The following is a 66,056-nucleotide window of genomic DNA, read 5'->3' on the forward strand; positions in this document are numbered from 1 at the left end:
TTCATAATAACATCATCCCTTATTTTTCCATTATTATCATCACATGTAAAAGTTTAACTCTTTTTTTTATCAATACATGATTACATTATTTTAACTTATATAACCTTCATAACCCACCATATTTAATATGTACATGCCAAAATATAATTGTACCATGATTTGGAGACTCAAAACAACCAGTTATGATAATGGTTTTGATATCCGATGTTGATCTCTGCAGTGATTACTTTATCTACAACCTGCATGAGGTAAAAACTAGTATGCTGAGCTAATACATAGTGGGTGATTGTAAACAAATAATGAAATAGGGTAAATATATTTATGTATATAGATAATTAAGTAAACAATTACAAACATATCAAATGTAGTTAACATGATACAAATCATACTTGTCAAACTTCTTGATATAATAGGAGCGCAATATGTATCCTTGTACACGCCAAGAATTTTCTTTAGATTCAATAAAATATCTTCTTTTGCGACTATTGCATATTTTATATTTATAGCAAATCACCATAACTTAGTGTATATAATAGATGCAAACATATTAACATTTACTAGTAATTTCACAAAAATCGAGCATCAATTTTAATTAGGTTCTCAGCCCTTATAAATACATGGAGGATCAACTAGTGTAGATAAGGAGTTATAACGGTGGGCACATGATGCTAAATGGTAGGCTCAAAGTTCAAAACTATGATAGCAAGGCTACATGGTCATGCTTATGAGATACCTGATATGTAACATCAAATATAGATCATGTATCAGTAGCAGTACTACGAATTCTATATGTACATATGGTATATCATACCCTTAAACTAGACTCGACTCCTATTAAGTTTATTAGGACCAAATACCATTAATTCAATGTATCAATTTGTTTAACGTAAATACACGTGATTTGAATCTATTTGAAATCATTTCCAAAATACATATATCATATGTCAAGCTTAACAAAATGAGAAACTTATGGCAAATATTGTAAAACTTTGTCAACTTAGCATTCTAATAGTGCGTCAAGTCAAGTCAAGTCAATTCACTTCTTACATTTCATACCACTAACAAGTAAATAATGACAAGTTTTATTTAAATTTTTATGTACAAATAAGTTTTATTATCAAGCAATACATGCAAAAGTCAAGTAAGAAAAACAAGCACATACGTAATTCTTACTGATTAAGTAAGCATGTCAATTTTTATGCAGACAAACAAGCACATACATAATTCTTACTGATTAAGTAAACATGTTAATTTTTATGCATTCCAGTATTAGTACTTGTTTATAGTATCAAAATCTATATCAGATGCATGTATTTTCATACAAATTCAACCTTAAATATCTTCTATAAAGTTTTAAGTATACTTTTTAAGATTCATTTGGCACTGACCTTAACTAATTTTATTGAGTACAGACTTAGTTATAGTATAATCAATACAGTCTGTTCTGAATGCTCTATCACTGTGACCAATTTAGATTCACTTACAATTTACATCATCTTACCTATAGATTCACAATTTAGTCAATTTATGAAAGTTTTAACTCTTTATCTCAGCTTTCATTTAGTATATTTTAGACCTAATTTCAATTATGTAACGCCCCGAAAATCGGACCGCTACCGGCGCTAGGATCCGGGTCGACTTAAGGCCGCCGGGACCCGTAGCAAGCCTGACATAAGACCTGTAAACCTGTATAATCCCATACATGATCAACAATAAGCATAAAAATTAAAACTTTCCTTTGCATACTCACTCTCACCAGACTATTCCCTTAAAGTGGGAGGTCAAGGGTTCGAGCAGTGGGGGAGGCGACCTAATTTCCTAAGGGAAATTTGGGCCAAATCCACTTGGGGAAGGATGCGTTTGACGAGAACCCAAGGGGACAAATCCTGCCTGGAATCCGTGAGGGTGAAGGGATGTTAAGAGCTGCTCACAGTGGCTGGGCCCAGAGGAAGGTCACGGGCTGTGAGCGGTAACAGTACCGTGCGTACGGGCCGGGCTGTTACAAATTATTACACAATGGTTTATGAAACTATTAACGCATGCTGCCCTATTAAAACCTATCCTACCAAGTTTGTATTTTTAATTCTCATATTAAATTTCTTTGCTTTAAACTTTTCAAACACTATTCTAATATTTATATTACATATTTATACGATCAAAGCAACATTTTCAAAAAGCAAAATCAATCCTTAATTTCACATATTTATGAGAAAATCAAAGGAAAACACAACAATCATATAAATACCAAACCTTTCTTGAATTTCTCTTTCTTTTCCACTTCTACTCTCTAGCTATCTCATTTCCCTTTAATGTTCCTTCACCTCTAATTTTCAAGATTGGTGCATATGGAACCCTAAACTTTTCCTTCTTCAATTCTTTCATCATATGGCTCTTTTTGTAACTGTTGATCTTAGGGTGAATTTTAGTTAAAGAAAGAAGTTGATCTGGTGAGAGATTGGCTTGGATTTGGCAGAAGAAAGAAAAAAAATAAGATTTTGATTTTCAATGGCATAAGTTTCGGCCATAAGAATGGTGGATGAAGATAACCCTTTTTTTCATTTGCTTTGTCATTTCTTTCATACTTAGTTAGGTGATACATGAAGAGTTTAGGTAAAGAGGTGGAAAAATAAAGGGTTAAAATTGAATTTTGCCTTTAAACTTTCCATATTCACACTTTAGCCTACTAAACTATTTAGCATATTTCAATTTAGTTTTAAATTTTCAATATTCATAGATTGACTTACTAAATTACACTTTTAGCCTTTAAAAATCCATTTCACTTAGACAAGCATATCGAATTTTAATAAGCACTTCAAGCGAGTACGTCCAGAAAGCCTAAACACCTCCTGAAAGTGTCTCATTTCCGACTCGCGAATCACACTATATACTTTATTTTTTGATATGTCCGATTCTTTATTTGAGTTTTCTATAATTCAATTATTAGCAATTTAAAGTTATGCCAACATCTCCCCTAAATACCTCAGGGTAAATTAGCACTTCTTCTAATACCACTTGTTTTAATAATGAAATAGTCTAACTCATGCTTAGTGATGTTACTGGATTTAATATTTCATTTTATAAACAAAATATCTATTATGTCAAAATTCATTATTAATTATAATAATTTAGTTATTTCAATTTTATTTTAATAATATTTTAGAACTAATTTGTAACAACTTATAGTTTAATATTTATATCAATTTAGTTCTTTTAATTTGAGTTGACTTCTTTTAATTTAAAATGGACTAATAGTAAATTTAACAAAAATACTATTTTATTAATAAAATAAAGAATCAAAACTAAATTATTTACTATTAAAAATATAAAAATTAAATTATAAATTTTACTAATTTGAGAATATATTATAAATTATTCTTTAAAAAAAAGGCATACGTCAACTTCGATCATGATTATTTTAAATTTGCTTGAGATTTTAGGAATCATTGAGAATCGGCAAGGCATTTCATGGTTATGTTTTTTTTTTTTTTATCAAATATAAAAATAGGTTGCATTAAGATGGCATCAAGTTTAAATACATCATTAACTTAAAAGTTGGCTGAAAATAAAAAACCATCACGCCCAATCCAGCATAAGAAAACAAACAGTAAAAACCCAAAGCCCAAGTCCAAAGGGTCAAAAGCCCTAGAGCCATCTGAGAAAGGAACTAAGTCCCATCGCTTTGGATCCACTAAGTTCCTATTGCAATTTAGGACGATTGAGGATTCCATCCGTTAAAAACACAAACGGAAGAATAAATCAAGGACCATATCTAGTTCAGGGTGAGCAGTACTCGATTTAAATCAAAAAAATTGATCGAATCGATTTAATTTAAAATTTTAGTTTAATTTTTTATTTATTTTAATTCGGTTTAATTCAGTTTTTAATTTTAAAAATTTTGATCATTTCGATTCGGTTCGGTTTTGATTAGCAAAAATTAAAAAAATCAAACCGAATCGATTTGTGATAATAATATGTTATTTTCAATAATATAGAGAAATTAAATCATATTAAAATTAAAATATTTTAATTAAATTTTAAAATACTAAAATAAAATGTAAAAAATAAAAAATTTATTAAAAATTAAAATTAATCAAATCGAATCGAATCGAATCAAATCAGATTGATTCAGTTCGATTCGATTTCTGATCAAAATCAATTCGATTTGAATTTTATAAATATTAAAATTTCAATTTTTAATTTATTTATTTTACTTTAATTTTAAATCGAACCGATCGAGTACTCACCTCTCTATCGAGAAGAAGAGCTTACAATAGTCCGAAACCAACAGAGCACAACCAAGGAAAATCACAAGAGGGCCATTGCATAGAGCTCAAAATATGTCTATGTCGCATCTTGAAGTAACTGTCAGCAGTATACACAAAATAAATCATCCCAACCCAAAAAAATAATAGATCCAGACCTATTGACGCACTCTTCAAGAAAATACATAGAAAAATCTGATAAACATGCAAATAAGATACGGAGCTTTTCACAAAAATAAGACCTGTAAAACTATACAATGAAACTAATCGAGAAAACAATAAAAACATGAAATCAGCTAAATAACCTCTACCAATAACCTCTACCAATAAGCTCGGCTCTCTCAAAGAAAACCATAAAATTATGTACATCCCAACTCCATAGGAAGATAGAACTCACACAGAATGGGAAGAGTTGGCCTCCCTCTACTCCTCAGAGGAGGCCGACTAGCAGTAGACAACCGAGATTGAGCTCTAAGAGCTCTTTACTAAGAAGTTAGAACAGAAAAAAATTCTCTTTCTCTCTCCAAAGAATTAAAGAGAATTTTTTATGTGATAGTGTGAACATTGTATTTCGAAGTGTGAATAAGTGGAATTACTAGAATAATTATGATAATAACAGTATATTCGACTTATATTTTACACTAAAATAAATTTATAATTTTATATTAAATATCAAATTACATCTTATTATATTAAAATATTAATTTTTTAATAATAAATATATTTTTATATATTATTTTAATTAAAATAGTATTAAAAATGATATTATTGTGGCTGAATTCTTTTTAATTATTATTATTTTATTTTTAATAGTATTTTAATAAGAGACAATATTTAATAAATTATAGAAATTCTATTTTATTATTATAAAACTAATATTTTAACATGATAAGTTGTAGGGTTTGGAAAAAAAAGTTAAAATTGATTTATTTAGCCCTAGCATGGGTGAATATTAATTTATTTCTGAATAATTATTGATGGGATAAGTCATAGGATTGCTAGAGTTATCACCTAGTGCATAAGCAAGCGGTAAATTTTATCAATTTTTTTATTATTAGATTTTAGGGGAAGTATAAAAAAAGTGTCTTAATATTTTATCATTTTTTATTTTTAAAATTTTAATCTAATTTGTATTAAAGTATTATTTGTGATATTGTGTTATTAATAAAAAGTTATTAAAAATATTAATATAAAAATTATATTAAGAAATATTAATTTAATATAAATTAAAATATAAATTTTAAAATGAAAATAAATAAAATTATATGGTATTTTTTATATTTTTTAATTAATAATTATATTTTATTTATTATATCAATTTTTTATAATATTAAAAATTAGTGTTATTTATTAATGGTATGATATTATAAATGCTATTTTAATATAAATTAAATTATAAACTTTGACTTTAAAATAAGTTAAATTATATAATTTTTTTTATATTTTTTTTAAATTTTCATACCCTCCTGCAAAATATAAAATGCAGGAAAGTGTCTACCGTACTAAAAGATAATTTAATTAAATTTTTTAATTGTATATTTATTACATGTGTATAAAAAATCTCAAAGTTATTCTTAATGGTTAGAAACGAATAAATTATATAATATTTTATTTAAAATATTTAGTGAGAGTTTTTTAGCATGATTTTTTAACATTTAAAACTCTTAAAAAGGAATTATTATATTATGGGAAGAGGTTGGAGTTTGAACCCAGTTCTAAGATTAAGCGTTATATTTTTTAATAAATTAAATTAGACAGCTTAAATAAATATTAAGTGATAGTTGCATAAATTATAATTTTTTGTTTTGAGCTTTAACAGCTATAGAACTTTTTGAAATGGCAAAATCATATTAAACATTATTTACCCTCCAACTGCTTCACTTCTCCGATCTTGTTTATTCTGAGCTTATGCCCTTTTATTAATAAACTTGTTTACCTTTGATAATATATTATATATATATAATATAAATCCATTATAAGTATTACTTTTTAACTTTAAATCTATTATGATAATCTATAAAAAAAACTCTTTTCTCGTATTGAGATAATGTATGTCGTTTAATATAATCATACTAGAGAAGAGTAGTTAGCGGTTCGACCATTAAAACTTTCCGAACTAAAAGAGTTCGGATTAATTTATTCGGGTAATTATATAATGTCTTAAACGTGCATATAATGACAGGCATCAGTGAAGCGGTTCATCCTGTCAAAGGTCGGATAGCCGAAAGTAATGATCGTCCTGTCTTGAAACTGCCGAGAACTCGACAATTTTCGGACAGTTAATACATTAAAAGATTTGGTTACTAGTTACAGGTCGGACATTTTATTTTTTATGAAAACAAAAACTCTTAATTCTCGTATATAATTTTTTTCTAATTTTTTACATTTTGATGGTTGCTTCTCAGTCAATAGATAAGAATTGGGAGGAGACATTTCGTTAATGTGGAAGAATCACGTATCTGTTTCTGTGGTTGGCTTTTCTTCAAATTTTATTGTTTCGGAAAGCAATGTTTAATAGAGATTTACTAGTTATTGTGGGTTTCCGAAATCACAACGACGATATCTGTCTTGAAATTTTATTCGAGTTTTATCTCGTATAAGCTCTTTTCCGTAATTTTGTTCGGAAAATTTTAATGATTTATATTTGAAAAATGAGAAAGAACGAGAAACATTTTTGCCAAATTATCTGGATTTGGACAAGCACTTGAAGAGTATTTTTACCAAATTATCTTATGCAGGAGTTTGATTTTGAATAATTGTAAATCTTTTTTAGACTCTTAAAACTGATATTTCTGTTAAATGGGTTCATCGTAATGCTACTTTAACTGCTCATATTTTGGCTAGAGAATTTGTTAGGCATAATCGTATTTCTGTTTGAAATGATATCTTTTTTCGTTTAATAGAATTTTATTAATACAATTAATAGTTTTGCTTTCAAATAAAATGACAAATTTTTATAATGCGTGTCAAAAATATTATATTTTTAATGCATTAAATAAGTTAATTATTCATCATAAATAAATTATTTAAAAATAATATTAAAAAGTACAATCATTCATACTTTTACTTGATATAAATCCCTTCTTAAGGGTATCACTTTGTCTTCTCCAACTTCTTAACTATCTCCACAACGCCAACCTAAATATATTCACATAATTCTATTAGTTCTCTCATTTATTAAGTCGAGTTTATTCATTTTTATAAAACTTTAAAAGTGATCTATCTATCAAATTTCATAATCATTACATCCTAAATCCAATTATATAATATTCAAAATTGTTTTAATAGAATTCAAGCAGACGAATACTGAAAAATATGTGATTTATTGCCATCCATAGGATTAATAGCTTTCTTCATTCATTTTTAAACTATAAATCTGATGTAAAGGTTTCTACAATAACATATATATATATCGTCAGTAGGTTGTACGAGCTGTTCCATCTGAGCGTATGATGCCTAACTATAAGCTATTAGGCTGTAGCTTCCACTACGGCATGTCGTTTCATAGACCAGTTATTGGACACCAGTTTAACCTGTATAGCAGTTGAAGCGAAACCAGTTAGAGGCTAAACAGCAAGAGACGCAAAACGCCTCGTTTTCCCTTCTGAAACTGCCATCCTTACCTTCTACTCTACCATTCAAATCCTCCATTGCAATGTCCCCTTCCCTTTGAAAACTTCAGAGTGATTGCCAGTTTTTTTATAGCAAGGCAATAGGCAAATGTCTCTGCTGTTTTCATTTCTTTGAATCAAAGAAGAATCTTACAGAGGAAATTTTCTCTAATATGAAAACTTAAATGAGGTCCCTGAAAGATGGTCTCAGATGTCAACTCCAGTCCATAAAAGTTGGGTTTACGCTGCCCATCTTCACCTCCAATCAACTCATTAATCTGTATTCTAATCATGGACTTATACGAGAAGCTCAAAATCTGTTCGACGAAATGCCTGACAGAAACGTCTTCTCTTGGAATGCACTAATCTCTGCTCACATAAAAGCCCGCAACTTATCACAGGCAAAACTTATATTTGAATCCACTTCTGTTAGAGATTTGGTCACCTATAATTCAATATTATCCGGCTATGTAAGCGCTGATGGGTATGAAACTTATGCGCTTGAATTGTTTATTGAAATGCTTAGGGACCGTTACAAGATTGGAATGGATGAGTTTACTTTTACAACGATGGTTAACCTGTTTGCTAAGCTATCCATGTTGTCTTATGGGAGGCAGGTGCATTCATATATGATTAAAACTGCTAATGATATAAATAGGTTTGCTTTGAGTTCTTTGATTAACATGTATTCTAAATGTGGGAGTTTTCAAGCGGCGCGTGAGATGTTTAATGGAGGTGAGGAAGTTGCTGATATAATTTCAAAGAATTCTATGGTGGCCGCTTGTTGTAGAGAAGGTGAAATGGACTTAGCTTTGAATCTTTTTTGGAGGGAGAGTGAGTTTAATGATACAGTTTCTTGGAATACATTGATTTCAGGTTTTGCTCAAAATGGTTATGAGGAGGAGTCATTGAAGTTATTTGTTTGCATGATGGACAATGGTGTTAAATGTAATGAGCGCACTTTTGCTAGTCTTTTGAGCGCTTGCTCTGCTTTAAAGAACTTGAAGCTTGGAAAGGAAATCCATGCTTGGGTTTTGAGGAATGGTTTGGGTTTAAATCCATTTATGGAAAGCGGCCTCATTGATGTTTATTGCAAGTGTGGGAATATGAAGTATGCAGAAGCAATGCATTTGGCAAGTAGGATTGAAAGCTCCTGTTTTGTCACTTCTATGATTGTGGGGTATTCATCTCAAGGAAACATGGTGAAAGCTCGTAAACTTTTTGATTCATTAGATGAGAAGAATGCTATTATTTGGACAGCTTTGTTTACTGGGTATGTGAAATTACAGCAATGCGAAGCTGTTTTTGAACTTTTTATTGAGTTTAGGTCCAAGGAATTAACGGTTCCCGATGATTTGATCATTGTAAGCTTGCTTGGTGCCTGTGCGCTGCAAGCTGCACTTAGTCCGGGAAAGGAAATTCATGGTTATGTATTAAGAATGGGAATTCTAATGGATAAGAAAATGGCAACTGCTGTGGTTGACATGTATTCAAAATGTGGCAGTATAACATATGCAGAAAACACATTCCAAAAAGTTACTGAAAGAGATTCTGTCCTTTACAATGTCATGATAGCTGGCTATGCTCATCACGGACATGAGAATGAAGCTATCCAGTTGTTTCAGGAAATGTTGGAGAAAGGAATCAAGCCAAATGAAGTTACTTATGTTGCACTGCTATCAGCTTGCCGTCACCGTGGACTGGTAGATTTAGGTGAAAAATTTTTTAATTCCATGACAGATAAACATAGCATATCACCTGAAATTGACCACTACACATGTATGATTGATCTATATGGAAGGGCTAATCAACTAGAAAAGGCATTATCACTCATGAAAAAGATTCCTATAGAACAACAGGATGCTACAATCCTTGGGGCATTCTTGAATGCTTGTAGGCTAAATAGAAATGCAGAATTAGCAAAACAGGTGGAGGAGAACCTGTTGAAGATTGAGAGCAAAAATGGAGCTCGTTATGTGCAGTTGGCAAATGTTTATGCAGCAGAAGGGAACTGGGTTGAGATGAGGAGGATAAGGAAGCAGATGAGAGGAAACAAAGCTAAGAGATTTGCAGGTTGCAGTTGGGTATACCTAGAAAATGGAGTCCATGTATTTACCTCTGGTGATAGAACACATAGAAATGCATATTCTATATATTCAATGTTGGCATGTTTGAATACTGAGCTATATGAAATTTCTGGAGTAATCTGTTAAGAAGACAAGGTTCTGATTGTGGAGGGACACGTGTCATTACACTAAGTAGTGATACTGAATATAGTCAATATTCTTGAAAATAATAAATTGAGCATAAAAGAAAAAAAAAATAAAAATAAAAAGGCTGAGTTGGTCCGGACTGCGGGCCCATCTGGGTGGATTCACGTTCTAATTCCGACACTGCATGATTGACTTGCAGAATAACAAACAAAACCAGCTAATTTCTGAGATTTCTGCACCATAGCTTCCCTCTTCATATATATATTGATTTTAGCTGTCTATTGGATGTCAATTCTGCCATTTTCTTTAGATTCCTTCAACCCCATTATCACATTTTAGGCTTTTTTTTCAGAATTCGATAAGATGAATTTCAAAAAAAAAAAGTCATTTAATTTAATTATATTTTTAAATTTTATTTCTTTTCAAAAAATTTTCTATGTATTTATGTCATAGTCAAATAATTAAAATAATGTTTTTTTCCATTATATATCATTTCATCAATTTAATTATTTTATTTATTTCAATATTTTAACTAATGAAAAGATTAATTGAATAGACTATTCCATAAATATACTTTTGTAATTTAAGTTTATGCATTTTAAAATATGTTGTAATTAAAAAAATGGCAATTTACATTTAATAAAAAATCACAGTTTAGTGTTTTTTTTTTTATGAAAATAACTTAACTCTTGAGTTTTTATTTTATTGATGAAATAATATTATGTTAAATTTTACCAATACTCGACTATAAACAGAATAAATTAACTTAAATTTAAAAGATTAAATTGTAATACATATCAAAACTATAAAATTATTATAAAAAAATATAATGTAAATAATTAAAGGTGGGTTCAATATCACTACATAATTTTTATTTTTTAATTTTTCAAAATTAAAAACAGTTTTTTTATTTTTATTAACAGTTAAAATATATTAAAATGTCCTTTTAAAAACTCTATCAATTAATCATTCCATTAATTTTAACCGTTAAATATTATAAAAATAAAAATTATTATTTAATTTTTATCATATAAAAAATCTGCTAATTAATTCATTGAAAGTTACATTATAATGTTCTTAAAATTTTAAAAAATTTATTAATTAATTTCTCTATTAATTTTAACTATTAAGTATTACAAAAATTTTTTAAATTTTCACAAAATTGAGGAACTAATTAATAAATTTTCTCTTGCTACATGACTAAATAGTAAAGTATTTAATGGTCAAAATTAATAAAATAATTAATTAGTATAGTTTTAATATATAAAGAATATTTTAATATATTTTAAAAATAAAAAAACTAATTAATAAGTTTTTTTATATTATAGAGATTAAAAAGTAATTTTTTTTATAAAAAAATTTAAAATACTATTAGTATAGAGTAATTAATTAGTAGGCATTTTTATAAAATTTACTAACTAATTAATAATTTTTTTTATATTATAAATAATAAAATATTTAACAATTAAAATTAATAAAAAAATTAATTAGTAAATCTTTTAAAATTTAAAAAATATTTTTAAAATCTCAACAACGTTATAATTATTTTATTTTAAAAAATTAAAAATTAATTAATAAATTTATCCGTGTCATAAAAAATAAATAATAAAATTTTCTAAATAATATTACGATTAACGAGGACTAAACCGTGCAAAACGTGTTTTATATGTGTAAAGAGGCAAGAAGACGATTAGGATAATTTATTCAATTCATTTAGATAAATAGAACTATCAATTATAAAGTTTTAATAAATTATTTTGTTAAATTATATTTAATGTGAAAAGCCACACAAACCTTATCTGGATGATTTTATTGAGAGCATATCATGAATTAATGACTTTATATTTTTTTATAGTACAATTATTGAAATAATTTTATTTTTTTTATTGGATTATATAACAAATTATGTTAGGAATTTTTCACAGTTGATAATTGGATATTTATTTTTTAAAATATAAAGATTTATATATATATTTTTTTTAGACATAAAATCTTAATTAATAAGATAGATTATGATTTTGTTAAATTATTTAGCTTAGCTGTGATATTTAAAAATTACTAATTAATAATTAAAAAAAAACAAGTGCCATATATAATTTAAAAAAATAAAATTATTAATTAATACTAAATACATTAAATTTTATTAAATATTAAGAGATTTTTTAAAAATAAAATAAAATAAAATAATACATGAATGAGAGATATTCCAAAGGAAAAGTTTTGCCCTTTAAAAATTAAAATTTATGAAATAAATGCACTCATCAACAACCCATCTAACTATATTTAGGGATGGCAACGGGTAGGGTACCCGCGAAGTACCCAAATTCGAACCCGATTATATATAAAATTCTCAAACCCGTCTCAAATCCGTTTAGTGTTTTAATTTTACTATCCGTACCCGTACCCGTTCCAAATCCGTTTAGCAATACCCGCATACTACCCGAACCCGACCGACTTGTAAAACCATTATTCTCAGGAGTAGGGTCAACCAGATTCAATGGTTTATGAGAATGACGCAATCTGATATTAGTGGAGTCATCACCTGATGGAACGATCAAGGGTGCCCCATCCCCAACAAGCCCATCAAAACTGATTGTTTTTACAGTATCTCTGATTGTAATTTCAGCCAATTTTCCTTTTCCAAAACCATTTTAAGTGCCTGAAAAAAGAAAAGAGTATTTTTTCTTTCATGTTTCTAGCATAATTCCAGTATGTGTTACTTTACTACTAAACTAGCAGTTCCGAAAATAGATAGCTACTGACTACAACAAGCATGTCAGCCAGAACCCCCAGTTTGCAGTATAATATTCAAAACAATATTAACAAATGCCAAGCATCCAAAAAAACCACAAGAGAAGATGACAACAGCAAAAAGAAAGGTTAGGAAAAACCCCTGACAAAAGATGCTCAAAAAATCAATCCATGAGACTAAATATATCAATGTGCCAAAAGATGTAAAGTTTATCTACATAACATTTAAACTGGAAAATACATTAACCTGGTAAGTGAAGAGTTGTCTCCCGACTGGAAAGTGGGAGATGTCACCACACTGGAGAGAGAAGGAGATATCGCTGACCGGAGAGAGAGAAGATTTATCGTCAACTGGGGAGAGAAAGAAAACGTTGCCGGTGCCGACTGAGCTGCCGGCACTCGTCAAGTGAAGTGGGAGAGAGACGGAGAGAGAAGCTCGAGTAAAATGAGAAAATGAATTAGGGATAAGGAATTAGGTTTAATATAGCTAAACGGGTTCGGGTAACGGGTATCCGATCACCTAATCCCGAACCCTACCCGAATTCGAGATGGGTAAAATTTTTCAAACCCAAATCCGTCTAAATCCGTTTTGTAAATATCCAAATCCGTTCTAATAGGGTTTGGGCGGATCGGTACCCGTGAAAATCCGTCCGCCTGCCATCCCTAACTATATTGTCTTAATTACAAGGACTTGCATATGATTCTGGGTATAATAAGCTAAGCAAAAAATACCAATATTTTTTAAATTAAAAATTTTATGATAATTTAATTTAATTTTTTATTAATTTTAATATGTAGAATTATTTAAAATTATATAATTTTAATATTTTAAATTATAAAAAAATATGTTATTAAATAATTCTTAACAAAGTATACAGACTTAATTAATAAAATAAATGAATTTAATTGGAGTTATTGATATATCTAATTTGCATCACTAATATAATTATTTTTTATACAAAAAATTGATTTGATATTCTTAAAGAGAAATAAATTAATAAATTTTGAAAGAAAATTTATATTTATCATAAAAATTTAGAATATTGATCTTCTAACAGTAGAAGTTGTGAAATAGGCTTATCAACCCAACCCAACAAAAAGTCCTTGTTTCATACTAAAAATAGAAAAAGAAAAAGAATGACTTATCTTTTATTACCTTTTATATATATATATATAAAAGAAATAGTCTAATAGATTTGGATTATATGATGCTCTCAATATCACATAGTTTTTGTCTTATCTTTTTATTTTTAGTTATATTAAAATGTTATATATTTTCTTTAAATTATTATAACTTTAGCTTAGAGCATATTGCTTAAATCATCCAATCTGTGCTAAATGTAACTTTTTCTCAGAGCAAAATGCTTAATATTTACAACCCTTTTAATTTTATTTTTAATTTTAAAATATTTATTATTATTATTATTTTTTAATATTCTGAAATCCAGAAAAATGAGATTTGCAATGATCGGATAAGCTTGATGTATGAGAATGATATATTTCTCTTTTCATTTCTTTCTTCTTACTTGCTAATTACGCTTAACGGCAGTAATACTCATTTCTGTCACGACCGTAGGTATAATAATATCAATTTTTCTACTTATGTTAGGTGGTTATTACTTTTCAGTACGCATGCAAAAAGAATTGTGAAAGAATTGGGCCGGTTTGCTTCTCATCACATCTCATCATTGGGCTGATTTTTTCTTTTTCGGGCTTAGAACTCATATATGACCCGACCTGCCATGCATTCTGGAGTTCAAGCCAAAACTATCGGACAAACAAGCCGTTTCGAGTTCTAGACCTAATCTATTTTTATAGGCTCTGACTCGGACCAAAGGAGATTTGAGGCAGCGATTATTCTGTTTTAAATGAAAACTCAAATCACCCCTTTGCTAATAATGATTTTATTATTTTAATAAAATTTAACTATTGTCATGTTAGAAATAGGTATACTTAGGAAGGTAAAAAAGGTTTACTTTTTAACTACAATATTATTTTTAAATTAAAAAAATTGCTATTAAATTCTTATAATATAAAAAAAATGTATTAATTAATTGAGAATTTTAAAAATTTTATTAAAATATTTTTAGTGTTTTAAAAATTATATTAATTAATTATTTTGATAGTTTTAAAGGGTAAATATTATGAAAAGGTATATCATATTGACAGATTAATTAGTAAATGTTTTAAAAATTTTAAAAATTAATTAATAATTTTTATAAAATTATAGAAATTAAATAATAAAATATTTAATGATAAAATAAATAGAAAAATTAATTAATAATTTTTTAAAATATTAAAAAATTAATTAATATTTTTTGTTTACGTGAAAAAGTAAACAAAGACGAATAGAGTATAAAGTAATTTATTAATTTTTCTTTAATATCATTAGTCAATTCCACTTAAATAATAATAATAATAATAAATTCAATTCCAAATTTTTATTTAAGGAACAAATAAGTCCGGACTTGATTTTTTATTTAAAAAAATATTATTTTTTAATTTAAAATTAGTATTTTAATTAATATTTATTAAAAAATACTTAAAATAGTAAATAATTTTAAAAATTATAAAAATAATATTTTAATATCAACAATAATATTTTATGATTAAAAAATATTATTATTTTATATATAAACTTATTTTATTTTTAAGTAAAAATATAGAGGTTTAATTAATAAAAAAATAATAAATCGGACTTTTATATATCCATTGAATAAAAGTATAAGAATTAAATTAGATTTATATTCAATTTTTTTTTCAATTTTAACTAATAAATTAATGATAAAAATAGATAAAACTAGTCAGTATTTTGATTTAGCGAATGCATTTCTCCTCTTTGTATTAAAAAATTAATTTTTTTAATGTTTTGGCAGTTTAATTTTTTTTTTAATTTCAAAATCAAAATATTAATAAAAATAGATATTATTTTACTAAATCAAATCAAATAAAATAATATTTCAATTAAATTTCTCCCCTTTCTCTTTATACAGACACGTGGTTATGTTACAAATACTTATCACTTTAAAAGTTATTGTAATATTTATTTATTCATATTTTATATTTAAATATTTGAAATTTTCATTTCTTAGGTTTTAATTTGGAAATAAAAGATGAAAAATATGCATGTATACGTGTAAAAAAAAGTAAAAATTAAATATAATAATATGAGATATATTATTTGATTATTTTTTATCAATATGAAGTTTATTGAAATTGATAAAAATATGAACCTCATTAAACAAATTAATAAAATTAAAATATTAATTGAAATTAATAAAAAATTATTATTGAACGGTAAATAAAAAAATATTATTTAATTTTAATTAAATTCATGCATAATTTTATTTTAGAATTAGAAATCAGAGATGGGGAGAATAAAATCTAAGAACTCTCAAATTTATTCACATGCATTTGCTATTCGACTAAGTATATGTGTGCATAATTTTATTTTATTTAAAAATTAAAATTAATAATTAAATTAAATTATTATAGAATTTTAATAATTTACAATATTTTAATAATTTAACATATTATTAATGACTTAAATAAATAAAATAGCTAAATAATCGGTTTGAAAAAATAATAATAATTAATAAATTTTAAAAAATAAATAATTCTAGCAACTAATTTTGCTAAATTATGAAATTATATAATAATTTTTCATTGATGATTTTTTCATTTAACAATTTAAACATAACTAATAGGTGCTGATAATTAAAAAAATCGTACACGATTTATAAAAAGTCAATAACGATTAAATATCTATTTTTATAATTTTTTACAGAAAAAAGTACTTATTGGTATTAATTTAAAAAGACTCATTTATGTTAAGAGGTGAATAAATAATTATTATTTAATTGTAATACATAGTTTTATTTTATTTAAAAATAAAAATTTTATAAATTAAACAGTTGTATCGTTGTTCAAGAACTAAATAAATTTTTATTTAATATAATATTTTTTTTAATTTAAAATATCAAAAATCTAATATTTTAATAAATATAAAAATTTTAAATAATACATATAAATAGTTTATTTCAAGACTTGCTATAATGAAAATAAAAAATAATATTTTATTATTAAAAATATTATATTAAATCAACAGTTATATACTTTTTTTTAAAAAATAATTGATAAAAGAAATTAAATTGAATTTATTTAATATTAAATAAAAAATAACAAAATTTAATTGAATTTATATCATTTTAAAATCAAGGACCATTTTTCATTATTAGTGTCAAAACTCATGAGAAATATTGTAAATTTCCCTTAATTGTACGATAATTTGACGATAAAACACCGAGAAATTCACCTACTGAAAGCTCAAATCTCCTGGCGGCCCACTTCCCATTTGCACTTGGCAATCTCTCTCTTCCCATTTTAAAAAATTTTTCATTTGTATATCTATTATTCTCTTACTCTCTCCAAACCCCAGAATAATTCACAATAAAAGGAAAAAAAAAAAAAAGAAGAAGAAAGAAGAAGGGGCAGATTCGATCTCTTGACCTTCCACAGTCAGTGCAGATTTGTTGGATACAAGGCGGAGTTAGAGATTCAGCCACAAATCTTCTCTCTGTCGCAAGTACAATTACTGATTACACTTGCATCTAGCTGAATCCGGAGTCCATTTTCTTGCTTTTCAGTTTAGCTAAGCAGGTCCCTTTCACTTCTGCTTGTATTGTAATCAAACCCTAGAAATCTTCAATTTCTTACTTACTTTATATGTGAATTTGTGTTTTCTGGGAATTTTCACTGCTCAATCTTGTTAATCTGTGTGGATTTTTTAGTTGAGCTTACTTGTTATTTCTTTTTTAGATGCTATGGTTTAATTGGAGAATACTGACGTTGATTTCTATGATTTAATTGTTTTCGGATTTTTTTGTTGAATTTGCTTTGATTTATAACTGAATGAGGGAATTGTGACTCTGAATTGGATCGTGAAGCTGCTTCCTTGTTTTCTTTACTTCTAGCTATAAAAATCGAAATTGGGAAAAGAATTTGGAAATGAGGGCTGTGCTTATGTAAGCCGCTTTTTGTGGGATTAGTTACTGTCAATTTGGTATTGAGTTAACTAGAAGCGTCATTTGTAGCTGTAAAAATCTAAGCTTTTGTTATCCATTCTCGGGTATAATTTTGCCAGGTATTTATGCCAACAATTTTGCTAATTCAAGATACTCATGCATTTTTTTCTTTTGAGGATTGCAACTGTTGTAGATAAATGTGCTTTCTTTTTTATGAAGGGAATTGTGTTAAATGCAGTCTGGTAAGTGTGGATAATCCAATTTGAGGGTATCTGCATATAAGTGCATCTATAAACGAAGAAAAGCTTCATTTGTTTAAGCAGTGAGTCAAGTATGTGAGAATGCTTTCTCTGCTATTTTTTAATATGCTGAAAAAACAGAAATATCTTGTTGGAAAACTTTCCGTTGGTCTATTCACATTTTTTATTTAACTGCAATTCAGTAGGGGTTTAATAGCATTTCTTTTGGTTTCTGCTTTCCTTACATACTATCTTGAGCTCTTCTATTCTTTCTAGTTGCTTTTCATATTTTCCATGCTGAAGTGATACTTTAATCTCTTCTCCTTTCTAAAAAAGTGAGAGACATGCTAATAGGGTATCATATGTCCATTAAAAAATGAAACTGATTTTTTTTCCCCTTCTTTTTCCCCCCTGGTCAGGTTTATGGCATGCTTTTGGGACCACCCTTTGGTTTTGTATTAGTTCTGGATAGCTGTTCTTCTACTTGACATGCACCTGGATCAAAAGACGCTTTGCTTGGCTTTAGGAGCATATTAGAAGTTGGCATACTACTACTGATTGTACAAGCTTCTTCCTTTTATCAGCTTAAGTATTTTCTAATAGTTTATAACAGATTCTGGTAGTTCATCCCAGGATCATTGACGTCAGATACCCTTATTTGTTCATTCTTAAGAATATAAAATAGATACATGCTAAGATAGTCTTATTCTAGTCTAACTTTGGGAGTTACAAAGATATTTTAGGTTTATTGAGTTTAATGGTTCTACGCGCAAGAAAAACATTTGGTAATATCATCTTGATGAGGCCACTGGATTCATACAACATTTAATGCTGAAGGGGGAGATGCTACTAAATTGGAAGAAACCCCACATTGACTTAGTTTTTACCTTCATCATATACGGTTCATTTATGTCTGGTACATCTGAGAGTATAGGGAGGCTTTAATGGTGTTTTACAAGAGGAAACCATGGAGCACATTTCAGAGAAAAGATATCCTGTAAGTGCAAAAGATTACAAGTTATATGAAGAAGTTGGTGAAGGTGTCAGTGCCATTGTAAATAGGGCCCTCTGCATTCCGCTTAATGAGATAGTTGCAATTAAGGTTCTTGATTTGGAGAGGTGCAACAATGACCTGGTAAGTGAATTGCATTTTCATTAGAAGCTTCAGATACTCATGTTTATTTCTTGGTTGATTATATACTGGAAACATGTCCGACTGTCTGTCATAGAAAAATCTAGGTCATCTAGATCCTTTTTTTTGTACTTAACCCATCTCATCCTTGGTCCACTTTCTTCTTTCTTTTCCCCGCTGCAACTTTGATACATTGAACTTATTACTGTTGTGATTGATGACATATTATTAAGTTATTAACATGTACAAACCATCTGAATTGCCATTTTTGAACTCATCTTAAATGTTTCCCTTTCACCTTCTCTCAAATGTACTCAGTTTTTACCTGGTTCTTGTATTTCGACACATCTATTTAACATTCTCATCTCTGCCACAGTAATTTTGTGGACATATTGTTTCCTCACTGCCCAATACTTGAGGCTGTTAATCACTGTCAGTGAAAATACAGCCTTATATAACTTTTTCTTTTAACTTGGCTAAAGTTTTTACTATCAATAGGACTTTCCTGGAGTTATCTCTTCAACATTGTTTTTTTTTTTTATCTTTTTTAATTTTTATTTGTTATGAATCCTAAAAATTGAAATGTCTGCATTATTGGACTTCTAAACTGTCAAAACTCCAAAATAACTCCGCTTAGCTCCTTCTTCATTCAGTTGCTAAAATAACACACGCACACACATAGTTGTTTGTGTGTGTTATTTATTATTTTGTCTGAATCAATCTATGATTGGATGTGTGGCATGTATCTTTGGTGCTTGTTTGGGGCTATGATTTTCTGAATCTCATCATGGATTCATGTGAAGTTTTATTTGATTTTATACTTTTCATGTACTGATTCAGGATGGCATTCGACGAGAGGTACAGACAATGAGCTTGATTAATCATCCAAATCTATTACGAGCACATTGTTCTTTCACTATTGGCCACAACCTTTGGATTGTAATGCCGTACATGGCTGGAGGATCTTGCCTTCATATAATGGAATCTGCATATCCTGAGGGTTTTGAAGAGCTTGTTATTGCTACATTACTGCGTGAGACTCTCAAAGCTCTTGTTTATCTTCATGCTCATGGTCAAATCCATAGAGATGTGAAGGTAACCTATTTTGCTTCTCTCATAAATCCTATTGCTGTTAAAGGGTTATATATATGTATATAATGAAAAATCATCCAAAATAGCTAGATGTACCGTTGGGATCTTACAATTTGCCTTTTATTTAAACTATGCATGCTTGATAGATCATGTTTGAAAGAAATTAATTTTTGTTAGAAGGAGAGTACAAAAACGTTTCTTTGTATTTCCTCTATCATTGCATTTCGCCGCCCTGGATGGTCCATTGCTTCTCTAATAGTTCAAAAACTTGGAGCTCATGAGTTTGAGTGAACAAAATGTCGCATAGATGTTATTAACTTGCTTAGGGAAGGATGCTCTAGTTTGTTTCCTCAATCACATGATTGATGCTCTAAAGAAGATGATGTAAAAGGACTAGGTGCTAATTTTTGAAATTTTGTTTGACTCGAATGACTTAGGCAGCTGTGTAGAAGGATAGCGGATGCAACAAAAGCGAAATAGGAAAAGTGATACAAACCTTGTGAGTTATGACTCACGTCATGTTCCATCGTCTTCCCTATACCACAGTTATGCACAATAATAGAGTCAACCATAAAAGTCAAAACAATAAAGAATTTTGGTTAATTTGCTAGCGGGAATCAAATTACAGGTGCATTCTAAGATGGATAAGACTGAGTTTAAAGATATAGTAGGAAGAGTTTGAACATTCCTATTCTTTTGACCATAGCTTGTGAGCCATTAGTAATTTCTAGAGGAATGAGAAGTGAAGTGAAGTTGAAGAAAAGGTTCATATTACCAAAGATATTATAAGCATCAGAACCAAGTATCCATGGGTTAATGCATGAAGACTTCGTCGAATAAAAAAAAATTACTGGAGTAAGAACTGCCAGATGAGGATGAATGCTGTTTAGCAGCTTGATACTGCAGGTACTCATTATAGTCATTGCCAGATAAGGTAATGGAATTGGACTTTTGATCTTTTGTATCAGGTAGTAGTAGGAGGCCAGCCTCATATATTTGAGCTATGTGAATTACAGGTGGGCTATTTTTAGTAGACAACAGGTTGTGTGGTTGTTGACCATGTAGTGCCAATTAACTGTCTGGAGTATGGCCACCTTTGTAATAGTAAGTGTAATGCAACTTGGAGCCATTTCCTTTTCCATCTCGAGAATTATGGTATCCTTGCTGATGTCCAATATGCATGGCTAACCTAGAAGTATCAATATCATTAGTATTAGTTGCATTAAAGAAATGTGCAACAGTTGGATAGAGACATCATCAAAGGAAGGAATAGCCGGGTTGGTTAAGATATAGTTTCTCATAGAGGATAAGTCATGTCTAATTCCTATTAATACCAAAACCATAAAAGGTTTATCCCATTTATTCTTCTCGTGCAATGATATTATCAAACAAGGGCATAAGGGAATTAAACTCATCTGTGAATGCCTCAAACTATCCCAAATAACTAGCCCTATCTTGATGATTTTGTTATAGATTTATAATGTCCGATACAACCTCATAGATATACTAGATATCATATTAGTAATGATGGGAGAACTAGATTGGAGGAGAAAATTTGAGCTTAGAGGCACCTATGATTGGAGATTCAACCTTTTTAGAGATACTGAATATGTTCTATTGCAGCCTTGGAAATTCCCAGGACATAGAATTTCACCAGTTTCGAGAGCCAATACATTAGAGAGAGGAAACCAAGTGTATTGGGTCCATACCTAGCAATGAAACCATAGATTTGGCTACCATGTTAAACCAGGAGATGGAATCAGAGGAGCGCCAAATGGATTGGATCATTGGAGGAGGGTGAGGCGTTTGGTGCAGGCTCTAGTGATGGAGGAGGTCAGAGCTCTTCTCATGCGCTGGCATGTGAATCTAGGGTAGGATCACTGTGGTAGCACGTAATGACCTAGGAGAGGACTTTGATGACAGGGTTCCGGACCGGGATTTATCGGAGACTGAGGAAGGTCCTTGAGTACCTGCCTTCTAGAAATTTCCCAACTAGAACGGCAGCCTAAGAAAACAAGCCTTTCTAAGGCTCTGTTACTATGAAGCTGTAGAAGGAAAGAGAGGAATTTGAGAGTAGAACAACCTGATTATTCCCTTAAGCTAATTGGGGATTTATAGAGTTAGTTAAGATAACAGAAAAAGGAAGAATACAAATCTTAGACTGATTTGCAGGCCCTAATTAGCACATATTTATGGCAACTAAAAAGGCAATATTCTCTTCAATATCATAACACTTCTTTCTCTCTTTTGCGTGTATGTATGTGTGTGTGATAGCTTTTTGCATATCTTCTGGAGAATACTACTGCACACAGTATTTTTATCTGCTTTCTGGATGCCCTTTTGCAGGCTGGCAACATCTTAATCAATTCTGATGGTTCTGTTAAGTTGGCAGACTTTGGAGTATCAGCATGCATGTTTGATACAGGAGATAGGCAGCGATCCAGAAATACCTTTGTTGGAACTCCATGCTGGTAACTAACCTATGTTCCCCTTTTACTTCCTGTTAATGCTTTACTGAGTGAAATCAAATCTCAGCATGGATGACCAGAAACAAATGAAATTGCAATCTGATCAGAAGCATTTTCTTTCTTCCTTTTGTGCTTTTTTCTTAGGATGGCTCCTGAAGTTATGCAGCAATTACATGGATATGATTTTAAGTTAGTATGCCTTGGATCCTTTCTTTTTTTCTAAATTATTTTATATCCTTGTTCTTATTTTCTCTAAATTTGCAAATCATGGATTGAAGACACTTTTGAACTTCTGTTTCTGTGAACAGAGCAGACATCTGGTCATTTGGAATAACTGCACTTGAACTTGCTCATGGCCATGCTCCTTTCTCCAAGTATCCACCAATGAAAGTAAACTTAATTTTTGATATTTAAAACATTGCATCAGAAGCATTTTGATGGTGTATATTTACCTGTTTATAATTTGATCTCCTTCCTTTATCCTGACTCTAGGTTTTGCTGATGACATTACAAAATGCACCTCCAGGACTTGACTATGAAAGAGACAAGAGGTTTTCTAAGGTTTGTTTCTTTTATTCAGTTGGAACATTTGATTGTTGTGCTTCTGAAGTGCCCCTCAAAAGTGTTGCACATTTTCAGTCATTTAAAGAGATGGTAGCCACTTGCTTAGTGAAGGATCCAAAGAAACGTCCCACCTCAGAAAAGCTTTTGAAACACCAGTTCTTTAAACATGCACGGTCAAATGAATATCTTGCTCGTGCCATTCTTGATGGACTTCCTCCTTTAGGAGAGCGTTTTAGGTTGTTAAAGGTATCTTGCTCATCTGAAACCACATCCCTTCAGTTTGCAAATTCTGCCATTGAATTAGGCATAACTTCTTTATGATTTGTCACCCTTCTCTGCTTTTCTTTAGGCAAAAAAGGCTGATCTTCTTCTTCAGAACAAGGCTCTGTATGAAGATAAGGAGCAATTATCACAGGTGAAATATGTAGATAGTTTAAATTTTTCTATGTTTCATCATTCTGGTTATTTGGGTTTAGATCTTCTGCTCTTCGGGCTGAAAGGGTTGAGTGAGTTATATCATAACTTTTTTTTTGCCTTCAATTGTTGACATGCTTAGAATCTCTAGGCTGTTGCTTGGATTGTTAATGTTGTGTGTATTTTTGTGTTTTTGTGTGTGTGTGTGAGAGAGAGAGAGAGAGATAGATAGATTTTAATGAGCCAAACTATTTCGTGAGCTATTTGAGACTCGGCTCGATAAAAACTCAATTAGACTTGACTTATTTTCTAAATGACCAGAGTTGAGCTCAATTTTTATTGAATGAGTGAGTTTGAGCTTAACAGTATTCGGCTCGTTAAGACTTGTGAGTTTGGCTAGTTTGTAAGTTTATGGGCAGATTGCGAGTTGGATTACTGAACAAACTTGCAAGTAGGCTTGTTAGTCAAGCTCGTAAATAGGTTCAATAATAAGCTTGTTTATAAGCTCGTTAAATAGGCTTATGAGTTAGATTATTTTTTATTTGTCCAAATATTTATATTGTTTTGTATTTTATAAATGTGGTGTTATATTTATTTTAAATATGATTTCTCTAAAGATAATGCTATTTAAAATTATAATATAATCATTAGAAAATATAATTATTTATAATTTAGTTTTAAATTTATAATACACAATCAAGATAATGCTATGACTATACAAGGAATGAGTTCAATATATTGGATAATAAATATGCTCTTAATATAAAATAATAAATACTAGATAGTGAATATTGAGTAATGTTATAAATACTCTGAAAAAAAAAGTTATAAATACTCTCTCAATCATGATTTAAGTAATATTATCTTAAATACTCTCTCAATTTTTAATACATATTTATATTATTTTTCTCTCTCTCTCAATTTTGAAACTTTTAAAAGATTAAATAATATTAAACTATGTTACTATATATATTCTTAATATGTATATTTCTCTCCCACTAATGTCTTTTTAAATACACACTCTTTTTATACCTTTAAAAATATATCTCTTAAATCTCTGTCTCTCAGTGTCTCTTACTCGGCTATTGTTATTGTCACTACTTTTACATGTTTATACATGTGTTCTTATAATTATTCTCATACTTATTACTGCCTAATTAATTTCATAAAAAATGTTCTTGTACTTTAAATATACATCAATACAATAAAATCGATGAAGTTTATATATATTGCACGCATGTGTATATAATTAAGTTCATTATACTTGTATTAATATATTTATTCCATATAATATTTTGTATTTATATTATATATACTAATCTTCAGTAGTATATATAATAATTTAATATAAATAATATATTTGAATTAAAAGTACATGATAATATATTAATAATTTAATAATTAATAATTGAACTTGTTTTAAAATTTAGTTGATTTGTGTTATTTGATGGAATTATTTATTTTTATTTGCTTTATGTTGTTGTAAATTGGTATTTTTTTTAATCTTCTTGTAATATAATGTAAATTCTTTTTATTTTGTTGTTATTTGTATTACTAATAATTAATGAGTAATGACTCATGGGAATGAAAATGTATTGCAAAAGAGGTTTGATTTAATTTCTAAATCGAGCTTGGCCTTGAGCTCGAGCTGTGTTATTGAGATGGAGCTCAAGCTTGATCTTCGTGTTATTGAGATGGAGCTCAAGCTTGATCTTTGTGTTATCGAGATTGAGCTCAAGTTCGAGCCGTTAACGAGCGGAGCTCAAATTGAGCTCGAACTCAATAAGATTCATCAAGCTCAAGCCTGCATAAAATTTCATGAGTCAAGTCTGAATTTTCTAAAGCTTGGCCTAGCTCCATTCAATTACACCCCTGGAGAGAGACCCCACTTATGTTGGTTGAAATTTAGATAGGTGCCCTCTCACACACAGCTGATGCTTGAGTTTCCAAATTATATCACACTAGTTAAGTTAACTACCTCCCATCATCATAGTAGTTTTCAATATTAATTGTCACTTTATTGGGTTGGGTGTAGCTTGGGACTTTTGTGGTTTCAATTAATGATAAACCCTAAGAAAGCTTTCTCTTAGGGTTAAAATTGATCAAAGCTGTGCAAACTAATTTTTGATATGAATGAAACTCCTGCATTACAACTGGAGAGAAATGAAATTCCCGTAATTAAAAAAGGTTGAAGGCTTGAAGCCTATAGATTGGTAATATTTTGGTTGAAGTAATGAAATTTCAAATCTTTGTATCTGGTATTGTCATTTACCCGCATGCCTGCCATGATGAAATTGAAATTTTTATTTGATTTGGTGTGAATGGCTCCATACAAAAACGGGATTATCCAAATTTGACTGAAGAACAATAAATTTGGACTACTTTACTTTCAACTTTTGGTGGTTTGCAACTTCTTGACTATCTTAATGAAGTGATACTTCTACATTATTTTCCTAGCTAATTTAATTATGTGCTCAGACTAAATTTGACTTATTTGCATGTGTTTGTGAGCAAGGATTGGTATATTTTACAGAGGTATTTACATAACCAAATTGGTTTATTATTTCTGATCTTTCTGGCCAAAATTTGATGGGATTGTTTTATCTAACTCTGGTCATTTTCAGCAAGAGTACATAAGAGGAATCAGTGCTTGGAACTTCAACCTTGAGGATTTGAAAAGTCAGGCTGCTCTTGTGAGTAGTTTCTTTTTCTGAACTTATGCATATATCATCATACAAAAGTTTCATTACATTTGTGGACAAGACTTTCCATTAACTTTTCTACCTTGTCTGGCACTGTGCTACCTGCAGATTCAGGATTTTGATGGCATACCAAATGCAGAAGATCCTGATGTGAGCATGAAGCAAAAGGACAGGAACAATAATGTTGAGCCTACAGCTGAGAGGCTGTCCCATGAAAGGGCTAACCATTCAACTACTGCTCCTTGTCATCAGGTAATTGTAGTTTTTTTTTTCCCCTTATTTTCAGGTGTTTCCTGAGAATTATTGACTCCAGGTTCTGCCATATGTTTCACATTCATTTTTCATTGTTTCAGGATGATTTTAGTGATCTTCATGATTTGGAGAGTTCACTTCCTTCATTTCCTATTAAACCACTTCAAGCGCTTAAGTAAGACTCTTTTATCTTTTTCTTATGTCTTCATTTATCCTGGCATTGTATTTCTGCTTCTGATTGCTCAGACTTCCTTTTGTGTATCTGGCTTTGAGGGTAGTGGCAAGTTTTTTACGTTAGTGAGATTGAGAATTGCATTCCATTAAATGGAAAGTTTTACGATGTTGCTCCTATATAATGCATTATATAATATTAAATCAATTGTCGTATTTGCAATTTTGCATTTCTACAATGATTTTGACATATCAACTCAGCTTTAACCATCTATTTTATTTTGTTGGTCTTAGTTTTTCATTATAATGCAATCATCTATTACAATGCAGGGGTTGTTTTGATGTTGGAGATGATGATGTGGATGGAACTAGTCCAGATTGGAAAGGTACTGCCCAATCAGATTATGCAGCAAATGTTGTAAACCAAGAAAGTGAAGCAAATAACACTGATAACCTTGGTAGAAGCAGTTCTTTACCACGTAACGTCGTTGCGGAGCATAAAAAATTTTTGAGTGGACCGTTAATGCCAGATAATGCTTTTTCTCCCAAAAAGATTGTTGGAGATGAGAACAGGCGAGTTTCATTTTCTCACTGAAGTTGATTGTAGCTATATGTTTTGCTTTAATGTATAATTGGCACATTTTTTTATGTTCCCTGTCATGGAATAAGAGAGAATGTTTATTTATTACTTTCCTTAAAAGAGTTGCATTTTTTCTCTTAAGATCTTCAATTTTAGAGTTTTGCAAAATGAGGGAAAAATAGAAGTTCTAAGTATATCTTCCCCTTATCACCTCCCTCCAAATAACTTTTAGGACTTAAGACACTGGTATTTATGTGGATTCCACATGCCAGAGTGGCTTGAAGCTTCTATTTGGCATCTAAATATCTAATGCATGGAGTATAAATGTAAGCTAAGATTATAAGCACTTCTAAATTGCATCAATTTATAAACCCATCAACAATCACTTGATGTGATATGGTATTTGTTAGATTGTGAACATAATTTATATATAATTAAAGGATAATTAAAGGATAATTAAAGGAGATTATATAATCATAGACTAATTGATACTAATTGATTGATAGAGGATTCTTAGGAGTTGTCTTAATAAGACCTTCTAATTGTATATAAATACACTTGCTTCAGTAGAGAATATACACAAATATTACTCAATCGTTCCTTGTCTTGTTACATGGTATCAGAGCCTTTAAGCTAACTGCAGTTGCCGCGATTAGAAATAGTAAACTTGATCCAAGCAGTTGTTATGTTCGGGTTGTTAGTTTTCATGTGACTAAATTTAATCTTAAAGCTTTGAAGTGTGTTTTTATGGGATATTCTCGCCTTCAGAAGGAGTATCGTTGTTACTCTCCAGAGCTCAACACAGTCTCAGTAGATATAACCTTTTTCAAGCAAATTCCTTTTTATCATGTTGCACAAATCTCTACTAGTCAGAGAAAGGACCATAAGTGGCTCATCTATAGAATTACAACTGATGGTGAGAACACTTCAAATGTGCCTTCTGTTGCACAATCCAATAATGGCATTCCTCCTAATATTTAGCCTTCTGTTAAACCGCCAGTTATTCAAGTTTATTCTTGAAGACCAATACATGATGATACATTTCCTGCCCCCATAATCTTCTTCATTATTGGATCCACCATCGAGTGACATTGACCTCCCCATTAGTCTTCGTAAAGGTAATTGACAATGTAGGTCTACCTATTCTATTGCTAACTTTCTTTCTTATGATCACTTGTCTCCTTCTTCTACCTCTTTAATTGTCTCTATAGATTTCATTTTTTTATCTAAGACAGTTAAAAAGGCCCTGATCCATTCTGGATGGTGTGATACAATGTTTGAAAAGATTAAGGCTCCAGATGAAAATCATACTTGAAAACTAGTTGATTTACCCTCTAGCAAGAAGGTTGTGGGTTGCAAATGGATTTTTGCCATTAAAGTCAATCCATATGGTTTCATAGTGAAGCTTAAGGCATGTCTTGTTGCTAAAGGCTATGTACAAACTTATGGCATTGACTATCTGACACTTCTTCAATGGTTAAAATGACCTCATTTCGCTTGTTCATCTCCCTAGTTGTTTCTTAGCATTGGTCTTTACACCAGTTAGATATCAAGAATGCATTTATACATGGTAACCTCTAAGAGGAGGTATATATGGAGTAACTACCTAAATTTGTTGCTCAGGAGGAGCATGGGAAAGTTTGTTGTTTGAAGAAATCTTTGTATGGTTTGAATTAGAGTTCCCATGCATGGTTTGACAAGTTCAGTGAAGTTGTTCAAAAAAAAAAAAAGCAAGTGTGACCACTTAGTCTTTTATAGAAATTCAAATATTGGTATTATTTTCTTTGTTGTGTATGTTGATGACATTGTCATTATAGGGAAGGATAATGCAAGGATCTCTTCTTTCAAATCCTTCTTGCATTTGAGTTTTCATATCAAAGACTTGGGTCAGCTTAAGTATTTTTTGGGAGTCGAAGTCTTGAGGAGTAAAAGGAAAATTTTTCTGTCTCAAAGGAAGTATATCCGCGACTTATTTACAGAAACTCGAGACCTTTATGAGAGGTACAGAAGGATGGTTGGAAAGCTGAATTATCTTATGGTGATGACTTGGCTAGATATTGCTTTTGTAGTAAGCGTTGTAATCAGTTCATGTCTACCCCGGTGAAACATTGGGCCGCTCTGGAACAAATTCTATGTTATCTAAAGGTATCCCTGAACTTAGTGATCACAGGCGTACAGTTGAGTGTTTTTCAAATGATGATTAGGCGGGATCTAAAAAGTGACAGAAGATCGACTATAGACTATTGTGTGTTGGAGGAAACCTAGTGTTTTGGAAAAGTAAGAAGTAAAATGTGGTATTCGGATCTAGTGCCGAGTCAAAATATAGGGCAATGGCTCAATCCATTTGTGAGATTCCGTGGATAAGCGAAACTTTGGTGTGATAATCAGATTGCATTTTAATTGCTTCCAACCCAGTGTACCACGAACGGACTAAGCATATTGAAGTTGATTGCCATTTTATTCGAGAAAAGATTCTAAAAAATTTAATTTCCACAAGACAGAAGATCAACTCAGTATACCACGAATGGACTTAGCATATTGAAGTTGATTGTCATTTCATTAGTGGAAAGATTCAAAAAAATTTAATTTCCACCAGTTATGGGAAGACAGAAGAGCAGCTAGGTGATCTATTCACTAAAACTTTAAATGGGTCAATAAAATATCTTTCATACATGTTGGACATAATAAATATCTATGCTCAACTTGAGAGGAGTATTAGAGTGTGAAGATAATCTGTATATAATCTATATATAGTTAAAGAAGATTACATAATTATAGACTAATTGATATTAATTGATTGATAGAGTATTCTTAGGAGTTGTCTTAACAAAACTTTGTCATTGTAATTTGTATATAAACACACTTACTTCAATAGAGAATATACATAAAAATTGTCTAATTGTTCCTTGTCTTATTGTCCAATTGTTCCTTGTCTTCTTACAGTATTAATCTTGAAGTTGACTTTGACATGTGGTTGCTGTTTGACAGTGTCATTTGTGTGTGTGAAACAGTATGGTTATGGTAATTAATAATAGCTTGGATAACTTCAAATATTTTGTAGGGATTTTCTACAGCCAAAATATCAACCAGATAGAAACTATAGCGGTCCATTGTTATATCGACAGAAGAGGGATGCAAATAACCCTTCATCAGGTATGGCAGCTATATTTTCACATTTATTTTCTCTGTCCATGTAGTGATAAATGATATTACTTGTTTATATTCATTACCAAAAATATATATATATATATATATTTTTTATTACATCTGTTTACACAGCAGAGGATTTGGCAGAAGGAGCAGTTGTCCAACGTAAGGGACGCTTCAAGGTCACTTCAGCAGATCTCAGCCCAAAGGTAATTTGATTAACATGCTATTAATCTTAGGTTAACAAATCCCAGCCTTTAGTTAGTGAGTGGACTGTTGCTATTAGCCTGATATGAAGAGGGTTTACAGCTTCTCAAAATTGAGTTTATTGACCCTGTGACCCTGAGTCTGTTTATTAATTGATTGGTGAGAATTGGTGGGAGTTAATCTTTCTAAAAAAATGTGGACACAAGTAGGAATCCTCACACCTAATTTGCCCGAAACTAGAAGTGGAAAGTTAGTCAGATGTGTGGGTTCAGGTTATTTCGGGTTACAGTTTGAAATGGATTACGCATCAACTCAATGTACAGAAAAAATCGAGTCAGATGAGGTCCAATTTCCCGTTTTTATTTGGAATTTGAATCTTAGACTTGCACTCTATACTGAATTTAGTTATAGCAACAGGCCTCATAAGGATTATTGGTGCTTTAGCAGGTTTAATTTCTTTGTTTTTTTTTTTTATCTCTAATGAACTTGGGTTTTGATCTTCAAGTCTCCGTTTATGTATTCTAATAATACTTTCTCAACATTATGAAACTTAGAAATTTATCTTTTAGGCAATGGCTTTATAACCATTGCCATTATTTTTCTTATTTCAGGGTCCTACAAACTGTTATTTCAGTCCAGTTTGTGGAGGTTCAACTAGTCCGTCTACATCAAACCTTACAGCTGCCTCAGTTCTCCCATCACTGCATTGCATTTTGCAGCAAAACACCATGCAAAGGGTATGTTTCTTCTATTTGTTATTCATTGTAAATATTTTATGTTCAAAAATACTTATTTCTATGTTGGCAGGAAGAAATTCTTAAATTGATTAAGTATGTGGAGCAAAACTTTGGTAATACCTCTCATCTTTTAACCATTTGTACTATTGGCAGTTATTCCTAAATGCAATAATTTTTATATCGAAGTCATTCTAATGCAGGAAAGCAAATGGAGTCAGCTGAAGCAGCCACAAATGACCTTTTGCCGGTATATGTACTTTTTTCTTTCTTTAAAAAAAAATTGATATTATTTTTGGTTCAAAATTTTCTCATGCTGATTGTAGAATTTCTAGCATAACATATACATGCATAAAATCTGCTTTGTTATGAAATTGAGCAATAATAAGCTATTAGTTCTTTAGCAAAATGCATCAAATAGCCCTTAATTTTTTTTCTTTTGCTTTTGCTATCGTGCCATCAAAGTGAAGTCATATTTTATTGTCCTTAAACATTTTGATTTGGTGCTATTAAGAACTAGTTTAACGTAAACAAATATATATATATATATTTCCTGCAAACTGCAACTGCATAATTTCCCTTGAGGAAGTCTGGTACCTAATGTCATATAATAAAACCTCCCTATATTGAAGTTGCAAACATATGATATTTACAATTTATTTAACAAAATGCCTTAGTTTTTAAGTAATTTAGCAATGGACATTAAAATATTCAAAATCTTCTGAAATTTTAGTAATTACTCAATATTCTTAATGATGCAATTAAAATTAGTACTTGCTAGTACAAATTCAAACAATTTAAGGATCTGATAGAACATTTCTTTAGCTGGAGACTTTGATAGCAAAGTTCCCAAAGTTCGTGAGCTGTGTAATGGATTTTGCCTATTTATTCTTATTCTTCATCACTACTACTACCATCTATGTGTGGATGTAATAACCCCTATTTTTGTTTCTTGTTGGCAGCAGCTAATTTTTGTCATTTTACTATGTCATTTTTTATGGTAATATGGAAGTTTATTTAATAATTTATTGATTAGTGATTAAATAGTCCATGACTGTCATTCTGAGTTATGGTGCTGCTGCTTCTGTTATAGAAATTGTTGAATCCCACATATGGGCCATAGTCACTCCTCCCCTTGAGCTAGCTTTTGGGGTGAGTTAGACCTGGCCCAAATTTAATATGGTATAAGAGCCTCCCCATAAGATGTTGGGCGCCCTATAAATGTGCCACGCACCAGTAAAAATTCTGGGCGTGAAGGTGTGTATTAATCCCACATCGGTTATGGAAAGGGGTAATGTGCCCCTTGTGCCCCTTATATGGGCTATAGGCACTCCTCCCCCTTAAGCTAGCTTTTGGGATGAGTTAAGCCTGTCCCAAATTTAACATGGTATTAGAGCCTCCCTTCCAATAACGCACCAATAAAATTCTGGGCGTGAGGGGTGTGTTGAATCCCACCTATGGGCCATAGGCACTCCTCCCCTTGAGCTAGCTTTTGGGGTGAGTTAGGTCTAGCCCAAATTTAACAGAAATCATATCCAATTTTAAGAAAGTTTGCTGTTCTGATACAAATAATGTTTTTCTCTGTGCAACATTCAGATATCGCCTACTTCTGCTAGGGAGAGGGAGCTGCAGTCTCAGTTGATTAATCTCCAACAAAGGTATGATATTACAGCCAAAACTGTGTTAATGAAATTGTAGTTGCTATTTCCATGCAAATCTGAAGCTTTTGTGAAATGTCAGTATTGGAAGTCTTGTGGAAGAATTGCAGAGACAGAAGATGAAAAATGCTCAGGTATGCATTTATCTTGATTTCTCCCATTTCAATCATCAAAGTCTTCTACTTGTAGAAAATCCTTATCATAGTATTGTTGGCTCAGATAGAGAGGCGTGTAACAGGCCTGATGGACATGCCATCATGTCCTTCCTTCCCTCCAGAGTACCACTGTGGTGTTGGATAACATATAGGCACTCGTCCCCTTCCTCTGTAGAGCCTTTCATGAAAGATGTAGTTTTAGGATAATATATTGGCATTTTGGTTCCCTTCAAAATTTCTTACTGATGCTTTTATGAATTAATGGTTTTTGGAGACCTTTTTCGTCATGGATTTTTTTTCTTTTTGCCTCGTTGAAGAGTATGTCACGATAATCAACCATGCATGTTTTTTTTTTTAATTTGTTGATTTGTTGTGAAATGCTGTATCCAATTTGTACAAATACCCATTTATATCCCCTTCACCTTTTGTATTTTAGGAAGATATTCAGGATAATCTAACGTAGGGCAGTGGTTAAGGGCACTAGGCATTCTCATCAATAACTGATAAAATTGGGTCTCTTATCATCCTTGCTGTTTGCAGCTAGAAAGACAGTTGAATGCTTTGGTCTATAAGTGAAGAAATGAGGCTTATGAAGGAAATAATTCCTTTGGTGGGTTGATTGTTCATTAGCGACAAAAGATTTGAGACCATCTGCCAAGCACTTGACGAGGTATGAAGGCATCTTATGATTTTGTATTTCTGAGTGTATCATATGTGTGAACATGTCATGTGTTGAAGGCAGACACCAAATTTTGAAATGCCATTCGTCGAGTCTCGCGTCATGTGTGACATGTTGTAATTTATGAAAACATTGTAATTATAATAGAATCTCTCTCTCTCTCTCCCCCCTTGTTGTCACACGTTTGGGCTCTCATGCGCTCATAGCTTGCAGTGCCTTTATGTGTACTTGTGTAACTGTGTTCATGGGGAACCAATGCATGCCAATACCGCAAAACCCATTTGATTTCCCTTGCAATAAATTGAATTAACACGTCCCTGATGCTCAATATCATCTTTCAGGAGTGTTTAATTCAAAACCGAGTCCTATCAGAAATATATAGTTAATTTTTGGTACTCAAAACTGCAACATGGGGGAGCTTAAATTTGAACATTCCAAAATATCAATCTTGGTGATTTATAGATTGTGTTATAGTGAGTTTTAGATATAATATTTGGTGTGGTGGTCTGAATTGCTTAAATTATGCTCGTATGACCCGAGCAGTTGGCTGTGGCATCGCGCTGGAGGTGTGGTCTAGTGAACCACCAATGCGGTGTAATACGTCGCTCAACTATGGCTAGTGGACAATAGCATTTTCAGATTTGGTAGGAATTTGTCCGTGTTCAATTATGTTTGAATATCATAACTTGTTATTAATATATGTGTCCTATTTTATCTCGGTATTTTAATTCTGTTAATATTGAGCTCACTATGTCTATAAGAGCCGTTAAGGAAATAAAACATCACCATATTACCCTTGTTAAATTGGAAAAAAAAATTCAAAAATCTCACAAATTAAAATTGTCATTTTCGACTATGGAGCTGCGTATGGTCTTCTGTAAAGGCAGCGTACGCAAATGCATGTGTTTTACAGAGGCGATGAAGCAGTATACACTTATAGGCCAAGTATGTGTTAAACATTTTGTATTTCAGTATTTATTTGAGATGGATTTATTAAATATTTAAACTAAGCTATTAAACAACTTAATTTATAAAAATCATAATAATTAATTATATTATTGATGATTTGTCAAAAAAGCAAGTAGTTTTATTTATTGCTAATGTACTTTAAATTTTACTGATTACACATGATAATATGATTTCAATCATTGTGCAATTATTGTAATTTTTATAAATTTAGGTGTTTAAAAAATTAGTTTAGATATTTAATGAGTTAATCCTAATTGTGCATTTGGTACAATGTCTACCCCTTTCTTAACTTTTAACTTTATAAAAAAATATTATAAAATATATATATTTTTTTTCTTTTATTTCACAATTCATTTGCCAGCTATTTTTCTTTTCAGTAGGTGATATATATATGTAGCCGTCAACTAAAGGGGGCTTGTCCTTGTCAACCTATACTTACTATATAATTTTCCCATTAATTTATTTTTTTGCCATACATGCAATATTTAATATCTTATTAAGGGTAGTCTGTGCAAAATGAAATCTCAAAACCATACCATTCACCAAACAAACCTGGGCTCCTTATTAATTTGATCGCCTCTTGCTTCAGCTACTCCCTTTCGGTTCAGGAATTCGTCACAAACAACCATTTGCAAGTCAGAATCAATTAAAAACAAATTTTAGATTTATAAATAAATTGAAATTCATATAAAATTTATCACAATATTAATTAAAAATATATTTTTTATAGTTTCTGGAAAAAGAAGAGGAAGAGGGAGCGGCAGACGAGTGCAGAGAGAGAGAGAGAAGAGTAAGTCTGGGAGTGTATTATTAATGGATAAGTGACAGATTGTGACTCTAGCAGTTTCGGCCAACTAACATTATCGTTAACCCCGTGCATGCCTGCCCTTCAGCACGTGACAGTGAGAGTCTTCTTCTCCGGCTCAGCCTTTGAGTCCTCAGCTCATTCTGCTGTGCTCTAGCTTAAGCCTTAAGCTCAGCCCCTCCTTTTTCCTTTTTCTCACATGATTCATTTTATTTTAAGAAAAAAACTAAAATAAATTTTTATAAAATTATATAAAATTTCAAAATCATTTATGATTTCAATACTTATATATAATAAAAAAAATTTCAAGAAAATTTTTCATGAAAAAATTTTAAATTGTTTTATTTTAAATAAAAATTTTACAAGAAATAATTTTAATTGAATCGAATTTTTATAAAATTTTAAATTTAAAAAAATTAAATTAAATAAATTGAATTCTTTCATTTTAATAAGATAATTATAAAAAAAATAATTGAATTAAATTTTTATAAAAATTTTATTCCAAAAAAATTATTTTTTTTTCTGTCTTTTCAAGAATAACTCATGATTTCACTCTGTTTTATATAATAATAACTAAAACTAAAAAGATATGAAAAGTTAAAATTAATAAAATATAAAATGAACATATCAGATAAAAAATAAATGTATATTTTAATAAATTTAAGTTAATACATCCAAATTTTATAAGAGAAATAAAATCGGTTGCTTTGAAAGCCGACAATGAAGAAGTTTATCAGTGGCAAAAAAAATAAAAAGAAAAAGAAAAAGGATTAGTAATATATCAAAACGTGCATATATCCAAAGGGATGACATGGAATCTATAGTTAAACTAAGGCAATGTTTGGTAGGCTGCAGTGCGTTTAATTGCATTACAGTGTACTGTATTATAGAATACCAAACATAGCCTTAATTCTTGAATTGTGAGTGAGACTACTAACCTTGCCATTTTTTCCCGGGTCGAAGTTGTGCTCGATTCCCGATTTTGAGCCGATCATGCACCTCTAAGTTACAAAAATTATTTCATGAAACTATTACATACTAACTACTGATTATGGTCTGATAAAATCTATACAAAATTCATCATAACTAATTGATGGATTATAATAGTAATGAAAAAAAATTATATTGAAATTAATTGATTCAATTGGTTAATAAATGCTATCTATTGTGTGGTCTAGGGATCAATTTCCAATGAGAGCATCTATAAATTTTATTTTGATTAAATAATATGGGTTTAATTTAAAAAATCAATTTTAAACCGGCTGATTTGTATATATTTATTTTGATTTTAAAATCGAATTATGATTTAATTTTTAATTAAATCGATTTGATTTTAATAAGAATCAATTTATTTTTTTATTTAAATATATAAAATTCTAAAATATAACCAGAACATTAATATAAAATAATTATCAACTGTAAAAATTATTGTTTAGATAATTAATATTATTAATTTAAATTATTACTTTACTTTTATTTTTTTATTTTTTTAAATATAAAAGTACATAAAATATCATTAATATTTATTTTTATTTGTTATTATAAATTTTAATTTAAAGTAAATATTTTATTTAAAGTTTAAAATTATTTTTTAAAATATTTAAATCTTAAAATTTTAAGTATAATTTTTTTACTAATTATTTAGAAATATATAAATACATTAATTATAATAAAAATGTTATTAATAATTTTTTATTATTTATTTAATAATATTGAATTTTAAATCCTTTTAACTCTTTATTTTTATCAATTTTAAGAGCAATTCGAGTATGAAAATCATATTTAAAAACACCTTTCTTACCTCGAAACTAAAACCAAAGATCAGAAAGCTCCCAATCATAAAATCAAAATTCAAGTAATTTGGTAAAACTTAAATTATTTTATTTGAACTGCTAAAAGTGTTTTTTTTTATTTAATAAATTATTAATAATGTGACTTATTTTTTATTAATTCTGATTTTTTATAAATTTAAACTTACAATTTTAATTAAGTATTGAATAAGTTAATTTGAAGTAATATAAGAGTGTAAGTCTAAATCTAGCCGACAATGTCAATGTAATCATTTGACTTTCAGAGGCGATGGAATGGCATGGTGTCGGATTTCCTTGCTAATTAAACCCTTTAATTCAAATTTAGTTTATGACATCGTTTTTCTTATTTTTATAAAAAATTAGTTAGTGTTTTTATATTTTTGTTGTTAATATTTTATTTTATATTAAAATAATATATCGTAATATTATAATATTAATAATAAAATTAATTTTTAAATATTATGTTAATGTGATATTTATATTATGAAATATTATTTTAATATAAAATTAAATTATAAATTTTAGAATAAACTATAATGAAAAATCCATTAAATTATATTAAATTTTTTATAAAAAAATTTATAATTTAATTTATGTGTATTATCATTATTAATAAATAAGTTCTTATATTTTTAAAAAATTTATTAAAACGTAATTTTTTTTATTAATAAAATATTTATTTTTTTTATTTTTACTGTTAAAAATATAATAAAAAATTAAATTATTCATCCTTCTCTTCTTTCTCCATTTCTTCTTCTTCGTCGATTTTTCATCATCTTTCTCTAGTTTTTCTTTTTTTTTTATTTTTTTTTTATTTTTTTTTTTATTATTCTTATTTGAAAAGAAGAAGAGAAGAACGCGATTTTTCTTCTTCTTCTCCTTCTTTTTTTTTCTTTTTTTTTTATTATTTTTTTTTTTGAAAAGGAAGAAGAGAATAAAAACTATTTTATTGACAAAAATAAACAATAAGAATATTTTAATAAATATGAAAAATATAAAGATATTTTAATAAATTTTTAAAAATATAGGAATTGACTTGTTAATAATAATAATATTTAAAAATTAAATAAAAAATTTTTATTTGAGGATAAAATTAAATTTTAAAAATTTTCTCCATTATTTTTTATCTATTTTTAATGAAAAACAAAACGAAATAGCTATTTCATTGATGCAGAGAATAAATAATAACGTTTTAATAAATTTTTAAAAATATAGAAATTAATTTATTAATAATGATAATATTCAAAAATTAAATAATAAATCTCTATTTTCTATATTTTTTATTTTTTAAATAAAATTAGAATGCAAATTTATATATTATCAATTTAAAAATTACTTGCTTACCAGCATTAACTGCTCAGGGCGTGCACCCTAATGCATAATTTCCTGATTTGATTGCCTCCTGCCTCTCTGCCAAAGAACAATTTGCAAATTTTAGTATATGAAAAAATAATTACTTTTGAGTAAATAATGCAATTAAAAATAAATTTAGCTTTATGAATAAATTGAAAATCATATAAAATTATCATAATATTATTTAATAATAATTAAAAATCATTAGTTATTGGAAAAAGAAAAGTAAGAGGAATGGGCGAGAGTGGCAGGGGCAGACAAGAGCAGAGTGTATTATTAAGGAATGGAAAAGTGACAGCATGTAACTCTAGTAGTTTCGGCCAACTAACATTATGGTTGGTGAGCCCCGTGCATACTTGCCCTTCAACACGTGAGAGTGAGAGTCCTCTTGGGCGCCTCATCTCATTCTGCTGCGTTCTAGCTCAAGCTTTTTCCCCCGCTCCTTTATATTTTCTATTTATTGGATTTTAATAAAATAATTTTAAAATAAAGATAAATTAATTAATTTTATAAAAATTTATAGATTTAGATAATAATTTATCCTTTCAATAACAATACTTCTCTTGATTTAAGATTTTTTTAAATTTTATTGATTTCTTTTTTTTATTATTTTATTTAAAATGAAAATTCTTTTAATTTAAAACCATTTATTTAATTTTTTAATAAAAAAATTATTCCAAACAAGAAAAATACGTGTTATTTTCCTTAATTATTTTTAGAGTATTTTGTTCATCCCTATTTGTATTTTGTTATCACAAATTCTTAAACGTGTTCGACCTTATAACTAAATCACTCACGCAAGAATCATGCCAGCTCTATGCCAATATCTTTACGTGACAATATCACACTTTAGTAAATAAATTTATAAAATAATATATAATTTAAATATTCATTTTATTTTTGTGTTTTTTTATTGAGTGGAATATATATTTGTGTTATTATTAATTAAATATTTAATAAAATAATTTTTATTTTTTAAATTAAAATAATTATTTTTTATGTATATTTGGTTGCAAATTTATACTGAATTTATGTAATATAAAATATAATTCTGAGCTGGTCGGAGGAGAAGCTTGATTCATATTTTCCGGGGAGTTTAAAACATTACAAGGAATGAAAGTGTCAGAACTAGAAATTTTTTGTCGGTGACAATTAATAATATGTATTTAGTTTTTGAATTGAATTAAAAAATTTTATTAATCGAATTTTCAACCATTTTGAAATGTTATTGAATAAAATTGAGATAATTAAAAAATTATTTTATTATCAATAAAATTTATTAAAAAATAAATATAAATAATATATTATCAATAAAGTTATCAATAATTGTAAAAATTACTCAATTTGATAAAAAAAATTATAAAATTGGAAAATTTTAAAATAAATGAATGTTTGATAACTATTTACATATATAAATCAAACTACAAGATTTTTATTGATTAAACATTATAAAAATTTTATAATCAAATAAGTATTACATAATTATAATTTTATAATATAAATTTATTTTTTTTTTTAAATGTCAATATCAAGTATTATACTAAATTTTAATATAAAATTTATAGAGTTTTTTTTTTGAAATTAAAATTTATAGAGTTAAAAAGCTAAAAATAATATAAATGTTGAATTTATGAAATAATAATATAAAATTTGGAAAAATTATTTTTTAGTCCCTGAGGTTTAACGTAATTAACACTTCTGTCCCTCTATTTTAGTGACCCGATGCTTAAGTCCCTCACTTTATTTTCTATCTAAATTCGTAGTCTTTCCGTCCAAAATAGCCGTTTGGGACAAGTAAATTGACAAAATTAACCCTCATTAAACCCAAACCCAAATGCCTCTTCTTCTTCTCCTCTTCTTCCTACCATTTTCTACAACTTCTTATTCTTCTTTTTCTTTCTTCTTCTTCTTCTTCCTACCCTCTTTTCTGCAACTTCTTCTTCTTCTTCTTCTTCCTACCTTTTTGCAACTTCTTCATTTTCTTCTTCTTTTTTCTTCTTTTTCTTTCTACCCTTGCTGCAACTTCTTCTTCTTCTTCTTCTTCTTCCTACCATTTTCTGCAACTTCTTCTTCTTCTTCTTCTTTCTTCTTCTTCTTCTTCCTACCCTCTTTTCTGCAACTTCTTCTTCTTCTTCTTCTTCTTCCTACCTTTTTGCAACTTCTTCATTTTCTTCTTTTTCTTTCTACCCTTGCTGCAACTTCTTCTTCTTCTTCTTCTTCTTCTTCTTCCTACCCTTTTTGCAACTTCTTCATTTTCTTATTCTTTTTTCTTCTTTTTCTTTCTACCCTTGCTGCAACTTCTTCTTCTTCTTCTGCAACTGGAGAAAACATGAAAGAGAAAAAAAAAATAGGAATTTTACATTAAGGGAAGGGTATTTCTGAAAAAAATTATCATCTCTCACTTTTGACTCTTTGACCAAACGGTTTAAATGGACGGAAAGACTACGAATTTGGACGGAAGAGAAAGTGAGGGACTTAAGTGTTGGGTCGCCAAAATAGAGGGACAGAAGTGTTAATTATGTTAAATCTCAGGGACTAAAAAGTAATTTTTCCAATAAAATTTTAAAAAATAATAATAATAACTAAAATTAGATTGAATTAAAATTATATCGTAGAGTCCTATTTAATTTTTATAAGAGAGATTTACAGTTTTATATTTTAAATTCACTGTATACTAAATTTAAAAGATTTTATTCACTTTGAATTCAAACAATCCTGATAAGTAGTTAGAGATATTTCCATTGAAAAAAAAAAAAAGTAGTTGGAGATATTTTGAATATTTATTTAAAAAAATAATAATTATTAAAAGATTGTGTTAAAAATAAAATAAAAGTTTATATATTATTATAATATAAAAATAAAAATTACTATAATTTTAAAATAATAAAAAAATAAACAATACAAAAATTATAAAAATTGCAATAAATGAGAAAAAACATCCAGCAGCTAATTAGGGACGAGGAGAAGGTTGGGCAACAGTCTCCATTGTTAAGATAAACTCCACTTTTAGCTGTAATTAGGTTTGGGTCAATTGTGTCCTTCAAATAGAAAGTTAGGTGGTTTATACATTTTAATTAATTTTGTATAAGTTTTAATATAAATATTTATTTTAATAAATATAATATTTATTTTCCTATAAATTCAACAAATTTTACGAATAAATTGTTATTAAATCATTATGTTTTGTTAATCAGAATCTTTAAATTTTCTGTTAGATTGAAAAAAATAATTATCTTAAAATAAGGGGGAATGGTATAAATATTTAAAATTATAAAAATTAAATAATATAAATAAAAAAACAAATTAAATAACTTTTTGGCTTCATAAAATATATGCACAATTTAATTAAATTTTTTCAAATAAGAAATAATAATTAGTTGTGATGGAAATAACAAGTATAACTTATTTTAGTAAAATAATGTTTAAAATTTAATATTATTAATAAATTATAAAAATAATATATTAGTTAATAAAATAATTAAATCGATAACTAAAAATTCAACTTTTAAATTTATACCTCTATTAAAATAATGGAATTTAATATTAATATTAAATCTCTTAAAAGATATATGTTAATAACCCTTAATGAGAATATTATATTATTTTATATGCAATATTTTTTATATAATTATTTTATTTTAATCAGGTATAAAATTTATACCTTTATTATAATTTTATATGCAATAAATAAGATTTAAATTAAAATTAAAGTAAAAAATATAATTGAAATAAAAATCAGAACCATACTAAAATTAATTAAAATTGTAACAAAATTTAATTTTAAAACTCATTCTTAAAAATCAAAGAATTAAAATTTTGATTTTAACTTTCATCGTCATCGGCCAGAATCGTATCGAAATCGGAACCAAACATCTATAATGCCCACTACTTGTAGTCACCTTCTTTTCTCTTTGTATGCAAAGTCAGCTGCTTTTAAGCAACAAATTGACAATTAGCTCATAAGCTTCCGTTTGAAGCAGCCTTATATCAAACACATAAGGCATGTGTGAGTGTACATATATAGTCTACAATTCCTGTCACATTCACTTGCTTTTGCTTCAACTCCTCCATTGAAATAGTGCTCTCTTCTCTCTCAATATCCAAATGGGTTTCATAGAGTCCGAAGACAGGCGGCTCATGGAGATGGAAGAGTTGAAGAATCGCATGCTGCTTGCCTGTGCCGATCTCAGCCGTAGGAAAGATCAAGAAGATTTCCAGGGCTCGCGTCTTTCGTCCTCAGATTTCGATGTGGACGACCACTGTGGTCAGAAACTTGTTTGCGTTACTAGTGGTGTTTCCTTTCTTGGCCTCGCCATCGTCAACCGCCTCCTCCGCCGTGGCTACTCCGTCAGAATAATTGTCCACACTGAAGGTGATTTCGTAATTGAATTAATTCCCTTTCATTATTATTATCATTATTGGTTTTGGTCATTAGTCACAGTAACGTGTCCTTGGGGAACAGGTCCCTAATAATGCTGCAAAATTTACAAAATCATTTCATTTTTAGAAAAAAAAAAAAAGACTCATTTTCCATAGGTATATATAAATTTATTAATAAATTTTATTTTTAAATTAAAATTAAATAATAAAAAATAAATTATTTATTAAAAAATATTTTTCATGCTAAAAAAATATTTTTTAAATTCAGTTATTTTCTTAAAAAAAGGGAGTCATATTATGGATATTTTGTTGTTCTTCCCCAAATTTTATTTCTAATAATAACATATTCAAAACGTACCCGAATCCTGCTGTTTGGAGTAATTTAAATCCAGGCGGTAAACCCTCCTCCCAGATTGTAAGGTGTGATGTGTCATCTCAGATTAGTATAGCAACAACTTTTAAAGTGCTTATTATTTTAAAGATAGGCAAAGTAATATTTAGAGTTAAGATTAGGGCTAACTATTCCTAAATAGCTATTGTCATGGGTTTAGTCAGTTTGTAACTGCATCATTGTTGAACATGAGATCTGGGTTCAACCCTCCGATCCCTTTTACTCTAGGCTTCAACTCAGTTTGTAACTGCATCATTGTTGAACATGAGATCTGGGTTCAGCCTTCCGATCCCTTTTACTCTAGGCTTCAACTCTCCAATTTCTTTGACTCAAAAAATAAGCTGATTCAGTATTTCACTTTACATTAATAAATTTAAAATAAATTAGCATAATAATAATAATAATAATAATAATCTAGTAACTTGAAATGGGTTCAAGAGATTTGAGGGAATGAGTTTGAAAATGCAGAGGACATGGAGAAATTGAGGGAGTTGGAAGACTCAGGGGAGATGAGTAGAAGCAACAACAGCATTAAAGCAGTAATGGCAAAACTAACTGAAATTGAAAGCTTATTGGAAGCATTTGAAGGGTGTCGTGGCGTCTTCCACACCTCTGCATTTACCGACCCTGCTGGCCTCTCTGGCTACACTGTGAGTTCCTTTCCCTCTCCTTTCACAAGTGGCTTTATTGCTCCATCACTTTTACTTGCCTATTTTTCAAATTGTGTTCCTTTTATTTGCATTTCTTATAATAAGATTTAGTTCAATGGAATAAAAGTCATTTTCAGATTTGCAGAATCTCAAGAGCAAATTGTACAAATTTATACAAGGTTAAATACATGTTTACAACCGTCACTATTTTAGACTAATTTATTAAATATTTAAATTAAAATTATAATCTATTAAACCTCTAAACTAAAATTATAACCTATTAAATACCTAAACTTATATAAATCATAACAATTTAAATATAACTTAACTATATCATTTGATAACTTAATAAAAAAAAATAAAAAAAAAATAGTTCAATTCATTGCTAATTGTACTTAGAAATTTTATTGATTGGAATCTCAATTTTTCATACGATACTAAAACTATTCTCATACAACTTTGTCAATTTATAAAAATTCACAACACAATCAACAAAATTTAGAGTACATTTAGCAATATATGTAATCAATTCTTTTATTAAAATTTTTTAATAATATGATTAATTTATATTTAATTATTATGATTTTTATACGTTGAAGTGTAAAATAAGTTATAATTTTAATTAATATAGAGGTGTAAGTATATATTAAACCCATATATATATATATATATATATATATTTGTAGTTGTTGCAAAACTTGAGATGATAGCCAATGTACTGGCATGATGCATGAGATCAGCTAGGGCTCACCATCAAGCTCCATTGATGCTATTTTTGTTTAGAAAAGAAGTCATGTTGTGGAGGTTGAGGCATGAATGAGCCATGAGCTAACTAAAGATTCTCTCTTTGACCTATTTGTTATTTCACCCCCAAAAGGCCTAAAACAAACTGCTTAAAATAGATTCAATTAGATTCAATTAGGAAACTAACTACTTTGCTATCTCACTAAATGAAATGGTTTCATTTTCATGCCCAAAGCCAACTACCACCTTTTGATTAATGTTATATGTACTTGCTCAGAAAGGAATAAAGCTATGGAGTATGAGAATTATCATAAATATAGTCGGTATTGAGAGTATTATACTATGAATCGGTGATACTATGCCAATATATAATATGAAATGACAAGCCAATAGAATAAGGATGCATATATAAACATAGTTTCTGTTTATATTATAAATATATATAACTACATATCATGGCTGCAATTACTTTTGCTAATTGCATCATAATCATACACTAGTTTGAAGTTTGAATCCCCTTTTCATCTGAGTTTATAAACGAAGAAGGCAAGACTCTTTACTGGAATTACAGGCTACGTGATTAAATTCATAAATCTGTTCTGCAGATGATTAAATTACTCTCATGTGTAATTATTCTTCATTCTACTAGAAATCCATGGCTGAAGTAGAAGTCAAGGCCGGTGAGAATGTCATCATGGCATGTTCAAGAACACCATCAGTGAGGAATTGTGTTCTGACATCTTCACTTCTGGCCTGTTTATGGCGAGATGCTTCGACACAAGACCTCTCCCCTGTAATTAACCATGAGTCCTGGAGTGATGAATCACTTTGTATAGACAAAAAGGTAACTTTCCAATCCAAGTTAGGAAATTCATTTTTCTCGGTTTAAGCTAGACTTTGTACTCTTCTTTGCAAATTTTGGCAAGATTGTTCCGTTTTCTGAAATTATGCAGCTCTGGTATGCACTTGGTAAACTGAGAGCTGAGAAGGCTGCATGGAGAATAGCTAAGGAGAGAGGTTTAAAATTGGTCACAATTTGTCCAGGCCTCATTACAGGACCAGACTTTTTCCGTCGAAATCCAACAGCAACAATTGCATATCTGAAAGGTATAATTATTTCCAGATTTCCATCAGAAACAATTAGATGGAAATGAGATTTTCAGGATTTAAATTTCTAACGGTGGTTTTAAATAAAGGATATTAGGTTAGGTAAAGGCCTTTATTTATAGATTTTTTACCCTCCCGTTAATGGCTGTTATGTAACAGTAATGGAAACAACCCATTACCTTGTTTTTCTAAAGCCATATGCGGCAACTCAATTTCTGAGAAATTTTATACTGTTATATCTCACTTTTTTCATTCTAAAAATTTTATTAGAAGTTAACTACTTTTTATAAATATTTTTTTTTCTCTTAAATTCAAATCAACTATCTTCCTAATCTTATATATTTAAATCCATGCAACTAACCCAACTCCACTTCAAGGCAAACATTTGACCATTTGGCTAATTTGAGCTGCAATGTTGAAAATGCAGGAGCTCGAGAAATGTTTGCAGATGGCCTACTGGCAACTGTTGATGTAATGAAACTAGCAGAAGCACATGCTTGTCTATTGGAGGCTATGAACAAGACAGCATTTGGCAGGTACATCTACTTTGATCATGTCATTGATGGAGAGAAGGAAGCAGACAAATTGGCAAAAAAGATTGGAATGCCTGCAGAGAAAATTTGTGGAAACGAATCCATCAATTTTCTAGCCCGATTCGAGTTATCGAATAAGAAGCTGTTAAACCTCATGTCAAGAACACTTCGCAGTTGTTATAATGAAAGATAGGAACTTAGAACTCACCAATTCTTGCTGTGTTGTTTTATTGGTGTTTTTGTTTTGACATCATTTTATCATACACTTTTTGATATGGGTATAAAAACCTTTTCAGTTTTTTTAAAAATTCAATTGTTCATTTTTGTACTTTAAATTAGTCAATTGTAACCTCCAGCATTTTGCTAATAATCTACCTTATTTAAAATTATAAAAATTAAATATTTTAAAATATTTTAAAATATAAACTAATTTAATAATTACACCTTTAAAAAATTACCCACAATAAATGTTTAAATGATATATAAAAATTTTACATAATAATTAAATTCATCCTTAAATTTTAAAAAATATATTTTATATCTCTAAAATTTATCTCTAAAATTTTTAATTTTTAATCTTTAATTTTAACTACTTATTTATTCCACATTTTTGTATACATTTTGTTAGTAAAATCAGATATTTTTACAGAAATGATAGAACAATAAAATTAAAAGCAGAAGAAATTCGATCGTAACCTACGAGAAAATGATGAGCAACACAAAGGGCTCAGAGAGTTGCTGTATGTGCTCATGGAAGAGCCTGGAAAATCAAGCTCAACTCATACAAGAGGTGTCAGAATTTAAAGCACTCTTCATCTTTGCCCTGAATTCTTCAATTGCACACAGGAGCAATATCTAATCGCTAAAGATCAAGAAGAAACAGAGAAATTAATTATCGCCATTGGTGAAGAAGAAACGGATGATATTTGCAGAGAACGGCTAGGCTCGAGTTAGGGTTTCGGAGGGCAGTGAAGAGAAGAAGAGGGTTTATTGCAGAATTTATAAATTCTTTATGGGCTTTTGATTTACAGAAGTTGGGCCCACTGGACTCCATGGATTGGATCATAGAGATGTAAGTAGCCTATTTTTTCGTTATATTTCAACATGTTTTTCATAATTTTTTATTAAGTATATAACAATTTAAAAAAAAAAAAATTGGAGTTTAAGTTCCCATTTATTTCAAAAAAAAAAAAAACATATTTGTGACAATTATTAATAGTTAAACTTGAAAAAAATTCATAATTAATTAAAATATATGATAAATGCATAAATTAACTTTCAACTTTAATTTCTTAATTATTAATTCCAATGGTAATCAAATCAACAAAATCAAAACTTAATTATTTTCTAATATAGTTTCTTATTTGCCCTTCGCTTAATAATAATAATAATCTTAAATTAATTTAATAAGTTACATCGTTCAATTTTATTTAAAATTAATATTAAAACATTACTTGGACATAAGTAATTAAGTAAAAAGTTAATTATGGCTGCAGTACTTTATTAATTTTTCGGATTAAGAATGAATTTTAATCCATTAATAATATTTATAAATATTATAACAAATTTCAAAATTTATTGATTAAAAAAAACTTTTTTGAAAAAAAAAATTAACAGTAAATTTAAAATCTATTTGTATTACGTATGAATTTCAAAATTTATTGATAATTTATAAGTTTATAAAATAATTGGTGTTTGAATTTTATTAACAGAATTAAATTTCATTAGTAAATGTGTTACTAAATCACTAATAAATTTCAATTCATTGTTAAATTTAGAAAGTGTTAAAATTACTAACCAATATTAAAATAAAATATTATCTAAACTTTTTTTTAATTTATATTTTTTACTCAGATTTGTTGATAATTTTTAATGAAAATAAATTTAAATTTTTTTTTAAATTAGTAATAAATTGTGAGTTTATAGTAATTTGAGTCCTTAAATATAATAAAAATTACACTCACAAACTTAATCTGATAATAAATATATCTAAATAAATATGAAAAGTTTTATTTCCTTCATTGCTAAATTTCCATTTCAAAAATATAATAACAGTCGTTCTATTATTTAATCATTTTATTATTTTGCTTTCTTTCATTTCTTTTTTATTTTATAATTTTTCTATTATTTTATGTCGCTCATTCTCTTTGTTCTTATCTTATTTTCCTCAATAATTTTCTATCTTTTATTTTCTCCATTTACTTTTTTTCATCATTTTTTCTTCTCTTATTTTCTTCATTTTCTCTGCAATTTTTATTCATATTAGTTTCTCCCTATCATTTTCTTTTTATCTTTATTTTTTTTATATTTTCTCTTCATTCATTTTCTTTAATAATCATTTTTTTCTTTTTTTCTTTTATTTTTCTAATCATCTTTTCCTCTTCTCCCATCATTCCTTTTTTTCTATAATTTTTCTTTTTTATCATTTCCTTCTTTTTTTCTCCTTTTATCTTCTTTTTTTATCATTTTCTCTTATTTTACATCATTTACTTTTCTCTCATTTCTATTTTCTCTTATTTTCTATTTTTCTCACTTTATTTTATCATCTACACTTTTTTTTCAGATATTCTCACATTTCTAATGAATATTAGATATAAATTAAAATTTTATTAATTATAATAATAATATAATTTTAAATCTTACTGAATTAATAAAAAAATATATTAATATTCCATCTGTTCCATTGATAATTTTAGATCTTATATAATTTTTATCTATCTTTCATTTTTTGACTATAGTAAATTATTGTCTATCTTTTTCTATATTATATTAATAAATAAATTTACCATTATAACCCTATATCTTTAATTTTATCTTATTTCTAAAAAAATTTTAAAATTTATTTTGATATTTAATAAAATTTAATGTCTTTAAAATTGATATAATTTAAAAATTAATTAAAAAAAATATCTTTTTTAATACATATAAAAAAGTAAAGTAGATAAAAATTACAAAATAGATGAAATAATAAAATTTATTATTTAATTAACATAATAATTATTTTTAAAATTATTTAAAACCAGTGATGAATTTACTAAGGAATTGCTAATTTACTAACAGTTAATAATAATATTTTTTTAAAAAAATATTTTTCTTTCAATATATTAACAAATTTAAAATATGTACATAAAATCAGTTGATAAATCCGATTTAAAATACATTGAACCGTCATGTGTTATTAATTCATTGGTAATTTTATTTATTGGTGGATAATTTCTTACCATGTAAATATAATTTACAAAATTAAGGTTAATTCTAAAAAGTTAGCCGTTAGTAAAATATTTTTCAAATAAAACTTAATAATTATATCAGTAGTCTATTGTCTTTTCAATATATAAATTTGAAAGAAAGATGGCTTAATTAAGAGAGCAAAAATTAAATACCTGAAATAGTAGCTATAATATTAAAAAAAAATTATATATATTAATTAATATTACAAATAAAATCTTTGAGTAAATACCACAAATAATTGACCATAAATCTCAAAATAAAAAATTAACTAAGAGTCTCTGTTTTTAAGAGAGAATAGCTTAAAAATATTTAACTACCCATAAACTAAAATATATTGATGAACGCTTAATTTTTTCACTCCGGTCTAAGGTCAAACTCATGAAAACAGTCCATAATCTGAAGATTTCTAAGTCTCCTGCAAGAGTTAGGTCCAGCCCGCTCAGCTGTAGGACCGGACTCCACCTAGATTCCTCAATCCGGTCGACCCAGCCTTTTTGACCCGATGATCAGGCCTCCTTTAGACTCAGCCTTAACCCCATCTTCCAGCCCAGTCCGGAAGAAAAAAAGTGGCCGGCCCGTCCGACTGGTAGGTCCACTCGCATGCGTGCCATAGGAGAATTAAGTGGCCATTACGCATGCAGCAGGAATCTGATATTATCGTACGTCCAGATCTGTATGGCAGAGACACGTGATCTAATAACGAAAACTTCGTTATACGTCACTAGCAGATAAAAGGAAAGAAATAAAAGGAGAAATACTCACCTCACGGACTAAATTTTTTTTAAATTCACAAAACTCTTATAAAATTTTATTTTTTCAAAATTTGAGATCATCCCATACTATATATGTTGATTTATCAAATAAATTTATAGAGTTAAGCTTTGGCGAGATGTGAAAAGAAACTCCCAATATTAACGAAATCAAACTTTGGTATATAATAAAATAACCAAATCAAAAACCCTAATCAACCTCGAATTTTGAGAATGTAATTCAAATTAAAAAGAAAGTTTCAAAAAACTAATAGATGGACCCAACTACCAACTGACAACATTGGTCCTCGGTAAAAATTTCCATTTGTTTAAACAAAGTTGAATGTGGGTAAGCACGTGTTCACCGTCTCTCACGTGCATGACTCATGCAAACCAGTGGAAAAAAGAGCTAATTGGAGAAATGAAGAGAAGAGAGACAATTTCCTATATTCGCTGTCATTGGAACTCATCAAAAAAAAAAAAAAAAAAAATCACACCACGCCCCATCTGATGATTCTCTTTATTTTATCTTCTTTTGCCAGAGATTTTGACAATAATAAATTGTTTTTTTTATTTTATTTAATTTTCTTATTATAAATATTAATTAATAAAAGTTTACCACCCATTAAAATAAAAGATGAAGAATACCTAGAGAACATAAGACTGATCATCACCAGTGATTCCTTCTCTTATATTTACATAGACTATTATAGATCAGATCAAGCTAGCTACTTCTCTTTTTTCTTCAGCTTCTTTCTTTTAACTCATCACACTCTCTATCTTCTCTTAGAATCAAAAACCCAAGATTCAAGCAACTGATTTTCTGTGTTTCTCTTCAACTTTTAGCAACTGGGTTGAAGCTGACTCGGTGATTTTTCAAGAATTACAGTGCAGTAGTACGACTGCTGAGGTGAGTTTTCTTTTGCCTTGTTTGATCAAATCATATGATAGACATGACAACATATATAGCCAATCCAAATGTAGTTTTCTGAAATGCCTAGGATTCTACATTTGTGTTTTGTCTTAAAATAGGCAACTTTTTTTACACTACTGTAGAACTGTTTGCATGCATGGCCAGTGGTGGAGCCATTAGTTAGCTAGCTTACCTCTGATGAACCACAATGGTTATATAACTGCGTTCTTTACCGTCTGGCATTTGTGGGGTTCCATTGTTAGCTCCTCAGTTTTTTTTCTTCTTGATCTCATGAACATATACATATGCTAAGAGCTTTAAGGTCAACTAGATATGCTCACATCCTTTGACCAATTGGGATGATTTCTTTTTTCCTTTTTTTTCTATCTGCAAGGAAAATTTCAGTAAAGGCCCATGGGTAAATTGGTACGGTTCTGAATGTATCATATCACAATTTCGAAATCAAGAATTTCTTTTCTTGCAAAATTCTAGTTTAAAGAGTGAAAAATCTAGCTAGTTTAAAGAGTTACTGCCCCTCGACTATAGTTAATTTATTTAATTATACAAATAATTAAGTTTTAATCATGAAATTAGCCAGTAATATAGATAATTAAAAGATAGAAATGATACATTAGCCAAAACTAAAGATTTTAAAAAAAATTATCCTGCCCAATTAGTCATAGAAGACAAGACCCATGTGAATGAGCAAAGTATATAGTCACCTCTTTTTGCTTTTGTCAGGTTCAACAATACTAAAATATTAAAATTTCTCAAAAAAATTCATTTGAACCAAACAAGTCCTAAGATTATAATGATTCCTTATGCATGCAGGTTGTAAATTGAAGAACATAAAATGGAGAAGAACCCACCTCGTAAAGAAGCAAAAAAGAGCAGCAGATACACCATTGATGAAAGTGGAGGAGATTTGATCGAGTGTTCAGGCAAGTATTGTAGATCATGCACAGCAGGATTGATAGCAGACTGTGTAGCCTTAAGTTGCTGCCCTTGTGCTCTATTGAATCTCTTAACATTTGCTTTTGTTAAAGTTCCATGGATGGTGGGAAGGAAGTGTTTGGGAAGACTGAAAAAGAAGAGAAAAAAGAAGACAATTAAAAGAAAATCCAAGAAAAGAAGCAAAAAATCTGAAGCAGAAGGTGAAGGTGAGGCCATAATTGAATTAGAGGAGAGAGATGGGGATTTGAAAAAGGGAAGGAGAGAAGATGGAATTTGGGAAATTGTAAAGGGGTTTAGTAAAGAAGAGGAAATTATGAATAGTGTTAGTGCAAGGTTTGAGGCTGATAAGGTTTGGTTAGAGTTGTATGAAGATGGGCATTTGGGTTTTGGTAGGGTTTCTTTTACTGGTATTAAATAAATATATTGTTGTATTAAATTGTATATCTTAATTATTTTTATTATTTTAATTATGATTTATTGTTGATAATCACCCGATAAATCATTTGATAATTATTTTTACCATAATTAATTTAAAAAATTAAGCAAAAAGCGATATTAAACTCTATCAAGAATTTTAATTAATATTATTTAAATAAACGAAAAGTTAAAAAGCAAAAAAAATCTTATTAAAACTCATTGAAAAATATTCAAATGATTAAGAAAATATTATTTATAATAGAAAAAATTAGATAATTAAAATATAAAATTAACTCTTTAAAATTTTAAACTTTGTAATTAAACTTTCGACTCTTGTTATATTTTTAAAAATCATGAAATTCTTTTTTTGAAAAGTTATCGTGAGTCTACATCAGACGTGGATAACAAAAATTAGATTCGGTCTAAATTTACCATAAAGTTTAAGACCAATTACTCCGTATAAAAAAGAGCAGGTAGTTGGAGGGAAAGAAATGTTAGATCTATAATGAAAAAGGCTTTTAACTAATAGGTGTGATTTGAAAAACTTATTTGACTTTTGATATTGAATTGAAACTTATTTATCATTATATAGTATTTCTTTAGTTAAACTAGTTTTACCTAATCTGTCTTGCATATTTTTAGGGTAATTTATGATTTAGTCCCTGGATATTGCCATTATTAACAAGTCAGTCCCTGTATTTTCAGAAACCTATTAAAACGTCCTTATATAATCAAAACGTTAACAAATCAGTCCTTTCATCCACTATTACCCTCTTTTCCGTTAAAAATAAGATGAAAAGACCAAAATAACCTTAGTGTAACTTTTCCCCAAATCGATAATTTCTCTTCTCAAATCCCTATCCTCTCTCTCTCTTCTCCCGAAAATGAAAACTTCTGTTCCGAAATCCCTAATTTCTCTTTTCTTCCCAAATCGATAACCTCTCTCTTCCTAAATCCCTAACTTTCTGTCTTCTCCCAAGTCGATAACTTCTCTTCTCAAATCTCTAACTTCCCTCTTCTTCCCTAAATCCTCTCTTCTCGATTTTGTTGGTTTTTATCGAAGAGAAGTTGGGTTCTGTCGAAGAGAAGTTGTGGTCCCGATTTTGTTGGTTTCTGTCAAACAACTGGGGAAAGGTAACTTTTTGTGCTTTCTTTTATTTTTTTTTTCTTTGGATGTGTGATCATAATATTTGTATTATAGTAAAACATGTGGGTACCACTTACTGTTACTGATAGTTTTAGTTAATTTTTTTTTTCAGGAGATTTTGACTAATTAAAGAATGTGTGATTCATGTGTGCAGGTCTGAAAACATGGCTGTGGAAGAGAGATTTACTATGGTGTTGACATATGAAAACAAAACCGATTCTTTATATAATGTCCCTATTGCAAGGTATTCGTACATATCCTTGTTGTCTGATGTTTATAAGTTGTTTAACATAGCTGCATCATTTGTTTCGTTTGTTACTGGTAGTGGGATGAGTGTAGAAAATGATGATGATTTAATGTTGGCTTTTGAGTTGTACAAACATAGTCATAAATTGCCTTTGACTGTACACGTAAAGGGGGTCCCTCTGAACACTGAGATGTCTGATGATGACGATGATGATGATGATGTTTGTATTATTGGTGAGAGCAGTGATACTGGTGAGGGTAGTAACCTTGGTGAGGGTGGTAATACTGTTGAGGATATTAACCTTGATGATGCCTTAGGTAGAAAAACTCCCCCATTAAATAGGGATGTGTCCACAAGAGGTAGGGGCAGGAGTGTGCCATTAAGAGGAAAGGGAGGAAGAAGCAGTTTTACTAGAGGTAGAGGGATAAGACAGGAAAGTGTTAGTGAAAGTGGGCAGTTAGGGGGAGGGGCCAATGAATCACCACAAATTGATTCTGAAAGTGATGTATCATTCAATGAAAGTGAGGTTGGAGATGATTTACCTGAAGAAGTTATATTTGACAATGAGATTAGTACTGAGGAGTCAGATGGGTTATCAGGTTATGCTAGTGACAATGACAAAGAGGTTGAAGATAGTGAGAATGAGTCTTATGATCCAAATAATAGAAAGAAAAAATATATTGATCCTTATCATGGCATGTATGATCATCCCTTCCAACACAATGAAGGGGAAGAGATTTTGTTTAAAGAGGGCCAAGTTTTTAAGGACATTGTAACTTTGAGGAATGCAATGAGAGATTATGCTATTAAGGGGGGATATGATATTACAAGAGTTAAAAATGACTCTACTAGATTAACAGCTAAGTGTTCCAGTACAAGATGTCCCTGGAGGTTTCATGCATCAATTTTGTCTGACCAAGTCACTTTCATGGTTAAGACTCTACATGATGAGCACACATGCATAAGACCATTAAGAAATGAAAATTTGAATTCAAACACTAAGTGGATAGTAGAAAAACTTAGGGAAAAGCTGAGGGCAGACCCTGACATGAGTTATGAACTCATGCAGCATGAGTTGATGGGAAAATGGGGTGTGGAAGTTCCTGTGTGGCAATTATATAGAGCTAAGTGCAAGGCTAGAGATGAGAATATGGGCATGCATTGTGAAAGTTTCCAAAAACTTAAGAAATATGTCCATTATTTGCAAACATATAACTCGGGTACAGTTGTAAAAATTCAGCCAGCTCCAAGGGTTAATGAAGATGATCCTTTTGTTTTTCAAAGAATATGGATTATGTTTGATGCTATAAAGTCTGGGTTTGAGAATGGTTGTAGACCCTTTATAGGATTAGATGGTTGCCACTTGAAGGGTCCATATGGAGGGATTTTCCTAGTTGCAGTCATACTGGATGGAAATAGAGGTGTGCTACCTCTTGCATTTTCTATAGTTGAAGCAGAATGTGGTGATAGCTGGACATTTTTCCTAGAGAATCTTTATTCTTGCATTGGTGGAGGAACTGATGCTAGGCCTTTAACTATTATGTCAGATAGGCAAAAGGTATGAATTAATATCCAATTTTTTTTTTTAATTTAGCATATTGAACTATATGCTATTCATTTAAGTTACTAACTATTTTTTTGTTGTAGGGACTCATTGATGCTGTCAAAAATATATTTTCCAATGCATCTCATAGAGTTTGTTGCAGGCATTTATACATGAATTTCAAGAAAGAGTTCCCTGGACTGATGCTCAGAGATGATTTTTGGAATGCTGCAAAGAGTACTCATTGTTATGAGTTTTGGCTTCACATGAAGAATTTGAAGCCCAAGCGAGATCAAAAGCCATATGACTGGTTGATCAACATACCATTCAGTCAATGGACTAGACATGCATTCTGGCCTGAAGCTAAGTGTGACAATTACACTAACAACATGACCGAATCATTCAATGCATGGATAGTGAAATTGAGAGGTTTGCCTATTATCAATATTATTGAATCTATTAGGCAGAAATGTATGGTTAGGTTGCATAGAAGATTTGCTAAAGCTCAAACATGGGAAGGGATAGTTACACCAAGAACAAAGAAAGTATTGAATAAAATCATTACTGCCAGTAGGTTTCTTAAGTTGCTCCCTGGTAGAAATGAAGAGTATGAGGTTCATGAGGGTCCATGTAGGTTTGCTATTAGTTTAGCTAAAAGGACATGCAGTTGTGGATGGTGGGATATAAGTGGTTTACCATGCAAGCATGCTGCTAGAGCAATTGCATATGTTAGGGGCAATATTGAAGAGTTTTGCCATGAATATTACACTGTGCAGTGCTATTCAAGAGTTTATGCAAGTGCCATACATCCTGTTCCTCAAGCTGAGCTTGAACCTGATAATGAACACCCATCAATATTGCCACCTCCTTTGAGGAGGCAACCAGGAAGGCCAAGGAAGGCTAGAAAGAGAGATGAGAGTGAACCACCAGCAAGAGGAAGGAGGACAGCAACTGTCACTTGTGCTAGGTGCTTACAAACAGGCCACAATAAGAGAACTTGTCAATATGCTGCTGTTGGGGTAACTATACCTTTGTTTGCTTGCATATAATGAATCTATTTTAACCTTTTTAACCTTTTTAACATTTCTATGTATTTCTCTAATTGTAGGCAAATATGGCTGCAAGTCAAAAGAAGAGAAAACACACTACTGCATCAGGTGCGGGGACTTCAAGAGGGGTTAATACTAATCAAGTGGGATCAAGTGGTGGACCAACTATCTAAAGGAGCCTTTGGAATATCAAATGAACTTTTTGAGAATGTTGTTAGTTGATGGGATATAATTTGTACATTTTGGGAAAACATGTATTTTGGGGCATTGGATTGAGCTTTTTGTCTATTTGGAAATATTGTAAATCTGTGCACAGATTCTTTTTTGGGAGTTTATCATAGATATTGGTACAGTGCTACAGATATTGGCCTTACTTGATCATTAAAATGGCAGTAATAGATGTATGACATTGTAATGATCAAGTCTGATTTTGTAAAGTCTCATTTTGTAATACATATTTGAACAAAAAGGACATATTAATGAAGTTATGCCTTTAATTTCATTTGCTCAGCTCCAATTTTATTCATTGTGCATTTATAAAATTTGTTTGTACTTGATATTAAGTTACAATTGGATAAATGTAACATTATCATCACTCTTCTATTACTTTTAATTTTACAACTTCTAAGTCCATCTATTTAAGTATTTAAAATTTCTCCGTCCTTTAAGTTTTAACGTTTATAATTTTTTAGTCCTTATATATTAAATTTCGAAACTATTAGGTCCTCCAGTTTTGAATCAGTACAACTGTTTGGTCCTTCATTTTAACCATTCACTTACAAGAAACTAACATGCTAAAATTCCACTCATCTAACTTAGATAAATAGTACAGAATTCATTCATACATAAAGAACATACTACAATCTGGTTCAACATAACTTCTATCTTCTGCAGCTTTATATAATGCATCTAAACAACTTTTTATGGTGTTTTTACAGCAAACACTATCAAGAGTAACAATATAATTATCATACAATTCTTCATCTGGTTCAAAATAGCTTCAATCTTTTGCAGCTTTACATGTAATTTTTTGGTCTCTTCATTAATCTTCAGCAACTCTTCTTTAATCTCTGCAATCGTTCTTGATAAGTTGGCCTTGAATACCTCTAACCCCTCACCTATACTGTTTGATGTTGGAGAGTTCACATTTGTTGGAATGCACCACCCAAGAAATGACCCACATTTGTTATCTCGACAGTAATAATACAGCTTGTTTGGATTACTAGCAGATTCATATATGCGAACCCCCGCTCTTTTTCCACAGCAGCAATTCACATTCATGTAACCACCATCCCAGCTTCCCATCGATCTGCTGATGCCAGACATTCTCGCGAAGATAGAATGAATCCTTTAGGTGCTTGATCGTCGGCTATTATGAACGAAACGGAGGTGGGATCCTTTCAGTGCTTGATCAATGTTGAAGATAGTCTGCCGAGAGATGATGGAGTATGCTGAAAAGGGTAAAATTGGAGGTGAGAGAGTAAAGGGAGGATTATCTGCTGAGAGATGATGAGAGGTTGCTTCTAGGGTTGTAATCGGACTGTTATGGCAAACCCACCCATACATTTCTGCTTAATAGGGATTGAAAAGGGTAAAATAGGATTTTTAAAATATTCTCTCTCCTTTTCATCTTATTTTTAACGGAAAAGAGGGTAATAGTGGATGGAAGGACTGATTTGTTAACGTTTTGATTATATAAGGACGTTTTAATAGGTTTCTGAAAATACAGGGACTGACTTGTTAATAATGGCAATACCCAGGGACTAAATCGTAAATTACCCTATTTTTTAATTGTAATTTTATTTATTTATATATATGCATTGTAAAATTGAATTATAACAAAAAAAAAACTGAAAATTTTATATAATAATAAAATTTTAAAATTTAAACTTAGATATTTTGATTTTTATCTTAATTATTTAATATTTGGATGTCATTTTTAAAAAAATTAAATAAATTTATTATTATATTTAGTAAATCATATAATATTGTAATTTATTTTTAATAAAGAGCATAACATAATCCTAATATTTATAAATTTTATTTAAATTTATAAAAATTAATTGAGAAGTAAAATGAATAATTTCTTACATAATAAACTTAATAAGTTTTTTTTTTAATGTAGAAATTTTATTATTTTTAAATTGGAAATGTTATCTACTAATTAAATGTAATTAAAATTAAAATTTATTTTAATAATCCCATCTTAAAATTTTGATTTTTTTATTATTTATGTATAAGTCAAAACACAAATATTCATTTACTAAGTTAAAAATTTAAATATAATTGTAAAAGAATTAAAAGAATAATATATTATATAATAGTTTTATATGTTTTAGTATTATTTAATATTTAATTTAAAATATAATTCTTATTATCTCATAATTTTATATTAACAACGTTATATGTTTTCAAAATATTTAAAAATGTGTTATTTTAATTTTTTTTATGGAATTGAAAATAAAACTAAATTATAATTGGTCAATTGCGAAATAAAAATATTGAGGTAGTTAAAACCTATGAGTAATCACTCTAATACTCTAAGTTAATAAACTGATAGAATGACAAACCGTAATAAATTGTTTTGAGTTTAAAATAGATTTATAAAAATGCATACTTTAATTTCTGTAATATTACAAGATATAATTAATTATTAAATCTTTTGAAACCTTAGTACTAATAAGAGATTTCTCGATTACATGTATAATGGAGATTTATTAGATATATTTTAATAATGGTAATTTTTTACAAAACGCTCAATCTCTTAAAGAGAGGACGAGTATTAGTGAAGCGGTATCCTAATCTTATTTCTAAGGGTATCATATTGTTAGACTGACCCTTAACATATGATTCTATATTAGAGTGACAATTTAGAATTAACGCGATTATTATGTTCTATTACTTCCATTATAGAAATTTATTTTTTAAATATTTATATATATTTCAAAATTCAATTTTTAAAAATTTTTAATTAATTTAAATAATAAAATTATTTCATATTTTAAAATTTAAATTCAATTAAAAATATCATCCACTTTTGAATTTAAATAAATTGTAAATTAAATTTTATAATAAAATTATTATCTACTTTAAAATTTAAATTAAGTTATAAAATCAAAAGATATCCTATATTTACATGATTTATAATTGATTTTTTTAAATGCTAAAATTTATTTAAATTCAATAAATTATTATTATAATAATAAATCATTAAAATCTCTTAAATTTAAAATTAATAACATTAGAAATTTATCAAACATTTATATTATTATATATATTTTTACAATAAATAAATATCATAATAAAAAGTCATACACATTATTCTTCGCAATGATTGGTGCTCATAATATAACGTTTCAAAAGAAATATTATTAAAATAAAAAAATAATTATAAGGCACTAATTACAACAATTTATGATATGAGGCTAGGCTCCATTAATTTAATTAAAGAAGATTTATAATTTAATTTTTGAGTATTATTATTATTAACAAGTGTATTTTCAAAAATTTATTAAAACGTGCTTATTTTTTTTCTCTATCAACAAAATAATTATTTCGTTCCTTTTTTCATTAAAAATAAATAAAAAAATATTAAGAAAGTTTTTAAAATTTAATTTTGCCCTCAAATAAATTAGTCCTTAAATATTATTATTATTAACAAGTTAGTTCTTATATTTTTTAAAATTTATTAAAATGTTCTTATCTTTTTTCATATATATTAAAACGTTTTTATTTTTTTTTTTCCGCCAATTAAATAGTCTCTACCTTTTCTCATATCTATTAAAATACTTTTATCGTTTATTTCTGTCAATAAAATAGTCCCTCCCTATAATTTTATCAGCAAACTTTTTTACCTAAATTAAATTAGATATCATCTATAAATACATTGTCGGACGATCTCCATTTCCGATTCTTCCATTCCTGTTTATCTCTCTTTTAATTACTCGTCACACATAAAAAGTATATCGCTAAAACTTCAGCAACAGACTAGTGATAACTAACGAGAGATGAACAGTATTCGGTTTAAACTGAAAAAATTGACCGAACCGAATTAATTTAATAATTCAATTCAATTTTATATATTTCAGTTCGATTTAATTTTTAATTTTAAAAATGTCAATTATTTCAGTTCGATTCGATTTTGATCAGAAAAAAATAAAAAAAAATAAATCAAACCAATTAATGATAATAATATGTTATTTTTAATAATATAGAGAAATTAGATCGTATTAAAATTAAAATATTTCAATTAAATTTTAAAATATTAAAAATAAAGACTAAAAAATAAAAAAATTATTAAAAATTCAAACTAATCCAACTAAATCGAATCAAATCAAATCGATTCAATTCAATTTGATTTTTAATCAAATCAATTCGATTTAATTTATATAAATACTAAAATTTCAGTTAAATTTCAATTTCCAGTTTATTCAATTCAAAACCCAAAAGACTAAATGCTCATCAATGCAATGCTGTTGATTTTATCAACCATTTTTATAATAGATTTTATAAGTCATCACTAAATTTAGTGATGAATTAGCAATGAAAAATTTATATTTAGTGATGAATTAGCAATGAAAAATTTATAGTCACTGATTTAACGACAGCTATATTTATCACAATTTTTTAATAACAACATTACAAATTCTATTGCTAATAGTAGACTTTCCATTTAATCTACTACAAATTCCTCGTAAATTTGTCATATCAATCACCATTACAATTCACTAATTACTTTTTAATTTATTTTATCATATAAAATTTTTTTAAAAAATACAATTAATCACTACGATACTTTAACCAATATATCTAAAATGCATATATTAGTAAAATTAAAATAGTCTATACAAATTTATTAAAAAAAAATAGTCCATACAATTGCTTAATACTAATAGAAATTACTATCATTCACAAATAAGATCAATACTAAATTCAAAAGTAAATAACATAATCCAGCATTCAAATCATTTTGTGATGGTCTAAAGTTAAAAGTGGTTGGCCATATACCCTTCCCTTGCTAAGGCCACCAGATACTTCACCCTATTCATCCAAATTAAATGAAGGCTGGGATTCAGGAATGGAACTATATTTTTGGCACCTATTTTGTTTCACCTGCACCTGAGGAAGCTCCAGATGTATCAAATGATATTTCATTATATATGAATTACACTACAAAAAAACAAGGTATCAGTGACGGATTTAGCGACGGAATTTACTTCCGTCGAAAAAAAAAAATTTAGCGACGGATCAACGACGAATATTGTATTTTGGCATTTCTGACAGATTTCCGACGGATTAGCGACGGATTATAAAAATATTAGCGACGGAATAAATTCCGTCGCTAATCCGTCAGAAAATGCAAATAATATAAAAAAAAAAACCCTAATCATTCATCCTCACTTCTGATTTTAGCCGCCCACTTCATCTCCTCTCCTCTCCTCTCCTCTCCTCTCCTCTCCTCTCCTCTCTCCTTGCCGAAATCGCCGCCGCCGCCGCTGCCGTTGATCCCGTCACTATCGCCGCTGCTGGACGCTCCTCTCGCCACTACTGCGTTGCCGCTCGCCACTACCGCCACTGCCGCCACTTCCGCCACTGCCTATCAAGTAAGTGTCTACTTTGATTTTTACTAATTATATTTTAAAAAAAAAATTAAATTGTGGGCAGCTACTGCTGGGCAGCTACTGCTGGGCAGCAGCTTGCTGCGTGGGCAGCTACTGCTGGGCAGCAGCTTGCTGCTGCCCACAGCAGCAAGCTGCTGCTCGGCAGCAAGCTGCTGCTCGGCAGCAAGCTGCTGCTCGGCAGCAGCAGCATGCTGCGCAGCTGCGTGCCCAGCAGCAGCTTGCTGCTGCCCACAGCAAGCTGCTGCTGGGCAGCAGCTGCGTGCTGCGCAGCAAGCTGCTGCTGGGCAGCAGCTGCGTGCCCAGCAGCAAGCTGCTGCTGAGCAAGCAGCAAGTTAATTTTATTAATGTATATTTAAATTTTTTATTTATGAGTTTAATTAATTTTATTTTATAATTATGTAGGATAATTATTAAAAATTAATCATTTTGATAATATTTAAATTAATTTTTTTTTGGTAAGATTATTAAAATAATAAATTTAAATATTAATTAAAAATATTAAAATAATTATCATGATATTTTATCATTATATTTAAATTGTTAATTTTTTGAGTTTCATTAATTTTATTTGACAATTAATTAATATATTTTAATAATTATTATCTTAAATTTTTATCCTTGATGTAATTTGTGCATTTAAAATTTTGATATTTTTTAACATTCACTTTCATTGGTCAGATATTTCAGTTGGAGATGAGTATCTGCCAATTGCAACTGCAAATGGAAGCATTCTGACTTGGTCTATATTAGGCAGTGTATATCGCATACAGTAGTTCTGATTATTTTATCTTCTTTGATTTATATTTTATTGAATGTTTTGGTTGTCCTAGTTTATACACGCACATGCACTCCCACTTATTTGTTATAAAAATGCTCATGGCTGGGTTATTTTGAAGTCAATTGATTTAAGCTTTTCGTTTACCTGATGGCAGGGGAGGATTTGGTAGAGGTTAGGGTCATTCTGGTGGAAATGAAACTGTTACTGGAAGGGCATGTCCAAAAGGGCTTTATGGTATATTCTGCGAGGTATTTTTACTAATACCATTTTGTCAATTTCTCGTTGACCATTTGAATATTTTGAACATCTTATGATCTTATGCCTGTACAATTTCTAGGACCACTGGCCTTGATATATTATTATATTTATATCCTCATTCTGGTTGCCCTATATTGAGAATCCCATTTGTGTTGAAAAATTATTATGACCAAGGATATGTATTTGTACATCTCTATGCCCAAAAACCTTAGCTAGATCTATAAAATAATCAGTCAGGGTTCTTACTGTTTGTCGATTGCATTTTTAATGTTCCCTTGTTAGTGGATTAGTCAAAGATGTTTTTTGGTTAATTGCTATAAATTGCAAAACAGGAATGCTGGGACTTTCAAGAATGTTAATGGATCTGAAATTTATTTTTACTTATTATGTAAATTTATTTTTATATATTTTTAAAGACTTATTATTTGATGTTTTATTATTATTTACAATTATTGTTAATTGAAATTTATATATAAATTTTTTTTTCATATGTCTAGAAGAGCAGTATTATCTTAGAGGTAGAGGGCATGGCCAGCAGCTCTCTATGAATGAAAGACATGAGACAACAGAGATGCAAAAGGAAACACGAGAGCATACTCCACAAGCAAACATATTTTCATCATCACACAACTGTAGATTCTACTTCTCCATCAGATGTTTCAGCAAACTGATAGATTTGTTTTAAATTTTATGAATATTGTTAAGTATATGGATTTGTTCTAAACTTTCGATTTTGTAAATATTGTGAAGTATTTGTGTGTATGAATATAAATTATAATAATTATGAATGACTTTTAATTTATATTAAATTTATTTTTTAGTTGTAAACTATTTAGATTATAAGAATATCTAAATAAAATCGAAAAATATTTTGTTAACGATCATGAATATTATTGAAAATATAAATAATATTATTAATATTATTGAATATTAATATTTCCGACGGATTTCCGACGGAACTTTTCCGTCGCTAATTATTTGCGACGGATTATGCATCACGTGAATTATGAATTTCCGACGGATTTAGCGACGAACTAGTTCGTCGCAAAAATTTCTGACAAAATTATCCGTCGGAAAATCCGTCGCAAATTTATCCGACGGAATTCAGATCCGTCGGAAATCCGTCGCTAATATTTCCGACGGACGCCCGATCCGTCAGAAAAAATTAGCGACATGACTTTAAGCGACGGACTTGAGTCCGTCGCAAATCCGTCGCTGAAAGTTTCAGCGACGGATTTTTTACTTTCAGCGACGGAAAAATCCGTCACTGATACCTTGTTTTTTTGTAGTGTTACATACGCAGACAATAAAGAAATATAATAAAATACAACTAGAATTAGCACTTAGAAATTAACTCACATCAACTCGTTGCGATCTATTATCGATAATTATCCCATCACTCTAAGTTATTGGAAACATGAAAGTTTCTTAAATACATTGGATCTACAAAAACAAATGGCTATATGACAATATATGTCAACATGAGGATAGAGAACACTACAAGAATTCAATTGATCACTATCGGACTTCACCAACGGATTGAAGTCTGTTAGTGATACTAACGGTTAACTCTAACGGAATATTGTAACCGTATTGTCTACTAACGAATGAAACCATCCGTCAGAAGTCCGTTAGTGAAATATTAACGGACCTTTTTCCCATTAGAAATCCGTAAGTGAATTTATTATTTATTTAATCTAAAGGTTTTTTCACTAACGGACTAATCATCCATTAGTGAATTGTGGAGCCAAATACACAATCCTAAATGAAATCCCTAAATCGTGTGCTTGAAAAATCAAAATCACTCTGAAATCTGAACTTGCGTCCAACCTCTCAGTCGTTCACCGCCGCCAGCATCCATCGTCCGCTGCCATACACCATCGACCAGTGCGCCCTTTCTCGGCATCACTATCCACGAGTGAGCCCGTCTCTCTCACCAGTCTTTCCCTTCTCGACGGACAGTGTCCACAGGTACCTTATCCATCTCTTCATTTACCATTTTTTAACATGATATATATTTATTTGATGTCATTCTCCTTCCATTCTTTAAGTCTGTTAGTTTCCTTGTAATTTTCAACTAGAGTACAAGCTGTCTAATTTACTGGACTGCTCTTTGTTTAGCTTAGGTCAAAGATTTCTGATGTTTTGTTATTTACCTTGAAATGCCGGGTTCTTTGAAATTTTTCTATCTTGAATTCTTTGTTTAATGATAAGGATAAGAGTCAAATATTAGTTATTCCTCTGAGTTCTTAAACGAAAGACAAAGTGTGTTCGAAATTTGATGCAAAAGGAAATTGCACGATCAAGAGCGCATATGCTTTGGCTATCCAAAATTTTGAATCTTGTTAGTC

General features: G+C 29.3%; 5 protein-coding genes and 1 non-coding gene across 13 annotated transcripts; 5 read left to right on the forward strand and 1 right to left on the reverse strand.

Moving 5' to 3' along the window:
• Positions 1 to 7,708: 7,708 nt before the first annotated feature.
• LOC110601343 (putative pentatricopeptide repeat-containing protein At3g18840) lies at positions 7,709 to 10,400 on the forward strand. Its single transcript, XM_021738441.2, has one exon. It carries the CDS (start codon positions 8,059 to 8,061, stop codon positions 10,084 to 10,086), a length of 2,028 nt encoding a protein of 675 aa, XP_021594133.1. The 5' UTR covers positions 7,709 to 8,058; the 3' UTR covers positions 10,087 to 10,400.
• A 6,803-nt stretch (positions 10,401 to 17,203) lies between these two features.
• On the forward strand, positions 17,204 to 34,221 carry LOC110600878 (serine/threonine-protein kinase BLUS1). Of its 8 annotated transcripts, none has more exons than XM_021737785.2 (21): positions 17,204 to 17,496; positions 18,520 to 19,235; positions 20,073 to 20,327; positions 22,671 to 22,795; positions 22,937 to 22,981; positions 23,101 to 23,182; positions 23,285 to 23,353; positions 23,432 to 23,602; positions 23,706 to 23,771; positions 26,395 to 26,463; positions 26,581 to 26,724; positions 26,826 to 26,899; positions 27,226 to 27,468; positions 30,537 to 30,628; positions 30,755 to 30,831; positions 31,441 to 31,566; positions 31,637 to 31,679; positions 31,767 to 31,813; positions 33,160 to 33,221; positions 33,304 to 33,355; positions 33,441 to 33,791. In XM_021737785.2, exons 2-21 carry the CDS (start codon positions 19,068 to 19,070, stop codon positions 33,519 to 33,521), a joined length of 2,091 nt encoding a protein of 696 aa, XP_021593477.1. In that variant the 5' UTR covers positions 17,204 to 17,496; positions 18,520 to 19,067; the 3' UTR covers positions 33,522 to 33,791. The 8 variants fall into 8 exon arrangements, with proteins under 8 accessions (XP_021593477.1, XP_021593478.1, XP_021593479.1 ...); XM_021737786.2 differs by having other exon boundaries at positions 17,205 to 17,496; positions 30,758 to 30,831; XM_021737787.2 differs by having other exon boundaries at positions 17,205 to 17,496; positions 30,770 to 30,831.
• An 8,696-nt stretch (positions 34,222 to 42,917) lies between these two features.
• Positions 42,918 to 47,099, forward strand: LOC110600929 (cinnamoyl-CoA reductase-like SNL6). Its single transcript, XM_021737865.2, has 5 exons — positions 42,918 to 43,365; positions 44,233 to 44,414; positions 45,808 to 46,002; positions 46,112 to 46,265; positions 46,693 to 47,099. Exons 1-5 carry the CDS (start codon positions 43,098 to 43,100, stop codon positions 46,989 to 46,991), a joined length of 1,098 nt encoding a protein of 365 aa, XP_021593557.1. The 5' UTR covers positions 42,918 to 43,097; the 3' UTR covers positions 46,992 to 47,099.
• A 423-nt stretch (positions 47,100 to 47,522) lies between these two features.
• Positions 47,523 to 47,621, reverse strand: LOC122722024. Its single transcript, XR_006348875.1, has one exon. It is a non-coding gene; the product is annotated as a small nucleolar RNA snoR1 (small nucleolar RNA).
• Positions 47,622 to 51,565: 3,944 nt separating this feature from the next.
• Positions 51,566 to 53,115, forward strand: LOC110602687. Its single transcript, XM_021740264.2, has 2 exons — positions 51,566 to 51,688; positions 52,523 to 53,115. The coding sequence occupies exon 2, from the start codon at positions 52,545 to 52,547 to the stop codon at positions 53,061 to 53,063; it is 519 nt and encodes a 172-aa protein (XP_021595956.1). The 5' UTR covers positions 51,566 to 51,688; positions 52,523 to 52,544; the 3' UTR covers positions 53,064 to 53,115.
• A 2,983-nt stretch (positions 53,116 to 56,098) lies between these two features.
• On the forward strand, positions 56,099 to 57,513 carry LOC110602036. The gene is made up of 2 exons (XM_021739462.2): positions 56,099 to 57,018; positions 57,108 to 57,513. The coding sequence occupies exons 1-2, from the start codon at positions 56,173 to 56,175 to the stop codon at positions 57,219 to 57,221; spliced, it is 960 nt and encodes a 319-aa protein (XP_021595154.2). The 5' UTR covers positions 56,099 to 56,172; the 3' UTR covers positions 57,222 to 57,513.
• Positions 57,514 to 66,056: the final 8,543 nt, after the last annotated feature.

The sequence above is a fragment of the Manihot esculenta genome, chromosome 15, assembly GCF_001659605.2.
Source record: "Manihot esculenta cultivar AM560-2 chromosome 15, M.esculenta_v8, whole genome shotgun sequence".
NCBI lineage: Eukaryota > Viridiplantae > Streptophyta > Magnoliopsida > Malpighiales > Euphorbiaceae > Manihot > Manihot esculenta.

Coding starts and splice junctions, on each gene's coding strand:
- LOC110601343 (XM_021738441.2), top strand. CDS start 8,059: ATGAGGTCCCTGAAAGATGGTCTCAGATGTCAACTCCAGTCCATAAAA.
- LOC110600878 (XM_021737785.2), top strand. CDS start 19,068: ATGGAGCACATTTCAGAGAAAAGATATCCTGTAAGTGCAAAAGATTAC. Junction 23,183..23,284: donor CCAAGTATCCACCAATGAAA/GTAAACTTAATT, acceptor TCCTGACTCTAG/GTTTTGCTGATGACATTACA. Junction 33,222..33,303: donor TTGATTAATCTCCAACAAAG/GTATGATATTAC, acceptor GTGAAATGTCAG/TATTGGAAGTCTTGTGGAAG.
- LOC110600929 (XM_021737865.2), top strand. CDS start 43,098: ATGGGTTTCATAGAGTCCGAAGACAGGCGGCTCATGGAGATGGAAGAG. Junction 44,415..45,807: donor CTGGCCTCTCTGGCTACACT/GTGAGTTCCTTT, acceptor TCATTCTACTAG/AAATCCATGGCTGAAGTAGA. Junction 46,266..46,692: donor AACAATTGCATATCTGAAAG/GTATAATTATTT, acceptor TTGAAAATGCAG/GAGCTCGAGAAATGTTTGCA.
- LOC110602687 (XM_021740264.2), top strand. CDS start 52,545: ATGGAGAAGAACCCACCTCGTAAAGAAGCAAAAAAGAGCAGCAGATAC.
- LOC110602036 (XM_021739462.2), top strand. CDS start 56,173: ATGAATTTCAAGAAAGAGTTCCCTGGACTGATGCTCAGAGATGATTTT. Junction 57,019..57,107: donor GTCAATATGCTGCTGTTGGG/GTAACTATACCT, acceptor CTCTAATTGTAG/GCAAATATGGCTGCAAGTCA.